The 72,089-nt window shown below is 38.9% G+C and overlaps 2 long non-coding RNA genes across 2 annotated transcripts; both read right to left on the bottom strand.

Annotated features, from left to right (window-relative positions):
• Positions 1-9,914: 9,914 nt before the first annotated feature.
• LOC311296691 lies at positions 9,915-23,483 on the bottom strand. Its single transcript, XR_014628677.1, has 4 exons — positions 22,903-23,483; positions 12,170-12,213; positions 11,757-11,991; positions 9,915-10,977 (listed from the first exon to the last, which is right to left on the bottom strand). It is a non-coding gene; the product is annotated as an uncharacterized lncRNA (long non-coding RNA).
• A 12,157-nt stretch (positions 23,484-35,640) lies between these two features.
• On the bottom strand, positions 35,641-48,873 carry LOC311296694. Its single transcript, XR_014628680.1, has 4 exons — positions 48,810-48,873; positions 39,063-39,106; positions 36,800-37,036; positions 35,641-36,544 (listed from the first exon to the last, which is right to left on the bottom strand). It is a non-coding gene; the product is annotated as an uncharacterized lncRNA (long non-coding RNA).
• Between the last annotated feature and the right edge of the window lie 23,216 nt (positions 48,874-72,089).

The raw sequence follows: 72,089 nt of genomic DNA on the forward strand, positions 1-72,089 counted from the left end.
GCTTGCAGTGGATTTTTCATACTCTGCCCATGCTAACATTGCATTAGTATGTGCTTCAGATTTGGCATGACCTAAAAGTCCCCCATCTTTGAAGGTTGCCTTTTTCCAATGTTTGAACCCCTCTTCAGATGTAAATACTGAATCACCTGAGGAGGGGAGACTGAAGTGCCGGCAGGCATAACAGTAGGCAGAGTCTTTACTCTGAGAGTATTCCAGCCATTTATGTGTGTTGTACCAGTCTTTAGAGAAGCATCGTCTTCTGTCCCCTTGATAGGTACGAGGGAAGATTTTCAGATGTGGCTGCTTGGGCTGCTCTGCTCTTGACTGGGAGATATCTATAATGAAACAAGAGGCAAAATCAGTTATTCTGATATTAAAATATTAATGATAATAATAACAATAATAATAATAATAAGCCCCTCTCGTAATTATCAATAAGCCCCTCTCGTAATTATCAATCATAGCTGTAATAATGGCCTATAGGCATTTCTATTCAGACTAATAAAACTCAACTACTAATAAACATGAATCAAAAAGCTTTAAGTGATTGTCATGATTTGTAATTTAATGGAAACACACTAAACAAAACATACATTTCTCCAGATGATGTTACTATCTAGGCTATCCATCAATTTCATTATTAGGGCCACGTGATCGTAACTTCACCTGTTGGTCCAGGAACACGTCTAACACCTGCTTTTGCCGTGTCCTGCCACGCTTCTGTGACCAATGGTGCTGACTGTCCCTGGGCTGCTGCTGTCTGTTTTTCCTCGTCATTGTGTTCTGTCACTAATGCTGGCTGTGTATCCTTGTCATGCTGCTCTGTCTGTTCCTCTCCTCCATCCTCCTCCTCCTCCTCCTCACTATTACTAAGCCTCTGTTGCTCCCCTGCCATCTCTTTCACCCCTCCTTCTGTACTTTTCTTCTTAAAATAAGAAGAGATGTCTGTGGACTTTCTCTTCATTGTCTGAAAATTGACATAACATACATGCACCAGCTAACGATGTTAGCTAGGTAACTCTTGTCTAAACGTGTCAAAGACACATCAAAAAGCTGCTGTAACAGTCAGTCCCTCCAGTTTTTCGCGATTCCGCGATCGCTGAATACAACGCAAAATCAACAAAATGTCGCATTTTTTTGCGATCCTGCATAATTCCTAATTTAACCGCAAAATAATCACAAAAATGAAAAAGACCTCACAAAACATTAAATTATAATCACCCAATTGAAATATATCTAGTTTAATTAAGTCTCAATGCATTTTTACGTGGTGGATACAGATATTGCGGGAAAAGGGGAAACTCCTTTTCCTCGATTTACTGAAGCCTATAATGTAAAACGCATTTTGCAGCTGCACAGCACAGTGAGTGTCTGGCTCGCTCATTGGCTGTGCTGCGGCAACTGCACATACAATGGCGCGGGCGCCTCTGACGTGTGCGCCAATGAGCTAGCATCACGCCATTACACGTCAGAGCCCGCCAAGGGGACGCGGCCTTAGCCCGTATTATTCTTTTACTGTCTATGATATATTTAGTCCCCGAAAAACGCCATTTTAGCAGGTTTAACGACTGAAGAGCCAACTTGCCAGGTTACTATAGTGCGGCCGGCTACGCAATACTCGGTCAGGTAGAAAAAATTCCCATAGGTTGTTTTAAAAGTTAATTTTATGAGACCAAAATAAACAAGCTTTATGCATTTTCTTTGTGATTTGTGTTATGTACGACTATTGTGCATCTGACATAATACTGTATACATTTCTGGAAATTACCACCACAAAATCACTCATTTTGATCGCGAAAATCACACAAAAAAATCGTGAAATCCTGGAGGGACTGAACAGTATACTGTAACCATTTGGCACTTAAAAAGCACGTCACGACACATAATTCCCCGTCTTCTTTAACTAAAGGATATTTTTGACTTATTTACTTACCGGTAGTCTTCTTCGTTTTCTTTCTTAACTTCACGCGCTGAGCTGTTGCTGTCTGACGGCGCTGATCCACTTGTCCGTGCGACACTTGTCGCGCCGCTCTCCACTATATTCCTATGGGTGACGTCAAGCGACTTTGACCTGCCCGCAAAGCATTCCGAGCATTTTTTTTATTTATTTTTTTTATTACTATTTTGCTTCTTGATAACGTTGTATGTTATAGTTCTTCGAATAAAAAATAATAATAAAAAAAAAAGCATTCCGCGCGCAACAGCGGCATGGACGGAGGGGCGGGGGCTATTTTTTACAGTCTATGGGCGGGGGAGTACTGGCTACTGTGTGCGATCGAAGGTCTAGAGCGGCTTGCCTTCCTGGCTGTGCATTAGGGATGAAATGCATAACTGATGCTACTAAAATTTATACTGGCCAGTGGGGTGGCCAGTGGGGTGGCCAGGAGTCGGCCAGGGGTGGCCACGGCCACCCCTGGCCACCCCCTGGTGGCGCCATTGACCCAGAGACACCACAGACGGACAACAAGGTAAGTAATAAAAGTTCAGTTTTATTGAATTAAAATCCTAAGTACTAAAACACGTAGTGGAAGAGTTCCAACTCTGTTCTCCTCTGTCCAGCAGCGGTGGGAGCCCTTGGTGCAACAGTCGCAACCCAGCAGATGACAGAACGGGAGGTCGACTCAATCTTTCCTCTTCGGGCAGAGCTGGTAAGTAGCCTTTTAGGCGATAGTAAGGGAGGGGAGGGGTCCCTCAGTAGGTCTTCCTCAAAGCAGACAACGGTAAGGGATCGAACAAGTAATGCTACGAGATCTCCACTCAGCAGTTCCTTTCCGGAACAGTCAATGGTGTGTATAGGAATTCCTCTTCAGGACAGCCTATGGTCAATACCTGCATAGACAATGGCAAGAGATCCACTCTCAGCAGCTTCTCTACAGAACGGACAGCAGCAGGTAATGGAACAGACTGTGGCAAGATACTTTCACACAGCGGCTTCTCTCCAGAGCAGACAGCAGATAATGGAACAGGCAATGTTAAGAGATCTACTCACAGCGGCTTCTCTTCAGCTCGAGCCTCGCAGATCTGCCCACAGGGCCAACGGGTGGAAGCAGAATAATACACCCACGCTTGTGCATGCAGTAAATCACTTCAAAGAGTCACACGTGTTCACTTCACACTAAGCACTGCAGTCCACAACAAACTCAGTGAATAAGGGTGCTTTCACACCAGCATCGTTTAGTTCGGTTGAATCGCACTAGAGTTTGTTTTCCCCACTGGTGCGGTTCGTTTGGGCAGGTGAGAATGCGGCAATCGCACTCGGGTGCGCACCAAACAAGCGTACCGAGACCTCCTGGAAGAGGTGGTCTCGGTACGCTTTCAAACGAACTCTGGAGCGGTTCGTTTGTGGTGAGAACGTGATCCGACCTCGAACAGAACCAACTGCCAAAAAACTGAGCATTCTTGGACTAAGCCAGTTGCCGTAGTCAGCGTTATAGGATGAGGAGAAATGTTTGTTGACAGTTTGCAGCTCGCGGACAAATTTGGAGTTTTGAGGAGGTGCGGAGCCCGATAGAAATTCGTGTTGGATTAATTCGGTTCGATAGTATAGATAAAAGCCCCCCCGCACTAACAATTGATTGGTTGGGTCCTTACATGCGCTTCGTGGGGCACACTAGCACACACACGCAAGGTCTCTCGCTCCCTCTCTCTGCCGCGCGCGCGCTCTTGCTCGCTCGCTCTAGGCTCCGGGAGATTTTAACTGATTTGCGGGCATCAGGGAGCCGCTATCGACATGCGGGAGACTCACGGAACTTCCGGGAGACTTGGGATGTCTGCTTAACTGCTGCATAAATGATGTGGATGCTCAGCCACTCTTCAATCCTCATCACTTTCACTTCACTGATCCATTCTTCCAGTTCCCCAAGACACTGAGAATAAAGTTCCACCTTCACGCCGCGTTAATCCTTCCCGCTCCGTATCCCACACTCTTCACGCCAGAATGCCCTTTTTATAGTCCACACAGTGGATACGTGTCCCAATCACCGTTAACTTTCCTCCTCTCGCACAGCTGCCGCTCGTCTCTTCATTTAGTCGCTGCGCCCGGAGGCATTACATGGGGGAAACCCCGGAACCACTAAAACTGCTCCCACCCAGAAACATTTCCCGGAATAATAGTTCCTCTTTGTCCACCACCCTGTGACAATAGGCTAAATGTTTTGTCTGTGAACTTTCATTATACAAATCAAATTACATACCACTGAATGTTGTCAAAAAAAAAAAAAAAAATCTTTTAAATATCAAAAAAAATTTGTCTTTTAAATATATAGCAGATTTCCCCCAGCAACACAAATAAACCACATCTGCAGTTTATTGACAGAGGACAGACAATCAACACAAACACGTCTTCAGATTCACTGTCTTTCAGCTGAAGGATGCATGAGAAAAGACCGTCCTCCCTAACAGTAACTGCAGTTCATCTAATAGAGGGTTTTCACAACACGTCTTCAATACGGAAGTCGACAATATTGGCGGCACTGAACGTAAACAATGCCATTGAACTGAACAGACTCGCAAATTTGGGTGATTATTGCTGCTGAAAAATGGTTGTGTTTTGGTATTTACAAATCATTCGCACCGGGAAAAACATTGTAGTTCTATAGACTGCCAAAACTTAAAGAGAAGAGTGTGAAAAACTGAGGAAAGAAGGCGTTTGTGGTTGAGAGAGGCACAGCATCAGCTCATCAACCACATGTGTATATGAAGTGTTGACTATGGCTAAAATGTTGACGTAAAGTAGTTCACTATGGCTACGTTCACACTCTCAGTCCAAATCCGAATATTTTTGTATCCGATTGGAATCTGATCTGAAATGATGTCCACACTGTGTATCGCAACTGTTCAGATTGATTTGTGTGTCCATGCAGCTCTTTCGCTTTCCGTAATATCTGCATTGGTTTCTATGGCAATGACGTTAAGTTGATGGAGGGGTTTGCATTTGCAATAGAGATGTTGTCTTATTTAAATTTTACAACATGGAAATGTGTATCCGCCGCACTGGACTACTGTCTTGAGCCTGTTGCAGAACTGTAGGAGGCTGGTGTGCACAGCTTTTTTTCCACGCTCTTGTCTCCGCCGGATTCAAAAATAATAATTTTCTGCTCGTCCGGCACTTTGCAACAACACAGCCTTGTTTCGGCAGCGACTTTCAGCATGTTTCCTATAACAACGTCTTATTATAAGTCTTTCTCTATTTGTTTTATCAGCTTCCACGTGTTTTTTTCCGTGGTTTAGACATCATAAATTAGTACAACCATGTGTTCAGTAGTACATACCGTAATTCCTCAAATAAAAACCAGTAGTCAATTAAACGGCGGGCCTCTGATAGTGGCCGGGGGCGTGGTCAACACGGACAAATAAAGGCCGGTCTTAAATTAGTGTGGACAATCTCCTAAGTGCCTTTCATTGAAGGGCTGTTTATACCTGGCCACTTCATGTGTTTTTTGTGATCGGATAGCTATCCGATCGTGAAAAGACCAGGTGTAAATGCCCTCCGAAACGCATTCGAGACGGATTTAAATCCGATCGCTCAAACCACATCAGGAGGAGGTCTGGGCCGCATTCCAGACGAAACTGGACAAGTGTAAATGCATCTGGTATTTGAAACCACATATGTAAATTTTACTCCTCCCAACAATGCTAAAAATAAACGTGTGAGAGCATGTTATAGGCTAGGCCTATATGTCATGTTATTGTCAGATATGACGGCGCTACTGCAACACGCATCACCGCAGATGAGCAGCTGAGCATCATCAAGCCAACGCGCAAACTATCACAAATCAAAGTGAAGGTAAGTCTCAGACACTTAACACACAATCAGCTTCATTAAAAGTAAAGAAACAAAATGATCTAACCTGGGCTGTTGGCCTGGGCTCTCTTATTGCAGTCTTTGATTTTGAAATTAGCTGATGATCAATAAAATGCAGCTCACATCTGTTGCTTTCGGTCACGTGCACTCCATTAAATCTGCATATAGCGCAGGAATTGGAGATCGGATTTATGCCCGTTTTGCGGAAACACATTTATGTGACCTGGGGCCTGTTTCAGAAAGGAGGTTAAGTGAAAACTCTGAGTATGTTAACCCTGAAATGAGGTAAACTCTGAGTTTTCTGTTTCAGAATGGGAGGTATGTTAAACCTGAGAAAGCAGAGTAAGTCAAGCCCGTTTCTGAAAGAGAGGTAACTTATACTCAGAGTTAGTTACCATAGCAACTTACTCTGTGAACCTAACCTGGTCAGGAGCAGGTTTTCTTCTGTAAACCCAGAGTTTCTATCGGTCTCCTCCCCCTTTTTAAAGAGGAAGTGGTGTTTAAACACTTCATTCATTCTTTCAGTACATTTTTATTAATAAAATACATCTTTTATTAATAAATAAAATATTGCTATTTTTACTGCAGTTTTTTCATAAGATGAAGTCTATAAAACTCCTTAACTGGCAACTGAAAATACAGTAGTAGATTAGAGTTACATGTAGTTCTATACCAATAAGAATACCTGTTTATACTTAGATTTAAACTTTAATTCTATCAGCTACTCCACATAAAAATGTGAAATAATCAGAATGTGTAGATTGTTTGATGTGTAGACACATAATATTAACATAACCTCTAAAATAGCCTATATAAAAAATAACACATATGTAAACCTCTACATTTTATGAGTCCCTTGGATCTTCGGTAGTGACTGGCTCTGAAGTCCCTCCAGGAATTCCCTCAGCCAAAAATGCTGCTGCACTGCTAGACACTGGATGCTATTTAGTTATTTAAAGGTAGGGTAGGTAATCCTGTTCAGAAACACTTTTTTTTATACTGGGTGAAATGGTCCTTCCATCCTGATAGTAGTCAATACATTATGTGTTTAGAAAAAGGAATGAAAAAAATCAGACCTCTGTAGCAGCTGCAGGACAGTAAAAACTCTGACCAATCACTGCCATTCGGTGCGAATGTAAAGAACCAATCAGATGCCTTCATGTCTCGTGCCCGCCCCGAGCCCCACTGCGCGCGCTGCCCTGCGTGCACTCATCACATGTCACCGTTCCCGGAAATATTCAGCTCAAAGCACCTGCATGCAGTCAGCGAAGGCAAACAAGGCAAAAACTACTTCCTCGGACCCTGCCCGCACTCTTGAACGACCTCCTCTGCTTCGCCCTCAACCCCGGACCTGTCCTCGAACCGACGATGCGGTACTTGTCTCCGGACTCGGAGTGTATGTTAGTCTTCATTAGAGTCAACAATGTTTTCATCATGGAAACTCTTACATGCAAAACACCGTATATGTTATGAATCTTACACGAAATTCACCTTCATCACAGTGTAACTGATGGTAATGGAAAAACGTGTATCAATGCAACCTGTTTTTAGTTTTGCCTTATAAATATAGCTCGTTACCGAATGAAACTTTACCATTATCGATATGCTAGCTTGATAGTGAGTACTAAAAGAAACCGTATTTGTTTATATTCATAGTGATAAAGTTAGGTATTTTATTACATGTGATTCTGACATGATGTCACTGTATGTACTGCGCTCCTTCCTCTCCACTCGTCTCAGGTAATAAATGCGTCTTCCAGCTGAGCCTGAGCGTTTGGCGTCGCGCGTTCATGTGTTTTGGGGGCGTGGCTTTGGAAGGAGCTCAGAAGGGAGGGGGTGGGAGTGAATGGAAAAAATGAGCTGTGTTTATTGCAGATTAAAAGGTCTACAGTCACTCGATTTTTATATTTTCTTTTTCAGAGTACTTACATTTTAATTATGTATTGGTATATAAAGACAGTTTAAACAAATTTGGAATGTTTTTTTTTTTGAAAAAAGAAGACCTACCCTACCTTTAATATGTCAAATGTTTGTAAAGTCAGGTAGCCTTCACTCAATATGCTCAAGCCTTACCTGATTGAATTATGTTTTTATATTTAACTTTCAGCTGCTGCCATGTTCTTTTAATGCCTGCAGGATTGCACCTACATTAATAGGTTGAATAACATACTGTTCTTCCAGTTTCACCTCTGATATTATAACAGTTGGGTAAGTTACTTGTATTACTAACTACAACTGCCATCTTCAATAGTGTAATTAGATTAATGTAATAATGACTATCTTTAGAAAGCATTGGTCTACTTATTACTAAATCCCATATCAACCTCAACCACTTGAACAATACAAGGAGAGACAAGAAACTGCACGTTTAACTGCTAGTGTAGTGACAGACTTTTCAACAACTTTATTGAAAACGAACTTGAGGAGCATGGCACCCAGATGAAAATTTGATTTAAAATAAAAAAAATAAAGGCCTGCTTCAAATAAAAGCCTGTTACCTTCTGCAGTTCAGGTAAATAAAGGCCCCGTTTTTTCTTTGGGGAATTACGGTAAACAGTGCAATCCATGCTGTTGTTTACATCCAAGTATCTCCAATATGGCCACGCATCCGGGTAACTTGCCAAACCATGGCGTAGGTACAAACACTCTATACACAGGTAACAGATATGGTTAGAAAAATACATTAATATCAAAATGAAAACTAAACACATTTTAACAACATTTCCTCAAACTTAATCCACCAAAATGATATGTGGAGAATTTTTTTTTTAAACGCGTGTTAATAAAACTCCAAAAATACATCGAACTGTTGACAGAAAAACATTAACTAAGGTTAAACAAACTTGTTCCGGTTTTTTTTTGGCACTTCCATAATTAACTCAAAACTTCACTTAATACAACATATTTTCACTCTTTAATGCAGAGACCTACCTGATTGACTCTCTCCAGTCACGGGCTGTTCTGACTGAGCGAGCGCGCGACCGGTCCAATACAAATGACGTCACTCACAGAACAAACTCAAAATAATATTTATAAACTTTAAAAGGCCTTTTCAGTGCATTAGGTGAGGTAAACTGATAATATTACTGATTCTCATTTATTTATCAAAACACTAAAACTGGTACTGTTTTGGAGAGAAATTAGGTAATTTCTCCATTTAACCCATCTCATGGTGTGTGATGCTGATCTATCATATGAGTTTCTAAAGATTTCTGAATTCTTTGCACAGTTATGAACATTGATATTTTATGTGCAACAATATCAGGCTCAGTGGCCTTACACCTAATTTTGAATGTATTTTTTTCAAACAATATGATTTAAATGGTGATGAGTGTACTGATTTGATGCATTTTAAAAGATGGATGATAGCTATTCTATATCTTTCTGACAAAAAAACAAAAGATAATGTCAATTACAGGTTGTGCAATGTTTTTTTATTTTTTATTAATTGTAGTGCACAGTGTTTATTATAATCCGAAGTAGAATTTAGTAGAATCCGCAGCTCAGTACTCACTACTCACGAGTACTTTTAAATTAGCTACTTTTTTACTCTTACTCAAGTAGTTTTTTGGACAAGTACTTTTAAATCTACTCACACTACATTTTTTGGAATGTAATGGTACTTTTACTTGAGTATGTTTTTTCAGTACTCTTTCCACCACTGGTGGCTTTATTGTATCAGATACATGTCACTGCACTGATTGGTCCAGTTTTGGTCTGTGATCTCTAACCCAGAATAAAACCTGCTCTGGAGCAGCTTAGCCGTGTAGCGTAAGTTACCATGATGAAGAACACAACTAAAACCAATCCACTTTCCTGAGCCCTAAAACGCCAGTTTGCTCAAACTAATCTCGAACTTTACCTGTTAGCAAATGAAACCGGCTTTGTGCAACAGGCCACAGGACGTTTTTGTTGCTTTACTAGAGACAAAGAACTGCCTTACACTGACAGCTAAATGACAAGTCAGAAAGTTACAACTCAAAAACAACTTCCACAAAACTAACGTCACAGAACTCAAGTTTATTTCACTATACGTTTGCTTTATCTGAATCTCACAGCTTATATTAATTATTGGATCTGTAGAAACTTTTAACTCACAAAATCACACATTGTCAGTGAAATGGTCATTTTATTTTATTTGTTGTTATTGTACAAATATACGTTATTGTATATACATCTGTTTATGTAATAACAAGCTTTATGTAACTAAAACAGAAGTAAAAAAAAAAAAAAAAAACCTGATCAACTTCAAGGAATTGTTTCATATATTAACAAATAATAGATTGTTGTTTTTCTCCATTTGTTTCCAGTCTCTTTTAATTTTGGTATTTCTTTGAGTAAGCGTTTCATCAAAATAATTTTCAATAATTTTCTTTCTTGTTCTCTAACATGTAAAACACAAATCTTGTGGCATTTTACAGCAACACTAGTTTATTAGTAAACTACCTACACATTTACTTTATGTGAATCTAGCAAAACATTTGCTCACTGTGACACAGAACAATGCTTTCTAATATGAGTCCCTAGATTACTTGATGTGGTGAAACTCTTCTCACACTGAGTACAGTAGTACGGCTTCTCTCCAGTATGAACTCGCTCGTGTGCTTTCAGAGATCCAGAATGAGTGAAACTCTTGTCACAATATGAGCACTTGTTAGGTTTTTCTCCAGTGTGAATTCTTTGGTGCTCTTTCAGATGACTAGATGAAGTAAAGCTCTTCCCACAGTCAAAGCACATATAATCTCTCACTTCATTATGTGTTTTCTGGTGCAGTTTAAAACTGTCCAGCCTTGAAAAACTCTTTCCACAGAGAGAACACACATAAGGCCTCTCATCTGAATGAACTTTTAGATGATTTTTTAGATTTGATGATGAACTAAAACATTTACCACACTGATCACAGTTAAATGGTTTTTCTCCAGAGTGAACGTGCAGATGATGATGACTGAGACCTGATGCTTGAGAAAAACTCTTCTCACACTGAGTGCATGTATACGGTTTCTCTCCAGTGTGAATTCTCATGTGTGTGTTAAGGTTTCCTTTCCATGTGAAACTCTTTCCACACTGAGTGCAGGTGTGCGTCTTTTTGGCTTTTGTTCTTTGAATTGTAAAGTTATGATGTTCCTCCTCCACTTCATTCAGTTCTTGTCTTTGCTCTTTCACTCTCACCTGGTCTAAAATACACATCAAGTCAGAATCAGTTCAAGTGAACCCTTATTTAAAGGAACCGTATGTAAGGAATGTATTTCAATTAATCATAAAATGGCCCTGATATGTCACTAGACATTAAGAAATCATGTTAATTTCAAATACTAATATCACTGACAACAGTAGTACGGCCAGGATATTGTCATTTAAAAGTGAAGTTGCAGCCCTCAACTGATGTTGATGTTGTCATGTTGTGTTTTTGTCTGATGCGCCACCCTCCACCTATCTACCAATCACAAAGTCAGTAGTGTTTCGGCATCCGGGTTGCCAGCTCTGCTCAAGTTAGCACAGCAGCAGCTACAAACGTGTCGGATAAAAAAATGTCTAACGTTACGAAACCTAAAAGACCTCGTTATGAATCCGAAATACGTCGTGACAAAGTCCGAAATAAAACAAGGATTTATATAGGAGATGCCTTTGAAAGATGGAGACGGCTGAAACGGAGAAGAATTTGAAGACAGACGCCAACGTTGCAACCTATCTGGCAACCTCGAGTCGGGGGAGGGGGCAGGGGGAGGGGGGGGGGGGATACACCGCTCTACAGTAATTTGAAAGTGATTGCAGTACCAGTTTTGGCCACAATCTTACAAACGGTTCCTTTAATAGCAGAAAGCAACATAGATCAGATCTTTCACTGTTCTGTCATTCACTTTTTAATATATTAAAATATGTTTGACAACTGCTATATACAAGGTTATGATCATTTGGATGTGTCAACAATGAAGAATTAATAATGGACACCAACCTATTTGTTCCTCAGTATCTTCATGTTTTATTCTGGATGGTTCTGGATCACTCATGTCTTCAATCTCCTCTTTAATAAACTCCATCTTTAACAGTCACACAGATTTCAGCTGCTACTCCTGGAGTTTGTCCTTCTCTTGAGGAATGATGGGAATATTCCCAGTATTTATTGGTGAATTGTTGTGGGAGGGGCTTCACTGCAGGTGTGAACTGTGATCACTGTGTTTTTATCCAATCTGCATTTAAAAAGTACAGAGCCATCATGTTAAACTGCTGCTGAAAAGCCTCTTTGTCTCCAATAGTTCCCTGTTTTCAGCTCATTCATTATGGTGATGTCTGAGATCTTCTGTAAATTGGCACATTAAGCTCATTTTATTGGTGTCAACAGGCTGAAACAAACTACAGCATCATCACCTTTCACTTCAGTTCTTGTCTTTGCTCTTTCACCTCCATCTGGTCTGAAACATATTAAAACATTAAGTTGTTAGAATGAGTTCAAGGAGGATCAATGTGAATTTTCAAGTGAACCCTGATTTAATAACAGAAAACAAGTGAGATCTGCTTATCAAATGCTATCACATTTTTGATGTACCAAAGGTTAGTTTTGTCATTCTCTTGTTAATAGTCAAAATGTGACAACTGCTTGCTGCAAAAATTGCAAACGTTGAGATCTATAATTGTGAGTTAATTGTCACAAATCCTAAGACATTGTTTCTTAATCCTGTTGAGGAAAATGAGATACTGGACATTGTTAGAGGGTGTAAAAATAAAACCTCGACAGATTATTATGATATGGATATGAAGACCTTAAAAAGTGTTATTGAAAGTATCTGTAAGCCATTAACATACATTTGTAACTAATCGTTGCAAACTGGCCAATTTCCTGATAGTATGAAAGTAGCAAAAGTGATTCCTCTAGAAATAAAGAAATAAATTACTCTCAGATAATCAGTTTGGTTTTAGGAATAATTGTTCAACTTCGCATGCACTTTTTGATATAATTGATGAAATAACTAATGCTGTAGACATCAAGAAATATGCAATAGGGTTATTTATTGACCTAAGTAAAGCATTTGACACAATACATTATGATATATTAATTAATAAGCTAGAACAGTATGGGATTAGAGGGGTACAGTGGGTTACCAGTTATTTAAAAAATAGAAAACAATAATAGGAGATTACCAGTCGAGTTGTCAATAAATTGTGTGTGGCTTACCTCAAGGTTCCATTCTGGGCCCAAAATTGTTTAACATGTATATAAACGATATTTGTAAAACATCTCAAATACTTAGATTTATCTTGTTTGCAGACGATACAAAAATGTTAGCATCTGGAGACAATTTACAACAACTGTGTCAAATTGTTACATTGGAACTCAAACGTGTTAATAAGTGGCTCAAACAAAATAAATTATCACTAAATCTGAGTAAATGCAAAATGATGATATTTGGCAACGGTAATTCCAATGCTCAGGAAGCAATTCAGATAGAGGGTGTTGTTATAGAGCGGGGGCATGAAATCAAATTCCTTGGAGTTATTATAGATGATAGAATTACTTGGAAATCTCATATTAAATATATAATCACTAAAATATCAAGAAGCATTTCAGTAATTGCAAAAGTAAAGCATATTTTAAACATCAAAGCTATGCATACTTTATACTGTTCTCTGATCTTGCCCTATTTACATTATTGTTCTGTGGTATGGGGTAGTACTTATAAAAGCACATTAAAACCAATAGTAATGCTGCAAAAAAAGAGTTATCCGATTAATTCATAAAGTTGGGTTTTTGTACCACACAAACTCATTTTTAAAATCAAAGATTATGAAGTTTTATGACATTGTTGAGTTCCAATCAGTACAGATGCTATACAAAGCAAGGCACAAATTGTTACCAAGCCAAATACAAAGAAGGTTCCAAGAACGTACTGGTTGTTATGAATTACGTAATGAATTTAACTTTAGAACGCAGAAACATAGTACAACTTTGAAGAGTTTTAGCCCTACAGTTAATGGGGTACAATTGTGGAATAACTTGGAGACAGAGATGAAATGATGTGCAAACATTAACCTGTTCAAATATAAATACAAACAAAAGATTTTTGAAAAGTATAGATAAGAAGAAATGATTTGCCACTAGGGGTATTTCTACCATGATCAGATACGGCAAGTGTATATAATCTTTTTATTTTATTTTTTTGCAGTTGTTTCCTTGTTGTTGTTTTGTTGCTTTTGCATCATGTTCCTTTGTACTATTGTGAAATGATAATGTTTATTGTATTAATTTTGGGGGTGGGCGCTTATAAGCTCTTTTGCTTCGGCCCACTCCTTTTGAGCAGAATGGTTACTGCTCAGATAAATAAATAAACTGCTGTACATGATTATGATATAAGTGCATTTATATTCCTAGATTATTTGCTTATTTTTCACAGCTCTTATGATTGGTTTCAAACAATATATATGTAAACTAAGCCAAACAGCCAGTGATCATCATGCATTTGAACTAATTGAATCTGAAGGTGTGTTTCACTGTCTCTCAGCTGAAGGATGCATGAGAAAAGACATGTCAACCCTCTGGGGTCTGAGGTGTTTTCTGGGCCCTGGAGGTGTTCTGACATGCTCTGACATTTGTGCTTATTTCTGTTACTTGTGACATTTTTATGGCTAAAGTCTAATTACACTGTATTCAGCACAAACTCTGCTACAATAATATATCAGCAGCATGTGTGTAAAAGTTTGTAGTTTTGAGATAATGACATTTATGCGTGGTTTGTGAAAATACAAAAAAAAAAATTCTCACTGAAATAAGGTCATGAAACCCATACTGATTATTTCTTCACAAGACTTTTGAAAATTGTATGACGTAGCCTAGAATATTTGCTCCAAAACAATGTGAAAATCACCCTGACTGCTCATTCAGAGAAGACAATATATTGATTTAAAATTTTTACGACGTGTTTTGTGTGATAAAGCTTTATGCGGGAGGGGCGGATCACCTCATTAATATGTAAGCTTTCCACACCTGAGAAAGACAAAGACACTCCCTAATGGCCCTATTTGGAGCTTATCAGGGCCCATCATTCTGAGCAACCTTGCACAAAGAATGAGGAGATTTAAAAAAGAATGGCTTTTAGATTGTTTGGATTTATTTACAACACAACATAATCCAAATATACACAACAAAAAAGCACTTATTGATAACAATGATCCAAAGAAAGAGACCTTTGTGCCATTCCTAAAAACATTGTACATACCTTTCATTTCCAAGGTGTTTGATTTTCACTTTACCATGTTCATGTACAGAGACATGTACTGTGAATGTTGAAGTCAGCAGGACTCAGTGGCATCTGGGCCCTGAAAAAAAAAGAAAAAAAAAGTGAACATACTGATATCAAGAGAAAGGCCTGCACGATTTTGGGAATACATTTTAGATTTTTCTGGTTAAAATTGCTTTTTAAAATTCACAGAATACACACACACTCACACAAATGTTTCCAACAATATATTATATAATGAACACCAGGTTTGTTGTGCCTTGTAGGCATAGGCTATGCGCAGTGCTGCATAAAATAATAACAATATAGCAGCCTATATAAATCTTCCAAATATTTCAGTAACAACTAAGCTAGAGAAAAATATATTGATTATCATGTTACTTCAAATGTTTCCATTCGTTATGATGATATGAAATGAGATAATAGTAAAAACATGAAGCCGTTTGGAGCGTTTTGCTTTTCCAAAATATGATGCATTCAAACGCGATCGCGCTCAAATATAAAACATTATGGTTACCATATACATATCTACGTTTGAGCAGATATCCACAAACACAGTAACAGTAAACACGGGTCTAAATATTATAATATTCACCATACATCTAGCAACAGTTCAACTGCAATGTGAAATTTATGCAACAATAAAAAAACTAATACGTAAGAATTTCTTACCTTATCTTTCTTGTCTTCAAATCGCGTTCTTCTTCTGGGGTAAAGCCAATGTAAGCTCACAGCATGTCTTTCAAACTCGACGAAAAGCAGAGACTGATGAAGTGTTTTGTTTTTGAGGTAATGAGCGCGTTCGCGTTCCATGTGGAGATTTGCATGTGAATATCTTTTGCGCGAGTAGGCGTGGTCAAATTAAAAGTAATTAGGAAGCGTTTGAGAAGCTGGACATCTTGTTGGTTTTATACAAATTACTTAAACATAGAATATTTGTTTTCAGTTTGAATCCGATCATTTAAAAGTACACACTTAAATGTTTATAAAGGTATATGGCTCATAAATGTGTGACAAGTATTCGCTGAGTTTGGTTTCAGTTTATAGACGTGCTCAAGAAAAAAAAAGTTCACCGCGACGGAGAGGCAGAACGCACACCCTGTTTATTTTCTTTATTTTACAAAAGCACAATGTTTTGATTTGAATGTAAGTGGACACATACAAAAGTAGAAATATCACAGATTCTTTTTTTATATTTCTTTTTTCTGTATGACCATAAATGACGGAGTAATTTAAGTTTAAAGTGCTACAATGTAAAGAAAATCCAGCAAAACGCGCCCGCGCGTTTTTCGACCTCAGAGGGTTAATTATGAAAAAAAACAGATTCTAAATATAGCTGCGAGCAGCGATTGCGGGCCCAAGCCGGTGGCACCGCCACCCTGGTGCCTTTAGTTACACTAAAGCCACCGGGGTGGCGGTGTCACCTGCTTGGGCCCTCCATCGCTGCTCGCAGCTATATTTATATATATATAATAAATGTAGCAAAAAATATATATAAACCACTTAAGAGGAGTGGGTAAAAATACAGAGGCTGATTTTGCAAAGAAATCCACATTCAAACCAAAATATCTGACTTCCTGTTGGTCAGAGCTAATAACTGTAAATGAGAAAGTTGTCCGGCTCGATGAGACCAATATACGTACTGATTTTTGTGACTGTACATAAAATTAACCCCTTCACTTTTGTCAAAAGCATTTAGAAAGTGACACACTTCCTGCTGCCAGTTGGTGGCGCTATAACTTTGACTCACAATAGTTACATACATGTGATCGGCCTCTTACCATGAACACACTGCTGAAGTTTCATCAAGATCAGTTAATGTATGCAGAAGTTATAACACTTCGTTTTTATCTTTTCTCGCCATAAATTCGTTTCCTCGCCACGGCTAAACCGTTCGAGATATCAACAATCCGTCCGCAGTTTAGCATCCTCAATGTCTTGACTTCATGCTGACCGAGTTTGGAGGCGAGTGGATGAATTCTCTAGGAGGAGTACATCAAATTCCACAGCATGCGTTTTTCAAACAACCCATAATAGCCGACTTCCTGTAGGGCAGAGCTAATAACTTAGAGTGCGGAAGTTGTTCGGCCTGATGAGATCTATATGTGTACCGAGTTTCATATGAATTCATGCAAGCGTGTTTGATATATGGACCAGGTTTTCAGACCGTGTTCAAGGGGGCGCTGTTGAGCCCCCCTGCCACGCCCGGGGACCAGTTTCAGCCCGGCCCTGATGGCTGCGGGTTCTGACCTGTGTGCAAAGTTTCAAGAGTTTTTGAGTATGTCAAGGGCCCCAAAAGCCACTGAAACTTGAAAAACAAAGATTAAATGGAATAGACAAATCCCCCTTCCCCCACCCATACAGACACACACAGAGAGAGAGAGAGAATTCTCCAGAAAATCCTCATTCAAAACAAAATATCTGACTTCCTGTTGGTTGGAGATAATGACTATAAATTAGAAAGGTGTCCGGCTTGATGAGAACAATATACGTACCAAGTTTTGTGATTCTAGGAAAAACTAAAGCCCCCATTTTTGACTAAAGGTGGCGCTACTGAGCCATTCCACCACGCCCGTTTCTGAAACTTTGCACATGTCTACTGGCTAATAAATGGGATGTGTCTTTCGAGTTTCATGCAATTTCAAGCATGATAAGAGTCTCAAAATCATCAAAAAATAATATCAAAGTTCGATGCGTTGCCATAGCAACAGTATCTAAGATATCAATAATCCTTTCACAAGCCTACATCTGCTGTGGGTCTACATTATACACAAAGTTTGAAGCAAATCGGGTAAAAATAAGAAAGTGATTTCAAAGCATTTTGAAAGTGACACTTCCTGTTGCCAGTTGGTGGCGCTATAACTTTGACTCGAGCTCACTAGAGCAGATGCGTTTACTCTGATCACTCTCGTCACGAGATCCAGTGAGAAGCGCTTGAATTCAGTGAGGAACACAAATGTCTCAGTGATTTAAACCAGTTTAAAGGCAGATGAAACAGCGCTGACAAACAGGAGAAACACTAAGCAAAGATACTGTCAGAAGGCTTTTCCATCTACAAATTCCCATAATTTATCATGGATTAACTGTAATGTTAGCCTATATTAACTGCACCATGAAATGTGGGATATACATATTGAATTGTATTATATTATTAATGTAGACAATGTATTAAAGGGTTAGTTCACCCAAAAATTAAAATTCTGTCAGTAATTACTCACCCTCATGTTGTTCCAACCGCGTAAGACCTTCGTTCATCTTCGGAACACAAATTAAGCTATTTTTGACACTCCTCCATAGGCTTCTATGTGACCGAAACTTGCTGGCCCAGAAAAGTTATTAAAGAGATCGTTAATATAGTCCAAGTGACTCCAGTGGCTCAATCTTAAGTATATCAAGCGACGAGAATACTTTTTGTGCGCAAAAACAAACAAAAATAACGACTTTATTCCACTATTCATTTCCTTCTCTCTGGACCTCTAGTTGGTTCGCGTAGTGTTTTTGCGCAGCGCGTCTGTGTTACACGTCACCACGTAGGCTCACTATTGGCCGACGCCGGTCATGTGTGTGATGCGTGATGACGTGCAACACAGACGCGCAGCGCAAAAACACTACGAGGCCCAGAGAGAAGGAAATGAAAAGTGGAATAAAGTCGTTATTTTTGTTTGTTTTTGCGTACAAAAAGTATTCTCGTCGCTTGACATACTTAAGATTGAGCCACTGGAGTCACTTGGACTATATTATCGATCTCTTTAATAACTTTTCTGGGCCAGCAAGTTTCGGTCACATAGAAGCCTATGGAGGAGTGAGACATGGCTCAGATTTCATCAAAAATATCTTAATTTGTGTTCCGAAGATGAACGAAGGTCTTACGCGGTTGGAACAACATGAGGGTGAGTAATTACTGACAGAACTTTCATTTTTGGGTGAACTAACCCTTTAAAGGACTAATGGAATATAATTACAGTATTTAATAATGTATTTAGGCTACTGTTTTTCATACAAATACCATAGAAACCGTAAAGTTGCCATGATAGTGAGGTGCTACAGGCTATGCCTGGTTTCATCTGTGGTTGTCATGATCTAAATGCATGATTCTGGATGACCAATGGTTAAGTTTAATAAAACTCAAACAGTCAGAATATTACATTTTACCCAAAAAAATTAGCACATGCAGAAACTAAGAAATTGTCCAATAAATATATTTATTTTGTTAAGGAAAAATGACAAATGTTTGAATGTTCTACCTCAGATTTGTGAAATGTTCACCTGTTTGGCAAGTGTTTGTCCTGATATGTTCTGACAATAAAGAGTAGTTTAAAACCACAGTTAACGCTCTGGTTTCTACAACTTTCACTTAGGAGCAAAAATCTGCCTTTAAACTTGAAAGAAATAAAGATTTGACTTTTATCGTGATAATTATCGATATCGACTGATATAAAAAAAATGTTTGTGATATTTTTTTTGGGCCATATCGCCCAGCCCTACTATCCAGTGATGAATTGTTTTCTGTGTTGACACAAATCTTGTGCGATGTCCTAACTGCCGGGATAATCACACACAAGACAAAGCACTGCTACTTCTGCGGAGTGCTTTGCTCGCAGCACCTGAGAAGCCCCGTGGTGAGGAGCAGAGTGTTGTGTCAATCACTCCGCCCAAGTAGCAGTGCTTCCCCTTCTGAGAATATTGTTCCCAGTATCTATACGGTTACAAGATGGCTGTGTCTCATGTGACCTTGTTATTTGTACACGCTTTGACTATACAAATCACAACATGTAAATAGGAAAATGTTGGCGTTATTTTGTCACTTATTGGGAGCAGTATGCTAGCTGGAGCCGTTTCCCTCCAGTCTTTGTGCTAAGCTAGACTAGCAGTGGGTGCGTCAGACAGAGTTACAGCACGCACAGACATGAAAAGGGTATGTATGGACTTATCTAACTCTGGGGGATACGGTGAATTTAAGCTAAAGTCCCAAAAAGTCGTCATATTCCTTTAAAGGAACAGCAGCCAATAAAGCTGTCTGTCAGTAAAGTTAATCAAAGAACAAAGGTAACTAAGAAAAACACTCACTGCTTTTGACTATAGAACTTTTGTAACTTTAAGGATTATATATATATATATATATATATATATATATATATAAAATTTTAAATTCATGCAGTGCAAACTCTTTGATAACTTTATTCAATTTATGTATATTTCCTACCTGTTAGACATAAAAATATACTGTATGTTGTTTAGAAGATTAACTGGGAAATTACTACATTATAAAATATATTAAAAACAAAAGTTTTTTTAAATGGTGAACATAACAGAAAAAAAATTCTGATTAATATAGTTAATTTTTGCAATCGTTAAAAATAAAAAAGAAACATGAATAAGTATTCATGTTTCTTTGTGTTGAATAGTAGCCTAATTATTATTTTTTATTTAATATCTGCGCAATTAATGTATATTTAGCCTCTGCCATCCAGCACCCCCCAAGTATTTTCAGGTTAGGCCATCCTTAAAAATATTCTTGTTTGCCGTAACCCGACCGACCCTGCCAATTTAGTACCGACCCAATTATTTATTTATTTTTCCTTTCAGTCCGACCGACTTGCCGGTTGTAAACTTGCGTAAAGACCGGCCGATTTTTTTTAAACTCTTCAAACAACTAATACAAATGCAATAAAATAATATTAGTTATTAAGTATTGTGAATATAAATTGCCTAGACCTACATACAAACATAAGCTACGTTCTTTCTTTTAAATAAAAACCCGTGGCGCGTCATCTATGATTATGTTTACACCATTGGTTAACCGTTAACGCATGTCACACTACTGCCTGTAAGCTAAGTTTGCTTCGTTTCATTCACTGTCAATGGTTCGCGCTTGGTAATGATGGCTGCGGCTTTACTCTAAAGATTATTTCATTTTTATATGTTGTTGAATATGGTTTATTAAAAAATAAACATGCGAGAGCGTGTTATAGGCTATAGCCTATGTCATGTTTTAGTCAGATATGACGACGCTACTGCAACACGCATTGCCGCAGATGAGAAGCTGAGCATCAACGTGCAAACTATCGCAAATCAAAGTGAAAGTAAGTCGCTGACGCTTAACACACAATCATCATCATTAAATGTAAAGAAACGAAATGATCTTACCAGGGCTGTTTCCGCTTTCTCTTATTGCGGGCTTTGATTCAGACATTTTAGCTGATGATCAATAAAATAATGTAATCATAACTGTTGCTTTCGGTGACGTGCACTCCATTAAATCTACATATAGCGGTAATTGAAGATCGGATTTATATCCGCAAAAAAACAACACACATTTAGCCTATGTAACCAGGTGTAAATGGAATCGTTTTGATAAATCAGATTGCAATCCGATCTGAGAAAACGCATGAAGTGGCCTGGTGTAAACAGCCCTTAGACATAGGTGAAAAATGTCATCCCACCCCCCCACCGACCCTGATTTTTTTTTTTTAATGAAAAAATATATACTTTTTTATATTATTTTTTTATATATAAAAAAATATAGACCGACCTACCGACCCTTTTTTTCTTTTTTTTTGCTGTTACTGCAAACCAAAATATTTTTAAGGATGGCCTTAGCCTATATGACAATGTGTAGAACATTTCTTTAGTTTAGACTGGAGTGAGGCGAAACCAGAAAAAAAAAAAAAGTGCAAAGCAAGTTTTTAGCTCGCTGCTATTGTATTCAATTGTATATTGTAGAAAATTAGACTAATAATAAAATAAACTTTTTATTGCTACTTGAAATTGATATGATCATATACCAAAATAATTATTTGGTCTAGCAAAGAAGGATTTTATCTCACAAAGCTTTGAAATCCAGTGGTAAAATCATAGCTTTAAAAAAAAAGGCAAGAAAGGATGACAGTGTCCGTCATCCACCACCGAAGACCAATTTTGAGTGTTGTAAACAATTGAGAAAGAAAATGGATGCATATTAGGCTATTCATTATATTGGATCTGTGCATTTGTCTAAATATACTATATAATACACTCACAGCAGTTTGTCACCAATGATAATCAAACAACAAAAAAAGAAAGAGAAAATTAATTTTGCTGTTTTAACAAAGATAATTAATTAAATTAATTATATTTAATTTATACAGTGAAGACTATATGCAGTGTTATGTTACATTTGATTATTCAATGTCTGACTCTGTACCTGAATACAGTTAATTTACCTGATTTTTTTCATCTATGTCTTTGTTCTATTGTATTTAATTGTGCTTGTAATTTGTTTATTACTTTCTATACAGATTTACTTCATAAAAAATCAGCCCAGTCATTCTAGAATGATTCATTCTTTCCAAATAGACCTATTCAATACATATCGCAGAAAAATAAAATAACGCAATGTAATTTTTTATCGTGCAGCCCTAGAGACAATCAACAGTCTTTCAGCTGAAGGATGCATGAGAAAAGACATAATTACCGTCCTCCCTAACAGTTCTGCAATTCATCTAATACACAGGTCACACATATGGCTATAAACATACATTAACATCAAAATGAAAATGAAAGCTAAACCCATTTAAACGACATTTCCACAGACTCAATCCACCAAAATGATATGAGGAGTTTTTTTTATTTTTTTAACGCGCGTTAATAAAAGTCCAAAAATACACTGAACTGTTGGCAGAAAAACTCATACATAACCTTATTCCGGTTTTATGGCACTTCCATAATATAAACTCAAATCTTCACTTAATTGTAACGAGGCTTCAGCAACTTTTGCAACTTTATAGTAATCTTGGTCGTACAATCAGGGTCAATCACCAGCAAACACAACAGTAGAGACAAAGCAACTCGTAATGCGAAAACAGGCATAAGGTCAGGCAGCAAACTTACATAAATCAGTCCACAATAGAAAACAGTCCAGGACAGGCAGCAAAGAATCACGAAGAGAATAAACAGTCCAAGAGTACAAAGACAAAAACACAGGCAGAAACGCTCAGAGATGTTCACCAGGGAAAAACAAAACCTCTCATGAGGAACTTCTTCTTCGACTGTTTTTTTTTATTGGCAGTTTGCGAACAAAGTGCATTACCGCCATCTTCTGGATTGAGGTGTGAACTCATTGGGATGTCATTTATGTTACTAAACTAAAAATAAATAAAATAAAATAAATTAAAAATAAAAATAAAATAATAAAACCTAAATCCTGAGTTTCTTTCATAAAGATCCTAACATCCTAACACCCTTATAGATTGTGTGTCAGGCAAACTCAATAGGTTTTTTAAACTCACTCCATTTTCCGTTGCGCTCTCTAGTTCTTTCCTTTTTTCAGAGTACTTTCTACACATCAAGAGTATATGTTTTACATTTCCCACTTCTCCACAATGAATGCATAATCCAGTCTGGTGTTTTCCTATTAACTTTAGGCAGCATTTAATCGTGTGTGCCCTATTCTCAACCTTGTAAGCAGTTTCCTCCTGTCGTCTTAGACAAACCATCACTTCTTTCTGGAAGCTGTATAAATGTCTTCCTTTCTCTTCCTGATCCCATGTATCCTGCCACATTTTATTAATAGTGTATTTAATGATAACTTTAATTTCTAATTTGCTTAGTGGAACTTGTATATTTATGTTCATGCCTTCAGGACTTCTTTTGCTAATGTATCCACCTTTTCATTTCCTTCAATACCCACATGCGCTGGAACCCAGGTAAACTGTACATAATTATTTGTTGAGTTAATTTAAAAATTAATTGATTTATTTAATCTAAAAAATCTGTATACATATAGATTTTCCACTCTGAATACTTGATAGGGAGGACATGGAATCTGATCAGATGATTATCCTATATGTGGTTTAACTTCCTCTAACCCATTGCAATGCTAAAATAATGGCCATTATTTCAACTGAGAAGACTGAGAGGTGATCTGACGTTCTTTTTTGGATGTTAATGTTGTAATTTGGGATGAATACAGCTGCATCCATCTTACCAGTTATTGGATCTTTGGATCCATCTGTGTATATCTGTATTGAGGTATCATACCTCGTTTCTATATACGGTTGGATATTTTTGATATATGCCTCTAAATTTTACAATGTCTTTTGTTTCATATTTACTATAGGAAAACAGATGGTGGGATGGCAGTCTTACTTATTGTTTTGCAGCATGCAATATTGTCTATTCCCATCTCTTTTGCCTCTTTTCCCCTATTCCATCCAAAGCTACTGATGTTAGTACGGCCATACTCCCAACAGTCTTCAAGTACCTTTTTTGTAGGGTGTGTTATTTCATCTCCCTGCAGATTTGTCCAGTATGACATGCCAATTTGAGCCCCCTGATCTTTAATGGCATCTCTCCTACTTCTACTTGCAGTGAGGCTACAGGTGATGTTCGGAAAGCTCCACAACACAAACACAGGGCTTTAGCCTGCACCCTATCCTAACCTGTCAGTGTGGTTTTGGCTGCAAAATTATATATTATGCATCCATAGTCAAAAATTGAGCGAATTAAGGCAATATACATTATTTTCATTGATGAACCTGATGCACCCCAACGATAAACACTATAGTATATTTATACCTCTCTTACATTTATCTACTATTTTTTGAACATGGACTTTAAAACTAAGTTTAGTGTCTAACCTAAATATCTTATCACACTCTCTTGCTCGAGTGACTGTCCATACAGTTTTATATCTAGTCTAGGATTTACCTGTTTTTTAGTGAAACATAGTGAGTTTTTTTCCACAGATAAACGAAAGCCCCATTCATATGTGCACTTTTTGACCTGATCTATTGCTTTCTGCATTCTTGACTCCAGTACACCAATGTTACGACCCCTCACCCACAATACCCCATCATCTGCATATAATGCTTTACTCATTCTCTGTTCAACTCCAGAAAAAACATCATCAATCATAATATTAAATAATATTGGGCTACATACACTTCCCTGTATGGAGTATCGTTTTCTATTGAATATATGTTTGAGGATTCCACTGCTATCCTAACCTCAAGCCTGGTCCTACCACCAGACTCTCTCCATTGACAAGCGTTAACTTCCTTGAAGGCGGGTACTCTGATGAAGTTTAAGGCCATGTCCACACTAATACGTTTTTGTTTGAAAACGTATCTTTTTCTCTCTGTTTTGGCCTTCCGTCCACACCGAGACGGCATTTTTATTAGTGAAAACGAAGCTTTTGTGAAACCGCACTCCAAAGAGGATACATTTGAAAACACCATTTTCACGTTGTAGTGTGGACTGTGAAACCGGTGGTATTTAAAAACGATGACGTAAATTTAGTCATGTGACGCATATTGTACCAACAGATATTCATGTTTATACCAGTATTGTGCCTGTTATGTGCTATTCACTTTCACATTGTTGCTAAAAATATTCTACATTGCACACTCTTCATATCACAGTCCTGCAGTGCAAAGATGACAGAATTTACCCACATTTGCTGTCCTGTCCAATACATGAGAGCAGTCGCATTTTAGACCAAACACATGGTGACTGTGTGCGACCTGGACCGCATCAGTGAATGGTGAAATATTTTACTAAATAAAATTATCCTGTCAGAAGAACTGCGCAATAACTTCATTATTTATTTTTCCATCTGAATCATATCAGTGATCTTTTGTGGGGTTTTACGTATGCGCAGTAAAGGTGAATTTAGCGTTTTCAGGCGTTTTTCAAAAGTTTCTCATCCACACTGAAACATCCGAAAACGCCTGAAAACTCTAGTGTGGACAGAGTCAAGTCAAGTCATCTTCATTTATATAGCGCTTTTAACAATGTAGATTGTTTCAAAGCAGCTCTACATAGATAAGCGTATAATTTAAGGTAACAGAGATTGTTTTGGCTTTATAGCGGTTCTTTAATAAAGTTATTTTCCAGCTAAAGTTAGTTTTGATTGATTTGCTTCCGTTGCAACAATCATTTGTTATTAAATTAGGGGCCGCTAAGACGACACCATTCTCTCTACACAGACTTTAAACGTGAACCTGTGAGAAACGCTGATGGGCATTGCGCATTTAGAATGGGTTCTATAGTTATGTGCGTTTGAATATACGTGCGCAAGTTTGGAATTCCCTACAAGCCAAGCCTAAACAAAGTACTTGTCTTTCCTTATAAATTTTGATAAAGAATTTTATTTTATTTTGTCGCTTTGGGGTAGGAACGCGAAACGAATTTTCCCGACAACGCCTTATCTGTAGAGTGGTAAAGGGAGAGAGCGTTTATAAACGAAAACGCCGTTTTCAAATCTATCCCGGATTAAAGGTGAACTAAGTAACTTTTTTACCTTAACTGAACAGCTTCGGAGTCATTGGAATGGTTATATTACTTATTTCGGGTTGAATGGTGGTCGTTTCGCACCCCCCTGGTGCCCGTGAGCGGAAAATTCGCACTTGCAACTTTGAGACGGCGGGCCGCCGGCAGCCGCGGCAGGAAGTATCGCGTGAGATCAGGTCTCGCGATGTAAACAATTGCTTTACGGCCAAAAGTAATCTGCTCAAATACTGTCATTATTGCGCTCCCTCACGCTGTCCGAACCCAAAGGAAGAAGACGTTTTAAAGAATGTCCCATCTGCTTTGATGTCGTTGATCTACTAGCCTCTGGTGTCTGAGAATCACCAAAGAGTTTTTACAACAGTGTTGTCAAATATCTATTCCGAAGCTGTGGGGGGAGCTCTAGAGAGAAACCTGCGAGCAAAAAGCGAGAATACAGCGAAGAAATCCCGAAGCTACTGAGTGCTGCTTTAATGTAGACGTAGCCTAAAACTATTGGATCTGCCCAGAGCCACTCGCTAACATTGGGTCGTGACGTAACCCTACAACTCAAACTAGTGCACAACCTCAACATCATCGTTCTCAGCCACTCCCTCTGTTCGCTGATAGGACCTCCAAAAAATTGGCTGGAGAAAACCCAAGAATATACTGCAAACCCATGCTGCGTTCCAGTCCACTTTTAGACACGCACTTGCGAACTTCGCTAAGCACTTCTCCTCAGGGGAATCCCCGCCGCCATTTTGAAGTGCGTTCCACTTTGTGAAGTGGATGAGGGAAGTTTATATGGACAGACCCTCGCTCCCTCGATTTTGACAGAGGGAGCGAGTCTACTTCATTTGTACACTTCAGGCACCTATATGTCCCACAATGCAGTATGATTGTGACGTCACCACAGATCTCGTCTAATCACCACCACAACAAAAAACTCTGATATATTAAAGGGATATTTCACCTCTGGAAAGATGAATGTGTATTTAAATTGGGTCATTTATGTAGTAGAAATGTGAAATTATTTTTGAATTTGGAGCCTTCTAGACTGAGAAAAGCCAGAAAATGTATTTTTGGCTCATGTGGATGAAAGACAACAACTCCCAGAATGCACTTGCTTCGCTGCTCTACTAGGCCACTCCCAAGCCACGCCTATCGGTTAGAGAGCAGTTGTAAACAACAAAGCTAAGCTACTAACGTTAGTCTCCGTGAGTCTGCCCGGGTTTTTGAGATCGCACAAAATGTCCGGGATTCGGCTTTTGCGTTCTACAGTCGCGCAGGACGAGACTAGGGCCGCGGGAGAACGAGGCGAGGCCGGTGGCGTGATTACTGATGACCGACACCTGTGAGACGCACTGGTCTTGTATCTCTCACGGAGGAGCAGGTATTTTCTTAGCAAGAGTAAAACGCACATCAACCGATCACGCCACCGGCCTCGCGTCGTTCTCCCCTAGCCTCGTCCTGCTCGTCACAGTAAACGTGATGAATGGCGACTGTAGAACGCAAAAGCCGGTGGCGTGATTACTGATGAGCGCCTGTGAGATGCACCGGTCTCGTGGGCTATCTCTCACGGAGGAGCGGGTATTTTCTTAGCAAGGGTAAAACACACATCAACCGATCACTTGTTTAGCGTTCATGTAAACACTACATTCAAATTCACCAATCGGAATGAATTCAGTTAGATTGAAAAGAAAGGTGTGCATGTAAACAATGAATGGTGAAATCAAACGCACTGGCACTGATCTGTGATAGGTCTGTTAGCTCATTAGGTCCAACCCCCTATGGGCGGGTTTGAAAGGGTGGGAACTAGTACTTGTAGTCTCAACAGAAATCCTCCCCTCTTACACTTCCTCCGACAATGACGCAAAATGACGATTTTTGCGTCATTGTGGGAGGAAGTGTAAGAGGTAAATACGGATTTCTCCCGTCTCAGGGGAAAATGAGAGTGTTGCACGACCATTCAATAGTATGACTGGGTTTCTAACAATGCAAAGCTTAATGCAAATGGGTAGAGTGTTCCTTTAATTCTATTTTTTTTTATTGAAAACAACCCAAACACCATATATACATTTGGATGCTGCATTAAAGAAATTCTTAAAGGGAAAACAAATGTAAAAAATAAATCAACTACATAGCTGATTCCAAGTGATCAAGGGCTTAGGACGTTCCAGTTCAGTCCATTGCTGTTTCTGCCAGTAATGGGCACTCGCAATGACGTACATCCGAGTGAACGAGGCGGAGGGAAGTTAGCAAGTGAAGGGTATGACAATTTTGGACTGGAACGTAGCCCCAGACGGAGAACAGAAGGAAAATTAAAATTGAGCGGAAGTACGTAGGAGGGCGGAGCCAGGCTACCTCAATAGTCCTTTCTCAATAAAAGTCTCTGATCCAATTGAACTGCAATGAGGTAGAGTCTGAGAGCAGCTTAAATATTCCACTGATGAAAGTCAGGTGCAAGGGTAATCAGTGTCACGTACGTGCGAGGGAAATGTAGTTCAAAGAGGTTTAAAGGAGAACTCTGCAACTCTAGCGAACTCTAGTCACTTCTTCGCTGATTTTCCCTTTTGTTGTTGCATGTTTTCCCCACGCGCTCATAATGAAAGCAACATGGTGCGCTAGTTTTTCCAGGCGGGTTTTTTCTTCTCATCTCCAGAAATATATCTAGTAGTAAAGCTAATGCAAGGGCTAGAAATTAATTAATCCTTTGCTGAATGATACTTCTTCGTCGTCATCATGGAGAGCGCAGTTTGTTTGCATAGCAACGACAGACGCCACGGGAGCGCGAGCGCTTGTAGGAGACAGCGGCACGGCCGCGCTCGCTTTCCACACGTTTTTAGAAGCAATATGTGAACGGCCTCTTGCAGCAATTACAATATTTTTGTCACCCTTGATTAAATACTTCCACACATCTGACGTGTGGTGTCTGTTGGTGACGTTCGCCATTTTTAATTCATTTATGGTTAATGGACGCTCGAGTAGTCGATTGTTTCCGACAGCGTCGACTAGTGGTTGAAGTAGTCGATCTATCGACTACTCGACTACTCTATGCAAGCCCTAATTTTCACTGACTCTCTCCAGTCACACAGGCTGTTCTGGGCTGCGTTTCCCAACAGCATCGTTAGCCAACTATGGTCGCAAGTTCCGTTGTTATCAGCAGTTCAACGAGTCGTGTTTCCCGAAACCATCGTTCCAACAAAACCAACAAACAGGATGGCAAAGTTGTGTGTATGGTACGACAGATCTCGACCTGTGGTTAGCAGAGTTTCTAGTTTGCATGACATGCGGACTCAATAAATCCTTATCTTGAGTCAAATAAGCAAGCTGACATTCAGTATATAGTGTAGTTTTTGTTAATACAAAAAATGTTGTACAAAAAGTGTACAAAATAACACAAAGTGAAAAAACAGAAACAACAGTAAATACTCAATACTAACATGAACTATTAATGAAACATATGGATGAATAGAATGAACATCATTCCTGCATGCAAATCATTCCCAGTTAACACATGATGTACAAGTTAAATAATTTATTGGTACTTTTTGGTAATTTTAATGACTTACTAATTGAAAACATAACTATGACACTCCATGCTAGTCATTTATTTATTATTATTTATAATGAAGTGATATAGAGTGCACACAGCTGTAGTTGGAGTATAACGGCTGACAACAGTGACAAGACAGGAGAGTGTGTATTCCTAAGGTGAGAGACTTTTTATTTCATGGCAAGATACAAAAATAACATTATAATAATGTCAGTTTTACAACATCTCTGACCGCAGATATTGAATCAGGAAAACATGTTTTTCTCAGTTGCTTTTTCTTAAAATGAGTCTGACAGAAGTCTCAATAGCTTTCATGTAGGGCTGAACGATTAATCGCACTTTCCATGTAATCGCACTTAAATCGAGATGGCTTATCGCGATTTTAAAATCGCAAAGGCTGCGATTATTTTTTTATGCGCAGTTTGTCATTGATGTACGGCTCAGTAAACGCTGCTCCATTTGAGTCACTTATAACGTGCATTTGAAAAAACAACACGCGTCAAACATCTTTCAAAAACATGAGAAGCATTTTTGAACCTCTTGTCCAACAACAGACAACATTTAATAACATTCATTTACTCCAAACTCACTTCATAACGACAGCTGATCTCCTCCTTCTGTGAGATGATGTGCCTTCTTACACAGAATAAGGCAGTTGTGTCTTTTTAAGTCATGTTTAATCAAAGCGTTTCAATCTTCTGTTTATTCAGCTACAGCGATAGGGATTTCCTGGAATGATGCTATTGTACTTCTGTGGCGGGGCATATTTATCGTGTTTGCATGAGAGCGCCCTCTGGCGTTCAAATGGGGCAGTATTTACTACCAATCAGCCGCACTCCACTGACAAGCTGCGCGTAAAATAATCGCAAATCACGTGTGGTTTTGTTGCGATTAATCGTTCAGCCCTACTTTCATGCAAGTCTTTCAAAATAAAAGCCTCACATCAGAAAATCACAGAATTATGTTTGTTGTTGTTTCTTTGAATGCAAACTCCGTGACCCACTCTTTTGGAAGGAAGTCCACATTTTGTTCATCTCACATCATTTACTTGAATGTTTTTGACATGAAAATTAATTGTTGCTCATTGTGACGACTTCTTACGACATATCTTCATGTGAGTCAGAAGGCTTCTTTTATGTTTGAAGCTCTTCTCACACTGAGTGCAGTCGTGTGGGTTTTCACTAGTGTGAACTCGCTCATGTAATTTCAGGTTTCCAGACTGAGTGAAACTCTTGTCACAATATGAGCACTTGAATGTTTTTTCTCCAGTATGAATTCTTTGGTGTACATTCAAATTGCCCGCTGTGGTAAAGCTCTTCCCACAGTCACAACACACATGATCTCTCACTTCATTGTGTGTTTTCTGGTGCTGTTTAAAACTGTCCAATCTTGAAAAACTCTTTCCACAGAGAGAACACACATAAGGCCTCTCATCTGAATGAAGTTTCAGGTGTTGTTTTAGATTTGATAATGAAATAAAATCTTTACCACACTGATCACAGTTAAATGTTTTTTCTCCAGAGTGAACGTGCAGATGATACTTGAGTAGGTATGAAGATATGAAACTCTTTCCACACTGAGTGCATGTATACGGTTTCTCTCCAGTGTGAATTCTCATGTGTATGTTAAGGTGTCCTTTCTGTGAGAAACTCTTTCCACACTGAGTGCAGGTGTGCGTCTTTTTTTCTTTTTCTTTTAAAGTTATGATGTTCCTCCTCCTCTTCATTCAGTTCTTGTCTTTGCTCTTTCACTCTCACCTGGTCTAAAATACACAGAAATACAGTTAGAATCAGTTCAAGTGAACCCTGATTTAATAGCAGAAAGCAACAGAGATCAGATCTTTCACAGTCCTATCATTCACTTGTTAATATATTAAAATATGTTTGACAACTGCTTTATACAAGGTTATGATAATTTGGATGTATTTCTCTATCATTTATCATCCATATACCGCTTATTAATTCACATCTACCAAAGCAGTCAACAATGAAGAATCAAGAATGGACACCAACTTATTTGTTCCTCAGTATCTTCATGTTTTATTCTGGATGGTTCTGGATCACTCATGTCTTCAATCTCCTCTTTAATAAACTCCATCTTTAACAGTCACACAGATTTCAGCTGCTACTCCTGGAGTTTGTCCTTCTCTTGTAGGATGATGGGAATATTCCCAGTATTTATTGGTGAATTGTTGTGGGAGGGGCTTCACTGCAGGTGTGAACTGTGATCACTGTGTTTTTATCCAATCTGCATTTAAAAAGTACAGGACCATCATGTTAAACTGCTGCTGAAAAGCCTCTTTGTCTCCAAAAGTTCCCTGTTTTCAGCTCATTCATTATGGTGATGTCTGAGATCTTCTGTAAATTGGCACATTAAGCTCATTTTATTGGTGTCAACAGGATGAAACAAACTACAGCATCATCACCTTTAACTTCAGCTCTTGTCTTCGCTCTTTCACCTCCATCTGGTCTGAAACATATTAAAACATTAAAGTCCCCGTGAAATCAAAATTGACTATATTCACTTTGTTCGCCTAAATTGATCGTTTTGTGCTGAACAATTCATCCATGCGAGTCAATCCACACAAAAAATTTTTTTGGCTTCATAATCTTTAATCAAAATCTGAAAATGCCCCTCCCCTCTGCATTGGAGGACCTTCACTGATGACGTAGGCGTGAGGAATTTGGCGTCTCCTTAATCCGTAACCACGCCCCTCCAACTGACAGTAGACAGGCTGCCTGTGTGTTTGACAGCGCGTGAAAGGAGAGATGGCGAGGAGGTGCATTTTTGGTTGTGGAACTCACGGAACACTTTTCCCTTTCCCTAAAATTCCCTCGTTACGGTCCAGATGGCTCGATTTTTTACATTTCGAGGAAGGAGGGATAACAGAGTGGTCACGGATGTGCTCGAAGCACTTCACGCGCGAATGCTTCAAAAATAGGACAGAACACAGTTGTGGTTTAATCGTGGTAAGCTAAATTATCTGTCAATTATAGATGAAGGCAACTATTCTAGACAAGGTACAAGATTCAAAAACATAAAACGCACGTTACTATCATTGGTTGCAGCAGTAATAGCAAATAAAAATAGTTTTATAATTACAATTAGTATTACCATTGGGACACATCGAGATGCTCGCGAGTGTGAACTTGCTCCTGAGCCGCCACGTCCAGGTGACCATTTGAACTCTCCGCATGTAACGGCTCAAACATGTAAGGTCTGATTCCCGTGACGAAATGATCCTCCGTGTGTTCCTGTTCTTCTTCATCTTCCTCCTCCTCCTGCTGCAAACTAAATTGCGGTGATTCAGGTGGCGAGTAATCCTCAACAACCGATTGTAAACTTGCGTTTAGATCTGCCTCCATTTTTTTAATTAAACACCTACTTATCTAGATCCAATCAGGTGCTAGTTGGAAAATAAGCCACGCCCACTATTTTCCTCATTTATTATTCCGTTTCTCTCGGAAATGCGTCACTACACTGGAGAAAAGTCGTTTGCAACTTCCGGTTCACGGGGACTTTAAAGGTGCATTGCGCAACTTTTCATGTTAAAAATACCCGTTTTCTAACCCATACATGCTTAAACAATTGCCTGATGGGCTGACTGAGCCCTTCTCTGATCACTGCGATTGCCTCTATAATCCTGTACAGTAAAATAAATAAGAGGGATTCGGGTCGGAATCTGAGACTGGGCGTGACGTCATGCGCGTTCACGGCACGCTCATATGTCTGGCAGGTTTGTGATTGTGTATGCGCCGACGCCGCCATTCTCCGTAGAAAATGGATTCTAAGAGACCGGCTTGTAGTTCATTTCAAACACCAACGCAAACTCCACGTAAGATAAAAAAAAAAAAGAGAACTTTTGTCCAGTGCAACCAAAAGGTCCAAATTGGAGTCAGACAGGCGTCGGGGTAAGACGAGAGTAAACATAGGGAAGGCTTTCAACAAATGGAGAGATCTCCGGTCTGCTCTAGGGCTCAAACGGGATCCTCAGTTGGCTTTTTTCTTGATAAAAAGGTAAGATATATCCCATTCTCTAATGTCTGATACGGCCAATAATGACAATAAATGACGATCCATAAAATGTGTAATGCTTTAGCGTAAGCTAGATAAATGTACAATCGGAATAGGTTTTACTAACTTACCATTGTCAGTGATCAGGTTCAGAATGATTGTGATATAAAATGCTGATATATAAGTTAGATACTTAGACACAAATTTTGAGCAAATTACTGCTTAATTACGATGTATTGCTATTGGAATATGCTACTTAGCTGATCAATAAAACAGGCTAAACCCCCGCAAATCTTCGGCGGATTAGCCTGTTTGGCTTTTATGGTAACGTCATAGTGCCACTTGATTGTTTATTACCTTGAGACATTTGGGTGTACTTTGTTGACCGACTGTGTATGGTATGGTATCATGATTACAATTTTGAGCTTTTACAAAGTTATAACTTATATTGTTCATGAACGTGTTTCCATAATAATAGTCATAAGTGGATACAGTAAACACATAACACAGTTCAACATGGAGATAGATGGGAATAAAAAACGAAGTTTTCTACTACCCCCATTTTTTCCCTCACACATAGGTGTGTTATTTACTCAATTGCCTTTCCTTTCACATATTTTAAATTACTTGCAGATTTAAAACTTTATTACCTCTGAAGACATTATGATTGTAAACAAAAGATTTGTGCGGCTGATGCTCCTTGGGTTATGACCAGCTCGAGCTCGTGCAAGCGTGAGCGTGCACACCTCTGGTTGCAGTTTCGCTTGCCGCCAGAGGGGGCGTAGTTCTGCGAAAACTCAGACTCTCGCGCAATGCACCTTTTAAGTTGTTAGAATGAGTTCTGGAGGATAAATGTGAATAGGGGACAGTATGAAATTTTCATATCACAATTATAGACCAAAGTTATCACACTTATCAATATTATCACTGTTTAGTTAAAAATGAGATGGAAATTGATACACACACTGAAAACATTTCAACAAGTTTTATATTTGAAAATCAACAAACAACAAATACAATTAGCAGCTATATGCACATAGCATGTTTCTGGGGGTTCACTTTTTATTCTACCTACCTTTTGTCTTCTGCATTCTCCTTACCCTTGTCTCCTGTTCTTCCCTCAGACTCGTCCCCCAGAAACAGTCCCACAGACCCAGCCCCAAACCCCATCTCTGCAATAATAATTAATAAAGGCTGCACCGTTTGTCCATGTTAAAGGTTGTATCAGCGATTTAAGGCCCACATATAAATTATCACATTCATCTAATCTTTCCTAACAATCCGCTATCTGCCCGTCCCATAAGAGGTTTTCGCGTGCACGGCTGCACGCGAAAACCTCACAACACCCACCCCCTGTCAGTGATTGGTTGGAACACTATTTATCTTAAATTATGCAGCAACACATTTAAACACACGATGACGACGCATTTAGACGTCCAGGGACGCGCAATAGAGACGTGGAATTCACGGCCAGATGACGTCGAAGAACTATTTTTCAACCATGACGGGACGTGTCGGACGGACGTCTTTTCAACGGTCATTATACGTCCAAATGTTTGCTGGCACACAACTAAAACAATCCACTTTCCTGAGCCCGAAAAAGCCAGTTTGCTCAAACTAATCTCGAACTTTACCTGTTAGCAACTGAAACCGGCTTTGTGCAACAGGCCACAGGACGTTTTTGTTGCTTTACTAGAGACAAAGAACTGCCTTACACTGATAGCCAATCTCACAGTTTGTATTAATTATTGGATCTGTAGAAACCTTTTACTCACAAGATCACACATTTTCAGTGAAATGGTCATTTTATTTGTTGTTATTGTACAGATGTGCGTTATTGTATACTGTATACATCTGTTTATGTAATAACAGGCTTTATGTAACTAAAACAAAGGTTTAAAAAAAAAAAAAAAAAAAAAAAAAACCTGATCAACTTCAGGGAATTGTTTCATATATTAACAAATAACAGATTGTTGTTGTTTTTCTACATTTGTTTCCAAACATTTGCTCACAGTGACACAGAACAATGCTTTCTAATATGATTCTCTAGATACTTTGACTGGGTGAAACTCTTCTCACACTGAGTACAGTCGTACGGCTTCTCTCCAGTGTGAACTCGCTCGTGTGATTTTAGAGATCCAGACTGAGTGAAACTCTTGTCACAATATGAGCACTTGTAAGGTTTTTCTCCAGTATGAATTCTTTGGTGCTGTTTCAAAATCTCAGCTCTAGTAAAGCTTTTCCCACAGTCCAAACACACATGATCTCTCACTTCAGTGTGTGTTTTCTGGTGCCGTTTAAAACTGTCCAGCCGTGAAAAACTCTTTCCACAGAGAGAACACACATAAGGCCTCTCATCTGAATGAACTTTCAGGTGTTTATTTAGATCTGATGATGAAATAAAATCTTTACCACACTGATCACAGTTAAATGGTTTCTCTTCAGTGTGAACGCGCAGATGATACTTGAGACCCGATTCACCAGTAAAACTCTTTCCACACTGAATGCATGTATACGGTTTCGCTCCAGAGTGAATTCTTAAGTGTGTGTTAAGGTTTCCTTTCTGTGAGAAACTCTTTCCACACTGAGTGCAGGTGTGCGTCTTTTTGTCTTTTGTTCTCTGAATTGTAAAGTTACGATGTTCCTCCTTCACTTCATTCAGTTCTTGTCTTTGCTCTTTTACTCTCACCTGGTCTAAAATACACAGAAATACAGTTAGAATCAGTTCAAGTGAACCCTTATTTAATAGCAGAAAGCTACAGAGATCAGATCTTTCACTTCTTGTTCTGTCATTCACTTGTTAATATAATAAAAATATGTTTGACAACTGCTATATACATGGTTATGATTATTTGGATGGATTTCTCTGCCATTTATCATCCACATACTGCTTATTAATTCACATCTACCAAAGCAGTCAACAATGAAGAATCAAGAATGGACACCAACCTATTTGTTCCTCAGTATCTTCATGTTTTATTCTGGATGGTTCTGGATCACTCATGTCTTCAATCTCCTCTTTAATAAACTCCATCTTTAACAGTCACACAGATTTCAGCTGCTACTCCTGGAGTTTGTCCTTCTCTTGTAGGATGATGGGAATATTCCCAGTATTTATTGGTGAATTGTTGTGGGGGGGGGGCTTCACTGCAGGTGTGAACTGTGATCACTGTGTTTTTATCCAATCTGCATTTAAAAAGTACAGAGCCATCATGTTAAACTGCTGCTGAAAAACCTGTCTCCAAAAGTTCCCTTTTTTCAGCTCATTCATTATGGTGATGTCTGAGATCTTCTGTAAATTGGCACATTAACCCTCTGGGGTCTGAGCTGTTTTCTGGGCCTGGAGGTGTTCTGACATGCTCTGACATTTGTGCTTATTTCTGGTACTTGTGACATTTTTATGGCTAAAGTCTAATTACACTGTATTCAGCACAAACTCTGCTACAATAATATATCAGCAGCATGTATGTAAAAGTTTGTAATTTTGAGATAATGACATTTATGCGTGGTTTGTGAAAATACAAAAAAAAAGTGTCACTGAAATAAGGTCATGAAACCCATACTGATTATTTCTTCACAAGACTTTTGAAAATTGTATCACGTAGCCTAGAATATTTGCTCCAAAACTATGTGAAAATCACCCTGACTGCTTATTCAGAGAAGACAATCTATTGATTTAAAATTTCTAAGACGTGTTTTGTGTGAAAAAGCAATATGCGAAGGGGCGGATCATCTCATTAATATGCAAGCTTTTCACACCTGAGAAAGACAAAGACACTCCCTAATGGCCCTATTAGGAGCTAACAGGCCCTGTCATTCTGAGCAACCTTGCACAAAGAATGAGGAGATTTAAAAAAGAATGGCTTTTTGATTGTTTGGATTTATTTACAACACAACATAATCCAAAGATACAAAACAAATGACAAAAAAGCACTTATTGAAAACAATGATCCAAAGACAGAGACCTTTCTGCCATTCCTAAAAACATTGTACATACCTTTCATTTCCAAGGTGTTTGATTTTCACTTTACCATGTTCATGTACAGAGACTCATGTCAGTGGCATCTGGTCCCTGAAAAAAAAAAAAAGTGAACATACTGATATCAAGAGAAATAGGGAACATAGTTTCTAAAATGTATTGGGAATAAATTTTAGATTTTTCTGTTTCAAATTGCTTTTTAAAATTCACAGAATACACACACACAAATGTTTCCAACAATATATAATATAATGAACACCAGATTTTTTGTGCCTTGTAAGCAGTAGGCTATGCACAGTGCGTTTCAAACGCGATCGCGCTCCAAATATGATACATTCAAAACCAGAGCTCGCTCCAAAATATGAAACATTATGGTTACCATATTATACATATCTACGTTTGAGCAGATATCCACAAACACAGTAACAGTAAACACGGGTCTAAATATTATAATATTCACCATATATCTAGCAACAGTTCAACTGCAATGTGAAATTTATGCAACAATAACAAACTAATATGTAAGAATTTCTTACCTTACATCTTTCTTGTCTTCAAATCGCGTTCATCTTCTTCTGAGGTAAATCCAATGTAAGCTCACGGCACGTCTTTCAAACTCGACGAAAAGCAGAGACTTGTGAAGTTTGTTGGTGCTTTGTTTTTGAGGTAATGAGCGCGTTCGCGTTCCATGTGGAGATTTGCATGTGAATGTCTTTTGAGCGAGTAGGCGTGGTCAAATTAAAAAATAATTAGGAAGCGTTTGAGAAGCTGGACATCTTGTTGGTTTTATACAAATTACTGAAACATAGAATATTTGTTTTCAGTTTGAATCCGATCATTTAAAAGTACACACTTAAATGTTTATAAAGGTATATGGCTCATAAATGTGTGACAAGTATTCGCCGAGTTTGGTTTCAGTTTATAGACGTGCTCAAGAAAAAAAAGTTCACCATGACGGGGAGGCAGAACGCACACCCTGTTTATTTTCTTTATTTTACAAAAGCACAATGTTTTGATTTGATTGTAAGTGGACACATACAAAAGTAGAAATATCACAGATTATTTTTTTATATTTCTTTTTTCTGTATGACCATAAATGACGGAGTAATTTAAGTTTATAGTGCTACAATGTAAAGAAAATCCAGCAAAACGCGCGGGCGCGTTTGTCGACCTCAGAGGGTTAAGCTCATTTTATTGGTGTCAACAGGCTGAAACAAACTACAGCATTATTACCTTTAACTTCAGTTCTTGCCTTTGCTCTTTCACCTCCATCTGGTCTGAAACATATTACAACATTAAGTTGTTAGAATGAGTTCAAGGAGGAAAAATGTGAATATTGAAGTGAACCCTGATTTAATAACGGAAAACAAGTGAGACTGTCCAAAAGGTAATGTAAAGGTAAAGGAGTTGTACCAGTTTTGTAATCCTCTAGTTAATAGTCAAAATTTGAATGACAACTGCTTAGGGCTGGGCGATATGGCCAATTAAAAATGATCACTATAATTGTTTTATATCAGTCGACATCGATAATTATCACAATAAATGTCAAATCTTTATTTCTTTCAAGTTTAAAGGCAGATTTTTTAACTAGAGCGTTAATTGTGGTTTAAAACTACTCTTTATTGTCAGTACATAATAACGGCTGGGTAAAAAATTACGATTTCTCGATTTTAATCGATTCTCATTTTTACGAACCGATATCGATTCTTAAATCCCAAGAATTGATTAGGCCACTCATCCTGTTTTCAGTTGATGAATGAACAGGCGCGCTGGAAGCTGTTTCATGCGAGGGGGGCTGAGGGCTGGGTTGGAAAATATGTGACGTCATTATGTTAAGACAGGAAATTTCTCTGTACTGTATAGGCCTACGTGTTGTAGCCATTAAAGAAAACATTTTTAGTTTCATATTTATGTTTAAATATTATAGGCTAATGTCATTTTTTTAATTTAATCAATGTTGATTATGAAAGTGAGCATATGCAGCATGAGAAAGATCATGATCATGAGATGCGCAATATGTCTGGAAACATGAAGTGGGTAAGACATGATTTTGACCACTTCATTGAGTTTAGTTTTTTTAGAAAGACTATTTTTAAAAGATTTTCGTTTTGTATAAATTGTATCTTAATTTTGATCAATGTTTTATCAACCAATTGCCTGTATTTAATAAATAAGAAGCAAATATATAGCAGACAATGTAATAAGGCGCCGACACGATCACTTGCATTGCACATGAACTGGAGGGCGCCAAAACTCAGCTTGTGCCTCACAGATTTGAGAAATATAGGCTATTTATTATAGAAAGCTTGAAATGTCTACTTTTAAACAAAACTATTCAAAACGAAAAGAAATAGGCTACTCTCTGGTTATGTAATGTGAATGAAATGTGCATATTTCTCTCTGGCGTTCATGGCGAGTCCACATCGTCAACTTCATCTTTGCAGCGACACAGAAAACACCAGTTTATTAATAAACAATTAAATGTCTCCTTGCAATTTTTGACACATTCATACTTTTGCCTGTTCGTTGTGGCAGCTTTATGTGTACGGTCGTGCGCCTGAGTGCGGCTATATTATGTACACGCTCATTATCCTGTATATAGCCTATTTAAGTTATTAAATTAATATAAAGGGGCGATTTTTCCACTAATGGCTTAAATGAACAACTACTAGTTGACTAGGAAAAAACGTTAGTCGGAGGCAGCCCTTATTTCACATAATTTCGAACCAGCAGGCCATTATGGGTTGAGCGAGCGACCCTGAGCGGAATGAGCGAGGGAGCGGAATATTCAGAAATGCGCTCTCCGCTTACATGCTCTGATCGGAACAAAGCATGACAAATTCAACCTTTATTTAATTTTCTCTGTAGCTTGAACACATTACACTAGGCATAAGCAGGGTTCCAGACTGCGACCAAAATGGTATTAAAATTGTATGTGGTCGCATTTGTGCGAGTGCATGGTCATGTACTACTCAGTTAAATTCACGCATGTGCAACAGAACGCCGTTGTATCAGCAGCTGCTGCAGTCCGTAACGAGGGACTGTAACGCAAAATGAACGAGTACATCATGAATCCATTTTCCAAACCGTGTTTTTGACTTATCCTGAATCACTACGGTACGCCTATAATAAGTGTTTATATTCGGACTATTTTATCCCGGGGTAGGCTCGGCTGCGGAGTTGCCCAGTGCCTGCATGACTCGCCATAGACATTAACGGAGAGAAGTAGCTCCGGCTACAATGTTCTTCCGCAAGACACTTGCAGTTTATTTATTAACGAACGTTCACGTCACGCGCATTGCACACTGATGGTGAAACGTGCCGATTAGGAATTCAGGAATTACAAGCCAACGAGCCAGCATACAGCCTCAGACACAACTGATGAAGAGAGCACAGGTGCGGACAGGGAGGAACCAAGTGAGCAAAGGAATATAAAAAAATACATATGTTTATGTTTGATTATACAAAAATTAGGGCTGTCAAAATTAACACGTTAACGCATGCGATTAATTTTTTCATTTAAACGCGTTAAAAATATTTAATGCAATTAATGCAGCATCAGATTTTTTCTTTCATCCATTGGCTGCTCTATAGTATTTTATCACGCTATCATTCATTCAAGTGCTAATAAACAATTCAAGTGCGATAAAACGCAGAAATGCGAACTTAAATCTGTACTGGCGGCGCGCTGTCTGTAAATCTCCTCTCTGTGTGACACACACAACACGCACACACACGACTCATGCGCACAGAATGCCGCTTCAGACAGCGCGCAGCCGCATTGAGTTCTCTTTCACGCTTGAACGGACAAAAACACACAAAAGTATGCCAAAATGTTCACTTTGTCGAGTATCCTCCTCGTAAGCACAGTATTAAATTAGTTAACCCCCTGGGGTCGGCGGTATCGCCGGCGATACCAGCTCGCTTTTTTTCTTATCAGTGTAAAAGAGACTCAAAATACTCTGTTGACTTTGATCTTACATTCCAGTTTCATACATAAATCAATCCTGTTAAGTGTGTATTTTTTTGTGTATACTCACAATAAAAACAACATGTTGTGCTTTTTGCCAAATAAAGAAAAATAAACATGATGTGAGTTCTGCTTTCTCTCTGTCAGTGAAGTCCATTCTGAAACGCGTCCGAAAATGAACTAACTCAGCGAATACTCAGTCAAACAGGCATACAGGCACACAGGCATGAAGCTTGAATTCTCTTCTTTTAAATGAAGTAATTTTTATAAAAAACAAATATTCACAGTTTATGTAATATGTATGAAAAGAGAGAGATGTCAGTTGTTCTCATCTCAGCTCATTATGTTTTAATGTGTCCCCGCCCACGGAGAGTGCGCGCTATTCAAACGCAAATGATGAGGCAATCCTGCAAACGCCCCCATATCAGCTCGAGAAAATGACAATATCGTATCAGAAATACTCGTCTCGGAAATAATTGTCTGGCATACTCGTCTCAGATGTACTCGTCTGAGATGTACTCGTCTCAGATGTACTCGTCTCAGATGTACTCGTCTCAGAAATAATTGTCTGGCATACTCGTCTCAGACATACTCGGTCTCAGATATACTCGTCTGAGATTAGAGGTCGACCGATTCATCGGTTTTGCCGATTAATCGGCACCATTAGTTGATTGTTGGAACTATCGTTATCGGCAAAAATACATACCGATAGTTTTTCCTGGTTGCGTCCGTTGCTGGAGCGGCTGAGAAGCGCGCGCTGTCATTCATTACACAGTAAGAGAGAGCTGAGAAGGGTCTGCTGGCATCATGCAGTACAAGAGCGGCCTCTCGAGGTAATAAAAACTATCACTGATGCCTCGTGTTGTTTATTTCGACACGTGATGCTGCGTGCTGCACTGAGAGCACATGCTGCGTGGAGAGCGCTGACATCAGATGCGCGTTTAAAGCACCGACAGCTAAAAGGTCTGTATAGAGTACATTGTGTCATATCATTATAAAGTGATACATTTTTTGACTAAATGCTAGTAGAGAAAGAACAGCACAACAGTATGTTTGTTTGCCTTCGAGGCTGAGAGGACGCTAACATTAGTAGTACCTCAAGCGGTTAAAACACTGACAAAAATAAACTTGAGTCCGACCCGAATGTTTAATGTCACAATTGTTACCATCTATTTGCATTAGTTTATATCCAGCTGGTCACTTTTATGCATTAAATATGCAGAGAAGTTGCATATTTAAAGCTAGAGACGTAAGATAGCAAACTCATATGTTCATACAGCCGACAGAAACATAAACAAATCAGAAAAGCATTCGATTTCGGTTATTTTTTCATCATCACTTTAATGCATATTTTGTTATTTTGATTAGATAATCATCAAGTGTTTATAAAATAGAAGCAAAAGTATGAGACTATACATGTAATATTTTTGTCATTTCAATGCTCTGGCATTGTTGATATTTAAAGTTGGCCATCTTTAAGCATGACTGTTTGGGTTTAAATATGAAATGATAACACTTACAATAAAATTCCATATGTAACATTAACTAAGGTTAATAACTGCTGTACAAGGATTGTTCATTGTTTGTTTGTTAATTAAAATGTACTAATACATTTTTAAATTAAGGTTTTTATTTGTTAACCATAGTTAATGCACTATCAAACTAACATGAATGATCAAGGTGCATTTTTTTTTTTATCCAGTATTAATTTTAAAAACTATCGGTTGATTAATCGGTTATCGGCAAACTATGGCCCAACCTAGCTATCGTTATCGGTAAAATCCACTATCGGTCGACCTCTATCTGAGATATACTCGTCTCAGAAGTACTCGTCTCAGAAATAATTGTCTGGCATACTCATCTCAGATATACTCGTCTGAGATGTACTCGTCCCAGAAGTACTCGTCTCAGATGTACTCGTCTCAGATATACTCGTCTGTTTGTCTCCACAATGTTACTGTTATGTGTTATATGTTTTTCGTGAAAAAATGATGAATCTTTTGATATGAGCTATTACTGTAAATTATATGAGATTAGGTTGTTCATAACCTTTTGATAGCAGACATGAATGTTACTGTTGTAAATCTGACTGATATTGTCATGTATTACATATAGCACATCCTACGTGTTCCTTGTACTGAAAGAGAGTTGAGTTGACAAAGAAATGTTCAAGTGTTGGGAAATATATTCTACTGTTAATAAAAGGTTCACTTGAGATGCCTTGTCTTTGAAATCATTCTGAATTGGCCTACATCAATGTATTACATTAAAAATGCAATGAAACATTGAAATTGTACTATGTCATACGGTAAAACAAAATGTCAAATGGTAAAACATTGAATTTTAAAATAAATAAAAATAAATACTTTGTTTGTTTACATGGTACATGAAAATAATGGAGGAGAGCTAGTATGATATATATATATATATATATATATATACACTATATATATATATATATATATATATATATATATATATATATATATATATAAAAAACTTCAAGGCATTTTTGACTAATTTCTAGCAAAAAAATAGAACAAATGTCCATAGATGACATGCTGTTGTCGTTAAACTAAATATCTAGTATTTGTGGTGTAGGTGTTTATATTTTGCAACTTGTTATAGAATACTTACAGATCAACTATTACATTCTTGGTTGTATTTAACCGTGTCATGAATATCAAATTGAATTTATTTCTAAAAATCACTTCGTTTTACAGTATGACATTTCCAAGGACTGTATACAAAGAAACACATTAAAATGTCATATATTGTTATTTTTTATAAATGGCACTAATAAAAACAAAAAAATATACACATAGATTTACACAAAAAAATGCTATATTTAATTTGTCTTTTCATTTTTATGTTTTTACTGTTTTGAAATTCTAAAACGTCACTGACCCATCAAGTTTAATCAGATCATTGTACTTGTTTACACCGTCTCGCAACGCTGTGAGGAATAATACTATCGTAATAATAATAATGAAAAATGTACCTCAGAAGTGCTGGTATTTCGAGGAGCAACGGATCCTGAGCTATGGAATACTGTAGTAAGTTTTTTTTCATTCTCAAGTGAATTGCGTTTCTGTGTGTGAATGAATGAACGGCTGAGATGTGCGCTGTTTACCACAACTCGCAAAAAGACGGTTTAAATTTGAATCGCGTTTCTGTGTGTGAATGAATGATCCGCTTTTAGCAAACTGTATTGCTATACTGAGATGAGTAAAAATCAACTGAAATATGTTGAAATAAAATGTATTTGTTTAAAGGGATAGTTCGCCCAAAAATGATATTTAGCCCATGATTTACTCACCCTCAAGCCGTTCGAGATGCATATGTCAATCTTTTTTCAGACGAACACATTTTCAGTTATTTTAGAAAATGTCTTAGATGTTTCAGTGGTTATAGTGTGAGGCTATGGGGTCCAGCTCGTTGAAGTCCGCAAATGTGCACGCATCCTCCACAAAAGTAATCCATCCGGCTCCAGGGGATAAACTAAGGCCTTCTGAGGGTAATCCGTGCGGTTTTGTCGTAAAAATATACATATTTAAAACTTTATAAACGAAAATAACTGGCTTCCGGTGGCGGTCGGCGCGCGTTCACGGAGATGGAAGCGTCGTGACGTAGAACGAACGTGACAGTGCAGCCAGAGAGCAGAGCAAAACAAAACTCTACGTTCGTTCTACGTCACGACGCTTCCTACGCCATATGCCAGCATCCATCTCCATGAACGCGCGTCGACCGCGACCGGAAGCCAGTTATATTCGTTTAAAAAGTTTTAAATATGTATATTTTTACGACAAAACCGCACGGATTACCCTCAGAAGGCCTTCGTTTATCCCCCTGGAGCCGGATGGATTACTTTTGTGGAGGATGCATGCTCATTTGCGGACTTCAACGAGCTGGACCCCATTGCTTCACATTATAACCACTGAAACATCTAAGACATTTTCTAAAATAACTGAAAATGTGTTCGTCTGAAAAAAGATTGACATATACATCTCGAACGGCTTGAGGGTGAGTAAATTATGGGCTAAATATCATTTTTGGGCGAACTATCCCTTTAAGCAACGTATTAAACTGCAAATTAACATTTATATTCCCTATAATAAAAACGAAAGACCTATGTTACAGACATATGAAAGACAACATTTCGATGACTAATTTTGGATAGATTATACATTTTTACTGTAAAATATCTGCCACCTCAAATAAGCTTTTGTTTGCCAATTTTTGCTCATATGTTAAATATAGTATGTTGAGTTCACGCGCATAGGTTTAGTACCTATGATCACGCGTGTGAACTCGACAATCGACAACTGTGGACTTCGACCGAAAACAGGATGTAAATACAGGTATGTGCGCTGGCTGAATAAACTAGGGCTGCAGCTATCGATTCTTTTTGTAATCGATTAATCTACCACTTTATCGATCGATTAATCGAGTAATCGGATAAAAAATGTAGTGTGTTTTTAAACAACCAAAACAAATACTGCATAACGAAAATGATGTGGCTGTAAAATGATCAAGCATTTGGCTTTTATTTCTCAAAAGAAAAGGGGAAAAAAAGGAGTAATTTATTCCAACTCCAACATTTGGTTCCAAAACTAAGCCTATTTATTGTAATTTTTACCCATGTAGTGTTTATAAGTGCCAGTGCCAACAATTATATAACAATACAGTTAAGTCAACTTATTGTAAAACATGTATAACATGTAAAACTATTAATACAAACTTGAATAGTAAAGGCCATTTGGCCTTAGTTTTTTTGTCTTCTTAATACAACATTACAAAAAAAGGATTGCACCTTCTGCAAATTACCCACCTGAGAACAAAATAAAATGAATATAAAATATCAAGCCAAACAGGTACACAATCTATACAATTTATAAAATAAAATAAGTGTAGCTTTGAAAAGGGGAATGTTTTATTGCAAATATGCATGTTGTTAAATAGAAAAAGAACAGCATTTTGTTTTTCACTTAGGCTATCGAAGTATATTAGCACGTTTTGTAGTATTATATATATTTTTTTTTTTAATTGAAAATGTTCTATGCTCAATTACTTTGGTAGCCGATTATGTCTTCCCCAAAAGTAAGAGTGGATTTGGAGAAGCAGGCTGGGGAGTTTCATTTTTTTTAAGTTGTCTGTAACTATTTGGCAGACGTGACATAGCCTACAAAACAAGGTCTCGCAAAGACTGCAATACAATATTTGTTCCTCCATCACGTCCCGGTGTATACAGTAATGCATGCTGAAATTATTGTTGCGTGGCTACATAAAGTTTAAGCATATGTGATGCATTGCCGCAATTGGTCTGACTGGCGCGTGAGAGAGACGAGGGTGCGTGTGCGTGTGTGTGAAGGAAGGGGTTCTTTTTTAGGCTATATACTCTCTTGCAAATTGAACGTGAATACGTTACTACTTAAAAACATCAAAGCTAAACATCATATCTAGTCAAACCGCATCACGACATCACTACAGTATGGGATTAAAATCAGCGAACCTGTATAGGCTTATGCACGGGCGGAAATATTGGCGCTGGGTCAAAAAAAAAAATGCGGGGGACAGAATCATTACCTTGTTTCAGCGACGCTGAAAGGAAGCGATCCCAAACTTTAGACATTCTCTGCCGTTTATATGTACATCTTTACTCTCCGCCATCGCGCCAACTAAATTCAAAATGTATCACGCGCTATGGTGTGCTTCCTGAACACTGAACAACGGTCCGTGTGAAACAATCAGACGCGCGTATAGTGCGCGTCATAGGAATTTAACGAGGCTTCGAGGCAGAGTTTTTGCCTCGAGGAATTTTTGTAATCGAGTAAATCGAGTAACTCGATGAATCGTTGCAGCCCTAGAATAAACATCATTTTTATTCATATCTTTCACATCTACTGCAGTCAGATTCACCCGCGTTCACTCCGAAGGAATCACTCACATGACCTGTGCACTTGTAATGACACATCAAGGATGTTAAGAGGCTAAAAGCAGGTTTAAAACTTGCCCCATTGAAGTCCAACAGGGTGCAAATTTTAAAAAGAGGATAACTCGGTGTAGGCAACACAGATTTTTGTCGTTGTTCTCTGTATTGACAGCACTCCAAATGTACAAAAAAATGGGCTCAATGTTAAAATTGACCGGAGTTCTCCTTTAATAATGTGGATAGTTTCAAGAAAAAACAGTAGTTTAAATTAAAACTTTTCTACTTGTCTTTAAAAAAAAAGTTAATAAAAAATGTCAATAATTATCGATACCGAACGATATGAAATATTAGCTATATTGTGATACATTTCTTTGTTATATCGTACAGCCCTAATTTAAAATAATCGAAACAATTAGTCAAATCAGCCAAGATTTTTTTTCATTGAAAATAATGTTTTGTGTAGAAGGTAAATATAGAATTAAACAAGAGAATCTATTGATTCTGATAATAGCCTAAATGTTTTGTCTTTGAACTTTCATTATACAAATCAAATTACATACCAGAATTTTGTCCAAATTGTTTGTCTTGTAATGTTAAATATAGCAGATTTCACCTAGCAACACAAATGAACCACATCTGCAGTTTTTTGACAGAAGACAGACAATAAACACACACACTCTTCAGATTCACTGTCTTTCAGCTGAAGGATGCATGAGAAAATACATGTCAAGTACCATCCTCCATAACAGTAACTGCAATTCATCTTATACATGGATAAACTTACATTTTAACATCGAAATGAAAGCTACACACATTTAGTACACTAAACGACATTTCAACTGACTCAATCCACAAAAATTATATGTGGATAAAATGTATAAACGCGAATTTATATGGCGCGAAGGCGGCAACATAAAACATACACGCGCGTTAATAAAACTCGAAAAATACATCGAACTTTTGGCGGAAAAACGCATACATAAACTTGTGCCGGTTTTTTGGCACTTCCATAATTAATATAAACTCAAAACTTCACTTAATACAGCACATTTTCACTCTTTAATGCAGAGAGACCTACCTGACTGACTGTCTCCAGTCACGGGCTGTATTGACTGAGCGACCGGTCCATTACAAATGACGTCACTCACAGAACGAACTCAAAATAATATTTAAAAACAACAATGTATATTTTCCTCTGTCTTGCACAACAAAATAAATATGATATACATTAAGTAAAATAATATAGACAATTCAATTGTTTAAAGCATATAATTAATTAATTGTTTCAGAATCGTTTTTACCAGCTCAAAAATAAAACATACACAAATGTTTGCTGGAACAGTTTCACAAAAATAAATAAATAAATAAATAAATCTCAACACTACAAATACATTATATTTTTACACACTTGCAACTTACTACAGCAGTTTTAATGGCATTTTAAACATCTGAAAATCAAGAAAACAACCAACTCTATTTTTATCAGCTTTTATTATTTTCTAACTATAGAAAATTACTCTTTTACAATAAGGAAGCAGTAAACATTGGAAAATAAGTAAATTACATGAATATGTCTTATTCAAGCAGATTTTTCAAAGCAGTTATCTAGTGAGAAAAAAAGTATAATTGACACTAAATTAGATCATTTGTTCTACTTTAGACAGATTGTTCGGCCATGGGACCAACATTTTACCATGGTCATTAAGCTGCAACTGTGTGTGTGTGTGTGTGTGTGTGTATATATATATATATACTGTATATAAGAATATGATTAACACTGATGAATAAACAGTATAAATGTAAGGCTTTTAAACAACAGTCTCAAACTACACTGTTAAAAAAAACTTGCTGCCTTAAATTTAAGTACAACAAACAAGTCCGCACATTTCAACTTGAATAACTGTAAACTGATTTTTAAAAAATGAGTTGAATCTTGTATAACTTAAAAAAAAGCGACTTGTTTTGATGAGTTGATGTAAAAACATTTGTTGTCATGATTTATTGATCATGTCATTTTTTACAGTGTAGTTTTTGTTAATAAAAATAAAGTTGGTAGAGTCACCAAAATAAAATGTACAAAATAACACAAAGTGTGAAGTGAAGTGTGAAGTGGCATTTAAAATGTCAATTTAATATGCTGTCAATTTGTATTATAGTTATTCTCAGCTTATTTCTGTTTTATGTGCAGTGCCGTATTATTTAAGAATTTATTTGAAGTTATCCTGTATAGAGTTTACTTAAAGTTTTCCCTATATAGTAATGACTTGAAGTTTCCTGTACTGCATTTACTCGAAGTTGTCCTTGTATATTTTACTTGAAGTTTTCTTCGTATAATTTACTTTGAGTTAGCTTTAAAGCCACTCCTCCTTATATATTCATACAAGTATATGTTGTTTTAGCTAAAGGGATTCATTTTTTTTGTATTTAATAATCTAGGGAGCAGACCCAGTCTCTATATGACCTTTAGAGACTTCAGTGACGTGAGACAGCTACACTGTAAAAATTTTCCAGGATTTCACAAGATATAACTGTAATATTTCACAGTTAATTACATTATTACCACTTCACAGGCTTTAACTGTGATAATTCACAATATAATACCGTATTTAGACTTGTACTGTGAAAATAATGCAGGCGCGGGGCTTTTACAAGAAACTACTGTGAATTCCGTCTTTTTTGAGTGGCAACTGCGGCAGCGTCATCAGAGCTCTCTGATCTATGTGGTCTCATTCGGTGGATTCAGACAGCGGTAAGTGTTTAAATGTCAAACTTTATCAATTTGATGACTGTTTTTTATATGATAGTGCATGTAATTTAAAAGTATTAACCAAATTAGCGTTAGTTGTAGGTTCTGTTGTCATGTTTTTGTAACTTAGCTGGAGCAGACTCGCGTCGACGTTTAAGCGCGCAAATTTGAATGAAAAGACGTTGGTTGTAGTGTTAATTATACCGTATTAAGTTAACTGTGAGATGTCTGATTAGATACACCGTCGAACATTTAACTTTAGCTTTGCTTAAAGCCTATCTTAGTTACTCTAACAGCGTTCTCTCTTTTCCCACAGCATTTTCTACATTGACCGACGAGAAATAAAGTTATAAGGTAAGATGTGGCCTTAATTTGGGTATTATGACAGTTATTATCAACTAGATAAATTATGGTGTTGTGGATTTGGGCAAAGGTGGATTAAATTCATCTCAAATTAGTAACTTTATAATTTTCTTCCCTGCTGTGTGTGTGAAACGGAGCAACCGTTGTCTGTCTCCTCAACAGAAAAATGAAGTGCGCATGTCCATGTATTTTTTTATTATTTTTATTATCTTGTCTCTGGAATTTTCCACTGCCAAAATAAATGTTTTGCGCGGCAGATTTCCCGCTGTTAGACCAAGGTGCACTTATCTGTGTTTTGCCAGTACATTAATGTTGGTTATAACTAGACAGTCCAAAGTAATTGCAGTGATTTGTATCTGTAGGATATATGTTTGTAATTATTGTCTTTTAATCGTCATCTGGTAATGGTGTTTGTATATACAACTTAAATACAAACCGTATAGTTTAGTTTCCAGTAGCCTACAGGGTGGTGATGTAGCTTTCTAGCTACACTACACACTGTTCATTTTAAAGTTAATAACCCGAGTAGTCCTTAATAGATTCTATATTTTCACATTTATCTTTAACTAATGTGTATATATTGTTCATTACTTTTTATGTGGTTCAGTAGTGTTTAGTAATTTAGGTGTGGGTGATCCAAATACAGTATGTTGGTGTTATAAGGGCAATCTGCTAGCTACATCCAAAATTGCTAGTTTAAAAAAGCCCTGTATTTAGTTTTTCTCAACTGAAGAACACAATGTTCAACTGTAAATTCAGTTTATGTGAGCATGTGTCTGAGACTGTTAGTGAGTTTATTCAGCACTCAAAGCTGCATAGCAATGCTCCTAACTTTAAGTACAATTGCGGTGTGCCTGAATGCTCTAGGATGTATCGCAAAGCAAATATTTTGACAACTCATATGTATAGAGAGCATAAAGGGCTTGGATCATCTGTGCGACCTTGCAAGCAATTTGAGACTCCCTTAAAATGTGTTGCTCCGTTTTGTACAGTTGCATGTGACACCGTAAGCTCCCTCATCAAGCATTTGAAGTCACACATACATGAGGGATTAGAAATCAAATGCCCAGTCAGAGGTTGTGATTGCAGCTTTACAGTTGCATCCACTTTAGCCTCACATTTTTCAAGGAAACACAAAAATCTAGATCACACCTTGTTAGATGTGTCCGATCCTGCTGAGCCTAGTAGTCTGCATAGTCAGTCATGTTCTGATACTTCTGTTGTGGATGATAATGAGCCAGAGGGGCAATTTGCTGTAGATGAAACTCTCTATTTGCAAAACCTTGCCCTTCTGTATCTTAAATTACAAGGAAAGTTATTGCTACCAGCCAGTACCATACAGACAATCATTGAGGACTTTCAAAATGCCCATGAAATTGGCTTATCACATTCCCTTATGATCTTAACTAAGAAACTGAAAGAAATTGGAATCCAAGAGGACACTATAAGCAACATCATTGATGAAATGAACAGGGAAGATCTTCTTAAGATGTGTAACAGGGACATTTTGAGTACAGACCATAAAAGGAAGGTTTTTTTTAAAACCAGTTTCAACTATGTTGAGCCTGTGCCTTTTCTTTTGGGCAGTGATGAAAATGGTAAAGAGTGCTTTTCCCAGTATATTCCCATCCATGAGACGTTACCTACACGGTTCAAAAGTGAGTCTGTAAGAGAACAATATGTCGCCACACATTTGCAACCAGCTACTGAAAATATAATTCAGGATGTGAGAGATGGAGAGGGATTTAAGGGCAATCAGCTGTTGAAAACAGAGCCTTCCTCTGTTGGTGTGATCCTATATCAAGATGCTTTTGAGGTTGTGAATCCACTTGGTTCAGGGGAAAAAAAACACAAGGTTTTAGCTGTTTACATGACCCTGACTGACATTTTGCCTCACAATAGATCCACAATAGATCAAATGCAACTTGTCCTCCTATGTAGGGAGAAAGATTTTAAATACTTTGGCATGAACAAAGTTTTTGAACCATTGATCACTGACCTCAAACTTCTAGAGGAAGGAGGTATTTTGACAAATGATGGCAGAGTTGTAAAAGGAGCTTTACTCGCCATTTCAGGAGACAACCTTGGATCACATTGCATTGGGGGATTTGTCGAAAACTTCAGTCGGGCAACCCATTTCTGCCGCTACTGTGAGATTGACAGAAATGCATTCATGAATGAACCATACACGTGTGGGACTTCAAGAACTGCACAATCCTATCAAAGTCATTTGCAAGGTTTAGACACCAGTGCTACTGCTACAGTATGCGGCATCAAGATGGACTCTCCTTTTAACCAGCTTAATTATTTTCATGTTTGCCAGCCAGGGCTCCCGCCATGTCTGGGGCATGACTTGTTTGAGGGTATTGTGTCTTATGACCTTGCCTTGTTTGTTGGTCACTTGGTTCAGGAGAAGCACTTTACCTACTTACAATTAAACAGATGTAAAAATCAATTCAAATATCAAGGAAATGATGCCAGCAGCAAACCAGCAGACATGTCTCCTGGTAGTGAACGCTTAAGTGGACATGCAGTTCAAAACTGGTGCTTTCTGAGGTTGCTACCTCTTTTTGTGGGTGACAGAATTAAAGATCCTTCTGAAAATGAAGTATGGCAACTCATTCTGCAGCTGAGAGAGATTGTGGAGCTTGTTTGTGCACCAACCATTACAACAGGCCAAGTGGCATATCTTAAAGTCCTTATTGAAGAATATATCTTCAGTCGTCAAAGGCTTTTCCCTGCCAGTCCATTAAAACCCAAGCATCACTATCTGTGCCATTACCCAGAGCTGATTCTTCACTTTGGCCCACTTATACGCCTGTGGACGTTACGGTTTGAGAGCAAACACACCTTCTTCAAGCAGTGTGCTAGGAAATTGCACAACTTTAAGAATCTTTGCAAAACTCTTGCAGAAAGACACCAACTATTGCAAGCCTACCTGAGTGCAGGCAGACTCTTTCCTTCAGATGTGCATGTTGATAAGGGTACAGAGTTTTATGTGAGTGATTACAACGACAGGATCAGGGCTTCAGTAGCTGGTCAAAATTTTGAGTCACAGTCTGCAGTAGCTTGCAATGAAGTCACAGTGAAAGGCACAGTATACCGAAAGGGGATGTGTGTTTTGCTTGAGAGTACTGATAGAGAACTTTCTGTGGGAAAGATTAATCTTATCATTGCTCTTAATGAGTCTGTGCAGTTTGTGACTCAGAAACATACTTTTGTGAAGCTGAGCGACATGGGTGTCTATTGTGAATTAGGAGCAGCCCAAGAGGATTATGTTTGCATCGAGCAAAAGGATTTGCTTGACTATTATCCTCTTCCATCATATAAAGTATATGATATATCACTAATTGCTCTCCACCATTCTTTTCCAGAGGCAGTTTGAACTAGCACTTGTCAGAAGTAGCCGGAATTGATGTGACGAGTGGAGCAAGCAGGTAGAAATGCACACACAAGAAGTAAACTTATTGGGTGTTCCTTTTAATAACATTTTTTTAAGCTATGGCACAGGTTCTGCTTTACTACCATATGTTCTGTAGTACATGTTCTCATCACAGTGATTAACAAAAAAAATTAAAAAAATTATTGATTGTAAAACTGTTCATATTTTAAGCTTGTTTAAGCTTAAAGTCATTATTTTATAATTCATCACACGGTTAAAATTTATATGCCCAGAGCTGGTGGTTTTTAGGTGTGATAAAAAAAAAAATGCTGAAGAAAAAAAGAAAATGATACCATCCCTGCCTGTATTAAATCCAACTATTTCAATAGTATATTTGTCTAAACTGTTATTGGTTTCTTAAATATCCTAGTTCATTACATCCAGATTCAATTCATACATTCCTTTTGTCAATTACTTGAGACAATGTTTTGCTTACTAAATGTGTTTTTCTATATAGGTGTAAATAGTTTGATTGTATTCCCCAAGTTAGTATATAGTGTATAGTAGTGTATATAGTTAGTATATAGTGTATAGTAGTGTATATAGTTAGTATATAGTGGTGTATATAGTTAGTATATAGTGTATATAGTTAGTATATAGTGTATAGTAGTGTATATAGTTAGTATATAGTGGTGTATATAGTTAGTATATAGTGTATAGTGGTGTATATAGTTAGTATATAGTGGTGTATATAGTTAGTATATAGTGTATAGTAGTGTATATAGTTAGTATATAGTGTATAGTAGTGTATATAGTTAGTATATAGTGGTGTATAGTTAGTATATAGTGGAAAGATATCTGTTGTGGAAATGTTGGACAACTTGTACTTTTTTTTTTTTTTTCTTATATAGCTCTTTTAACAATGTAGATTGTTTCAAAGCAGCTTTACAGAGATAAGTGTATAATTTAAGGTTACAGAGATTGTTTTGGCTTTATAGCAGTGTTAAGTTATTTTCCGTCTAAAGTAAGTTTTGATTGATTCGCTTCTGTCGCAATGATCATTTGTTATTAAATCAGTGGCCGCTAAGTTTGAGCAGACATACAAACAACAGATATGTAACATGTAACATTAAAGTGTGAGGAAACATAATTTGTTTGTAATCAACATGGAAAATGGACAGTGTGACTGAAAAGTGCAGTAAACTCTTGGAAACTTTTAGTTTGGTCAGGAATGATTGAGTTATATATATATATATATATATATATATATATATATATATATATATATATATATATATATATATATATATAATGATGAGTTATATATAGTTCCACTCTTTTAGGTACAGTCTGTTGAAATAATAAAGCTCAAACATTGTGTATATAACCATAGTAATTTGACAAATGGAATTGTTTGTATGTCTGCTCAAAGTCTTTTTTCAGAAAATGGATGAAGTAATGATGAAAGAAGTGGTGCTGTCATTCATACCTGGTCTCTCTGAAGAAACTCTGACTTCACTGCTGTATGGGTTACAAGAGCTTGGTGTGGAAAGCAAGGAAGACCTTGCTTTGGTTCAAGAAAAAGACATGGAGAAATACCTTCGACCTTGTCACATTCACCGTCTGTCATTGTCCTGTCTGCACTACACTTCCCAGAGTTCCCAGTCATCATCACCTGCACCTGGTCTTCATCATCATCTCTGTCACCTGTGTTTAGTTATTAGTCATTGTTCTTCATCACCGTCACCTGTCTTCACTCGTTGTCATCTGTGTATTTAAGTTCCTGTCTTTCAGTCTTCTGGGTCGGTCAATGTTTAATGTTAGGTTCCTGTTCTGAGCACACGCTCCCTGTTTTTTGTGTATCTGTTATATTTGAGAATTAAAACCTTGGAATACTTCATCTTCGAGTTCGCCTCCTACTTCATCCCACCCAGGAAGCCTGACAGATTGACCGACCTTAAAAAGAAAAGAAAGCAGGCCTTTGTGGGAACCCGCCAAGCTGTGTTCCGGGGTATCCGTGGAGGTCACAGGGGAGGATATGGGCGATATATCTGCACAATCAAACCTATCTCCAGGGATGACTTCTCTGATCTCCCTCCTCTCATCAGCCCAACCAAGCCTGCACTTCACGTCTGTCCAGCCGAGCCTGCACTTCACGCCAGTCCAGCCAAGCCTGCACATCACGCCAGTCCAGCCGAACCTGCACTTCACGCCAGTCCAGCCGAGCCTGCACTTCACGCCAGTCCAGCCGAGCCTGCACTTCACGCCAGATCTGCCGAAGCCAAGGCAGTATGCGTCATGCCCGCCGCCCCTGAGACTGTGAGCGTTATGCCCGCTGCACCTGTGACTGACAGCGTCGTGCCCGTCAAGCCAGAGACTTTCCACCCAGTATCTCCTGTTCCTGTCCTCAGCCCGAGTCCGGACGAGAAGGACTTAATTGACCTTTTTTCAGAGCTTCCTTCGCCGCTGGTCCCATCCAGCTCAGAGCCCCCTTCGCCGCTGGTCCCGCCCAGCTCAGAGCCCCCTTCGCCGCTGGTCCCGCCCAGCTCAGAGCCCCCTTCGCCGCTGGTCCCGCCCAGCTCAGAGCCCCCTTCGCCGCTGGTCCCGCCCAGCTCAGAGCCCCCTTCGCCGCTGGTCCCGCCCAGCTCAGAGCCCCCTTCGCCGCTGGTCCCGCCCAGCTCAGAGCCCCCTTCGCCGCTGGTCCCGCCCAGCTCAGAACCCTCTTCGCCGCTGGTCCCGCCCAGCTCAGAACCCTCTTCGCCGCTGGTCCCGCCCAGCTTAGAGCCCTCTTCGCCGCTGGTTCCGCCCAGCTCAGAGCCCTCTTCGCCGCTGGTCCCGCCCAGCTCAGAGCCCCCTTCGCCGCTGGTCCCGCCCAGCTCAGAGCCCCCTTCGCCGCTGGTCCCGCCCAGCTTAGAGCCCTCTTCGCCGCTGGTTCCGCCCAGCTCAGAGCCCTCTTCGCCGCTGGTTCCGCCCAGCTCAGAGCCCTCTTCGCCGCTGGTCCCGCCCAGCTCAGAGCCCTCTTCGCCGCTGGTCCCGCCCAGCTCAGAGCCCTCTTCGCCGCTGGTCCCGCCCAGCTCAGAGCCCTCTTCGCCGCTGGTTCCGCCCAGCTCAGAGCCCTCTTCGCCGCTGGTTCCGCCCAGCTCAGAGCCCTCTTCGCCGCTGGTCCCGCCCAGCTCAGAGCCCTCTTCGCCACTGGTCCCGCCCAGCTCAGAGCCCTCTTCGCCGCTGGTTCCGCCCAGCTCAGAGCCCTCTTCGCCGCTGGTTCCGCCCAGCTCAGAGCCCTCTTCGCCGCTGGTCCTGCCCAGCTCAGAGCCCTCTTCGCCGCTGGTCCTGTCCAGCTCAGAGCCCTCTTCGTCGCTGGATCTGCCCAGCACAAAGCCCTCGTCGCTGGATCTGCCCAGCGCCGAGCCCTCGTCGCTGGATCTGCCCAGCGCCGGGCCCTCGTCGCTGGATCTGCCCAGCACCGAGCCCTCTTCGTTGCCCTGCACCGAGCCCTCTCTGGTACCCGGGACTTTCCCCAAGTATTTTTTGGGGGGGGGCCAAAGGGCTCCGTCCTGGCCACTCGAGGGACCACGGCCACCTGAAGGGTCCTCTCCGCCGTGGTCGCCTGAGAGGTCCTCTCCGCCATGGCCACCCGAAGGGTCTTCTCCGCCATGGCCACCTGAAGGGTCTTCACCGCCGTGGCCACCTGAAGGGTCTTCTCCGCCATGGCCACCTGAAGGGTCTTCTCCGCCATGGCCACCTGAAGGGTCTTCACCGCCGTGGCCACCTGAAGGGTCTTCTCCGCCATGGCCACCCGAAGGATCCTCACTGCCGTGGTCGCCTGAGGGGACATCACCGCCTTGGCCACCCGAAGGGTCCGCACCGCCTTGGCCACCCGAAGGGTCCGCACCGCCTTGGCCGCCCGAGGGGTCCTCACCGCCGTGGCCGCCCGAGGGGTCCTCACCGCCGTGGCCGCCCGAGGGGTCGTCTCCGTCCTGGCCACGCCCACAGCCTGCTCCACCGTGACCACACCCACAGTCTGCTCCGCCCTGGAGGCTTCCTGCCTTGTCTCCCTTGCCTTGTCTTCCCCGTCAGCCTCCAGGGCGCCCACCCTCCCACCCCTTTGGTCTTTCTACGGCGCGAGGACGCGCCTACCGGGAGGGGGGAGTAATGTCACATTCACCGTCTGTCATTGTCCTGTCTGCACTACACTTCCCAGAGTTCCCAGTCATCATCACCTGCACCTGGTCTTCATCATCATCTCTGTCACCTGTGTTTAGTTATTAGTCATTGTTCTTCATCACCGTCACCTGTCTTCACTCGTTGTCATCTGTGTATTTAAGTTCCTGTCTTTCAGTCTTCTGGGTCGGTCAATGTTTAATGTTAGGTTCCTGTTCTGAGCACACGCTCCCTGTTTTTTGTGTATCTGTTATATTTGAGAATTAAAACCTTGGAATACTTCATCTTCGAGTTCGCCTCCTACTTCATCCCACCCAGGAAGCCTGACAGACCTATTCAGTGTCGAAAGTTACTGAATGGCTTTAAAGGTAACTATATTTTTGATACTTTCCCATTGAAAAGTTGAATAATCTAAAGTTAAATAAAATTGAATAGAATAAAAATAAAGTTAAAAATAATGCATATAATGCATAAAATTAAGTAAAAAAAAAAAAAACATTTTTGAAGAAAGGCAGCATTACATAAGTGTAAATATAGCATGAATATAGCATCTACTCGGTCGGTCAAGTGGGTTAGAAATCTGTTCTAAGAACTACTCTCCCCCAAACTCGGTTTTGCTGTTTGCGTTCGCACTGGCCAAGTGGCCATAGGAACTGGTAGGAGGGGTAAGGGAGTGACGTAAACACGGTGACTTTTATTTTGAGTCATTTTATTTGTTGTTATTGTACAAATGTTCGTTATTGTATATACATCTGTTTATGTAATAACAGGCGTTATGTAACTAAAACAAAGGTATATATAAAAAAAAAAAAAAAAAACCCTGATCACCTTCAGGGAATTGTTTCATATATTAACAAATAACTGATTGTTGTTTTTCTACATTTGTTTCAAAACATTTGCTCACTGTGACACAGAACAATGCTTTCTAATATGAGTCACTAGATACTTTGACTGGGTGAAGCTCTTCTCACACTGAGTACAGTTGTACGGCTTCTCTCCAGTATGAATTCGCTCGTGTGCTTTCAGGTTTCCAGACTGAGTGAAACTCTTGTCACAATATGAGCACTTGTAAGGTTTTTCTCCAGTATGAATTCTCTGGTGCTCTTTCAGAATCTCAGCTCTAGTAAAGCTCTTCCCACAGTCAAAGCACATATGATCCCTCACTTCATTGTGTGTTTTCTGGTGCTGTTTAAAACTGTTCAGCCTTGAAAAACTCTTTCCACAGAGAGAACACACATAAGGCTTCTCATCTGAATGCACTTTCAGGTGATCTTTTAGTTTTAATAATGAAATAAAATCTTTACCACACTGATCACAGTTAAATGTTTTTTCTCCAGTGTGAATGTGCAGATGATACCTGAGTCCTGTTGCATCTCTGAAACTCTTCTCACACTGAGTGCATGTATACGGTTTCTCTCCAGTGTGAATTCTCATGTGTCTCTCAAGGTTTCCGTTCTGTGAGAAACTCTTTCCACACTGAGTGCAGGTGTGCGTCTTTTTGGCTTTTGTTCTTTGAATTGTAAAGTTACGATGTTCCTCCTTCACTTCATTCAGTTCTTGTCTTTGCTCTTTCACTCTCACCTGGTCTAAAATACACAGAAATACAGTTAGAATCAGTTCAAGTGAACCCTGATTTAATATCAGAAAGCAACAGAGATCAGATCTTTCACTGTTCTATCATTCACTTGTTAATATAATAAAATGTTTGACAACTGCTATATACAAGGTTATGATCATCTGGATGTATTTCTCCATCATTTATCATCCATATACTGCTTACTAATTCACATCTACCAAAGCAGTCAACAATGAAGAATCAAGAAAGGACACCAACCTATTTGTTCCTCAGTATCTTCATGTTTTATTCTGGATGGTTCTGGATCACTCATGTCTTCAATCTCCTCTTTAATAAACTCCATCTTTAACAGTCACACAGATTTCAGCTGCTACTCCTGGAGTTTGTCCTTCTCTTGTAGGATGATGGGAATATTCCCAGTATTTATTGGTGAATTGTTGTGGGAGGGGCTTCACTGCAGGTGTGAACTGTGATCATTGTGTTTTATCCAATCTGCATTTAAAAAGTACAGAGTCATCATGTTAAACTGCTGCTGAAAAACCTCTTTGTCTTCAAAAGTTCCCTGTTTTCAGCTCATTCATTATGGTGATGTCTGAGATCTTCTGTAAATTGGCACATTAAGCTCATTTTATTGGTGTCAACAGGCTAAAACAAACTACAGCATCATCACCTTTAACTTCAGTTCTTGTCTTTGCTCTTTCACCTCCATCTGGTCTGAAACATATTAAAACATTAAGTTGTTAGAATGAGTTCTGGAGGATAAATGTGAATAGGGGACGGTATGAAAATTTCATATCACAATTATTGACCAAAGTTATCACACTTATCAATATTATCACTGTTTTGTTAAAAATGTTTAAAAATATATATATATATATATTGAAAAACCATTTCAACAAGTTTTATATTTGAAGAGTTCAGATGCAAAAGCCTCTAAGTGCCATCTGAAATTTTCTTCTAGAATGATCATTTTTATCAAGCTCGTATATTTAAGTTAAGTAATTTCACTTAAATGACAATTAATAGGTAATTTGCATTGCCATTTAAGTGAAATTATTGAACTTAAATATATGAGCTTGATAAAAATGATCATTCTAGAAGAAAATTTCAGATGGCACTTAGAGGCTTTTGCATCTGAACTCTTCATTTGAAAATCAACAAACAACAAATACAATTAGCAGCTATATGTATGTCACAGGTCGGGGCGGGCCAATCAGGCTGCACCCACCCCTGAGACCCGTTACCACCCTTGGGGAGTCGGACAGAGGTCAGGCAAGGATGACAGACAACAAGACTTCAAGTAAACAGTATTTTATTGAGTATAAAAATGGATAAGAAGATTTAAAATGGTGAGTCTTCTGGGCAGGGTCGTACCGTCCTACGGACCCGCCGAAGGCCCACAGAGTGCAGTGTAGGGGGTGCTCTGGTGAGTGGCGTCGCTGTCTTCCAGTGGAAGGGACGAGTCGGGGCTCACGACTGGGAGGAGGCTGCTGCAGGACAGTTCAGGTGCGTATTTCGGGTGACGTACTCCCTTCTTCCCAGGGGGAGGACGGGTCGGAACTTGCGACCGGAGGAACTGTGGTGAAGCAGTTGAGGTGCGTGTTTCGGGTATGTACGCCTCTTCTTCACAGCGGGCAGCAGACAGAGGGGTACGACGAGGGGAATTCCTGCGAGCAGTCAGGTGGATAGTCGGGTATGAAATCCCCTTCTTCGTCCGGCGACAAGCAGGGGCTGGGGAGCTTCACTGCAGGGCAGTCAGGTGAGTGTACAGGCACGTAATCCTCTTCTTCTACAGGTGACAGACAGAGAACTTGCGGCTGGAGGGCTTCACTGCAGAGCAGTCAGGTGAGTATACAGGCACGTAATCCTCTTCTACAGGTGACAGACAGAGAACTTGGGGCTGGGGAGCTTCACTGCAGAGCAGTCAGGTGAGTGTACAGGCACATAATCCTCTTCTTCTACAGATGACAGACAGAGAACTTACGGCTAGGGAGATTCACTGCAAAGCAGTCAGTGAGTCTTCAGGTATGAAATCCTCTTGAAGGGCTGGCAGACACAGAGCTTACGGCGGGAGAAGTTCGCTGCAAAGCAGACAGGTGAATATACAGACACGTAATCCTCTTCTTCTACAGATGACAGACAGAGAACTTACGGCTGGGGGAATTTACTGCAAAGCAGTCGATTAAGCATTCACCTACGTGTCCCTCTTCACAATGGGCTGTCAGATAGTACACTCAAATATCTGTGGAGTACAACAGTGTTAGCCTCTTCTTACGTCTTAGAACATGATAGAAAACTCAGGTAAGTAATGGACATCCAGCGGGTTTAAGTTCACACTTCACACATCAAGACAGTGCATCACATCACTTCATCACTGCAATTCAGCACTCAGTGGGAAATACATATATAGATGGCCGTCGCCCATTTTCTGACCTGGCATTCACATCAGGGAATCCCATAGACAAGAGAGAGAAGATGGAGATCGATTGGACTACTCACAGTCTCTCACAAACGATCTTACTGTACAGCGATTTCCTTCCTCCGGTTAAGTCAGCGTGCTCTTTCTCCCAAACTCACAGTCCCGCGCCCATTTGCCAGCCACACTTCCTCTTCTCCACCACTCACACTTCCTCTTCTCCACCACTCACACTTCCTCTTCTCCACCACTCACACTTCCTCCGAGATACACAGTCCCCAACTACCTCCCCTTTGGTCTGAACTCTCTCCCTTTATCCTCCCCTAATGGCAACATGTCCCAATCGCGGGGCTTCAATCCCCTCGTGCACAGCTGCCGGCGATTTTGGCTAATCACCCCATTCGCGGGGATTTTGCGCTAACCCGGAACTAGCCCGGTGTTCCGTTGTTATGGGTCCGGCGGGAGGCAATCTCGGCGAACATTAACCGAGATTTTTTAGAGTTACTTATTTGCTTTAAAAAGTCTTTGAAAATGTCAATGACGTCAGAATGCTGACGTCATTAGCAGAATGCTAGCGTGTTATGGGCAACAACAACTCAACCTGTAAGAAATCGAAAGCACATAAGTACTCGTTCATTCAACTTTCGACCTAAAACCCATGTTGAACTTGCAAAATCTACAATCAGATCTGAGTTTTCTCAACGGCAATCGGGTGAAAGAGACAAATTTAGCTGTCTAGCCCCATTGACTCCCATTCATTTTGCACTCATGGCGATCGCCCCCAGTGGAACTCTGGTGGTACTACAACCAAAATTCGGTACAATAGGGCTTAATAGGGAGTGGGCAGGCTCTCCGTAGACGGGCTCTGCATGTACATAGCATGTTTCTGGGGATTCACTTTTTATTCTACCTACCTTTTGTCTTTTGCATTCTCCTTACCCTTGTCTCCTGTTCTTCCCTCAGACTCGTCCCCCAGAAACAGTCCCACAGACCCAGCCCCAAACCCCATCTCTGCAATAATAATTAATAAAGCTGGTTTAATAATTAATAAAGGCTGCACCGTTTGTCCATGTTAACAAACAATTAAAAAAAACTTGTAATACATTTTTTGTTTGTCTTGATGTAAGTAATCAACTCAGTAATTTTCATGGTGATATCTAAAGGGTAACATTTTTTACCCTATTCTCGTAAGAAAAAGAATAGGCGTATGAATGGGCTATATTTGGGTCTTTTTCTAAACTTTCCCCTAATGTCATTCTTCTGGGCTTTTTTTTCCTTACTCAGGACATATTGAGGATACAAAATCAGTTGAGTTTGCTTCTGTTGCAATTTGTTCAAGGTTGACCCCAGTGGGGATTTCTTTAAAGGGATAGTCCATTTTTTTTGGAAATAGGCTCATTTTACAACTCCCCCAGAGTTAAACAGTTGAGTTTTACCGTTTTCGAATCCATTCAGCCGATCTCCGGGTCTGACGGTACCACTTTTAGCATAGCTTAGCATAGATCATTGAATCGGACAGGACCATTAGCATCTCTCTCAAAAAAATGACCAAAGAGTTTCGATATTTTTCCTATTTAAAACTTGACTCTTCTGTAGTTACATCGTGTGCTAAGACCGACGGAAAATGTAAAGTTGCGATTTTCTAGGCTGATATGGCTAGAAACTATACTCGGTAACACTTTACTTGAAGGGGTGTGCATAAGACTGACATGACACCGTCATAATCATGACATGACACATGTCATAAATATGAAGGAGGTCTTATGCATGTTTATGACAACTGTCATTAAGTGTCATTCGCTCAATTATGACATTTTTAATGCAAATATGACATTGTGTGAGATGTCTTTGTTATGGCAACTTGACATTACTAAGACAACACAACCTGTCATAAATATGTCATAAACATGACATAGCAGATTAATTATCAAACTTAAGAAACCACTTAGGCTTTAGGGGTTAACATTTCATTAAACTGTCATGTGGTTGGTTTTGACATTGGCTGTCATGAAGCCATTATAACATTTTAATGACAAATTAAATTTGTACCACTGTACTTGAGGTCAAGAAAAACATTCATGACACAGTTATAATGGCTTCATGACAGCCAATGTCAAAACTAACCACCTGACAGTTTAATGAAATGCTAACCCATAAAGCTAAGTGCTTTCTGAAGTTTGATAATTCATCTGCTATGTCATGTTTATGACAATTTATGTTGTCTTGGTAATGTCAAGTTGTCATGACAAAGACACTGACTGGTTATGATGTATTGGTTTATGTCAAGTTGTCATAACAAAGACATCTCAAACAATGTCATATTTGCATTAAAAATGTCATAATTGAGCGAATGACACTTAATGACAGTTGTCATAAACATGCATAAGACCTCCTTCATATTTATGACATCTGCCATGTCATGATTATGAAGGTGTCATGTCAGTCTTATGCACACCCCTTCAAGTAAAGTGTTACCCTATACTCTCATTCCTGCGTAATAATCAAGAAACTTTGCTGCCGTACCATGAGTCCAGCAGGCGTAATGATATGACGCAGTGCCTGAAAATAGGTCTAATAGGTTATACAAACTTAGTCCCGGTCACGTTGGAAGTTACCGAGCTGAAAATAACTATTTTCAGACGCTGCGTCATATCATTAAGCCTGCTGGACTCATGGTACGGCAGCAAAGTTTCTTGATTATATTATTACATTTATACAATTATATCTAACTCTGCTGGCCATTGAGAGGACACTGGTCAAGTCACTGGAAAAGACACCTAGTTGGAACGACAGGGTCACAGAGCATTTTCTTGAAAAGGAACGTTGGGCAGAATTTACGTATAAATAAATGGACAATTTTTATGATGTAGGCCGAAAACAAGCTTCCCCTCTTTGAAAGACCAGCAGCCGCCACTGGTTGACCCCCATTTTGGCTTAAAATGACGTGACTAAAAGGGACAGCAGATGTATTATTATCATTAATAATGATAATAATATTCACTCACTTGTGCATGTGTGTGTATGACGGAATATTATTATTATTATTATTATTATCATAATCAATAATATTAATAATAATAAATCACGTTCTCACACACACACACACACACACACACACACACACACACACACACACACACACACACACACACACACACACACACACCCTTTAAATGAACAAAATACGTTGGTTGGGTCAGGGTGTCTAATCTACTGGAATACTTATAATGACTTCAATATAATATGTTTTCAATAGCAACGCATTATAACATCCATGTCTCGGATCACCGTGGACGCAATCACTGGTTTCATTCAAATGTGTATGTCTTGCATCTCAGTTTTTGATTATATTGAAAATGAAATCAGAGTAATTTAATGTTACATTTTTTTTAAATGAATCCAATACTAATACTGTAAATAAAAATACTGTATTAATACTGTAAATGCAAGTACATTAAATGGTACAGTATACTGTAAGTGAAAATACAGTAAACATTTTACAGTAAATTACTGGCATCCAGCTAGTTACTGTAAAATTTACAGCAACCTCTTTGCAGTGTAGCTTTAAAGCCACTCCTCCTTATATGTTCATACAAGTATATGTTGCTTTAGCTAAAGGGATTCAGTTTTTTGTATTTAATAATTTAGGGAACAGACCCAGTCTCTATATGATGATATCTAGGTGAAAGAGTCTCTTTATGATGGGATTTATCAGACCTCAGTGACGTGAGACAGACAACGGTCGGTTTAGCCAGTCTGTCTTCTTCCTGACCTGAACCCCAGATTGTCATGTTTGAGCTCTAAGACTATGTGCCATATTACAGAGCTGCCAACCCTCACACATTCACCGTGAGACTCACGCGATTGACACTTTTCACACGCTCTCACGCCACACATCCATTTTCTCACGCACAGAAAAATCGCAAAGCAAAGAGGACACGGAGACCAACAGACTAGACAGAGCAGGTTACTTATGATATAAAAAAAAATCTCAGCTCTCAGATTCTGTCAATTTTATTACGAAATTCAAACAATATATACCGTTTTGGCGCATGTAAATGTGACGTGACCGATCCTCGATGACCCGATGAACACTGTTGAAAGATACAGTACAACTTACCGAAATGTATATTCCTCATACATGATATCAATCAATCTGTGTTTTTCATCTGCAGAAAGGGGTCAATAAAACAGCTGGAGAACCATTATGTCACATAATATTTACCTCAGGAAAGCCATTTAATGATATGGGCTATAGCACGTTAGTTGGCTAGGAAAAAAGAGCTATAGAGCGTATTTTGCTAAATATGTGTACTACGTATTTATTATATTTTTACTTGACATATTTTATTTTACTTTTACTAAAGTTGTTATTATAATAATAATAAAAAAAAACACATTTTATTTAATTTGAGTTATTTTAAACTTTAAATAATACCACCAGCTGATAGGGCTCTCTATGTTTACAGTATTAGGTGAGTTTTTTTTTTTTCTTGAGAAAAATTAACGCCTATCTTGTGTACCTAATATTTATCCACATGAGTCAATATTAAATCAAATCACAAGATTTTAATTGAATTGAAATCGTGAAATTTGTGTCAAGCAATAATAAAAAAGCATAGCTAACCAGTAATTGTACCATGTAAACATTGTAACATGTTGTCACTAAACCTAATAAAAGTCAGTTTAGTTACTAAAATGTTTTGACAATCACAATACACTTATGACAATAACCAGTTTGCTCAAACTAATCTCGAACTTTACCTGTTAGCAAATGAAACCGGCTTTGTGCAACAGGCCACAGGACGATTTTGTTGTTTCACTAGAGACAAAGAACTGCCTTACACTGACAGCTAATCTCAGTTTATATTAATTATTGGATCTGTAGAAACCTTTTACTCACAAGATCACACATTGTCAGTGAAATGGTCATTTTATTTGTTGTTATTGTACAGATGTTCGTTATTATTGTATATACATCTGTTTATGTAATAACAGGCTTTATGTAACAAAAAAAAAAAGTATAAAAATAAAATAAAATAAAAAGATCAACTTTAGGGAATTGTTTCATATATTAACAAATAACTGAGTGTTGTTATTTTTCTACATTTGTTTCCAAACATTTGCTCACTGTGACACAGAACAATGCTTTCTAATATGAGTCACTAGATTACTTGATGTGGTGAAGCTCTTCTCACACTGAGTACAGTCGTACGGCTTCTCTCCAGTATGAACTCGCTCGTGTTCTTTCAGAGATCCAGAATGAGTGAAACTCTTGTCACAATATGAGCACTTGTAAGGTTTTTCTCCAGTATGAATTCTTTGGTGCAGGTTCAGATCACCAGATGTAGTAAAGCTCTTCCCACAGTCAAAGCACATATAATCTCTCACTTCATTGTGTGTTTTCTGGTGCAGTTTAAAACTGTCCAGCCTTGAAAAACTCTTTCCACAGAGAGAACACAAATAAGGCTTCTCATCTGAATGAACTTTCAGGTGTGTTTTTAGATTAGAAGATGAAATAAAATCTTTACCACACTGATCACAGTTAAATGGTTTTTCTCCAGAGTGAATGTGCAGATGATACCTGAGACCTGATGCATCTCTGAAACTCTTTCCACACTGAGTGCATGTATACGGTTTCTCTCCAGTGTGAATTCTCATGTGTGCCTTAAAGGGGTCATGAACTGGATTGTTTTATTATTTTATAATGTTTCCTGGGGTGCCCTTATAATGTTAGTATGATTTTTACATCAAAAATTGTCATAATTTATAAATAAAAGCCATTTTTCCAAGCCTGATTTCAGGCTCAGATTTGAACGCTCCGTTTTAAGGGGCGTGTCTGCTGTGAGACTGCAGTGCAATCGCCCACTGCTGTGATTGGCTGACATGCTTGCATATGAAATAGCTAGTATTACATGAACTCTCTCGAAAACTGTTACTACGTTTTTACTATTACAGCTATCGAGATTAACAAATCGTGAAAAGTATCGTTTAAAGCATTATATTTAAATCTATTCCATCACATGAAAGGTTGCAGCATGATGAGCACTGACTGAGCAGATGACAGACAGTCTGTTGATCGCGTGAATAAAGATCTTATCATTGCAACGCAATTTTTGCACTCTCACAAATGCTTACACCAAATCACAATGCAAACACTATGTGAATACACAGTAAGAGCTTCGTTGTGTAGTGTAACAGTGTCATTATTTCGTTTGGTAAGTGTCCAGATAAGCTCTCGCGGCTCGCGGCTCGCGCTGTGCTGTATGATTGACAGCTTGGGCGAATGGAAAGGGATCGTTCTTTGATCGCTTTCTGATTTAATCTAATTTAATAACAGTTTAAAAAGGATTATTTTCATAATACTACGAGAAATTATGTGAAGTTGATCATTTAGTCACTGATGCATAAACAGTATTGAACGATTTTAAGAGAATCTGAACTTGAATAATTACACAGAAACCACTGATCGCAGATCAGGCATTAGAGTACACATGGTTACTTACATGTTGCTGGCAGATCCGTGTCGGGAAATTGTGATTGACTGATTTAATAAAGTTTAACCATGCTGGAATCCGAAGGAAGCTTATGCAGACTGTCTTCTTCCACAACCAGGCACTGCACAATATTTAGTAAACAGCATGTTTATTGGTTTATTGCTTGGAAGTAGCTCGATCCGGTAAGCAATCATCATGTCGTCCTATGTTATTTAGCATGTTTGGGCGAATCAGTGGGCGGGGCTAAACAGGCCGTGTTGAAGTAGGCGTTGATCTTCTTTTGTGGAGGCGGTGTTTTATCCTCTTTGACGTCATAGTTCCCCACTTTGAAAAACGAGTCGTTTGCTGAGCCTGATGTCTATAAAAGCTTTTATTGGACTAACAAGGTAGTTTTCAGTTCTGAAACTTACAGGATATTATTATAGTATGATGATCTCTTATATGTCAAAAGCTCAAGTACATTTTGATTTCTCAGTTCATCACCCCTTTAAGGTTTCCTTTCTGTGTGAAACTGTTTCCACACTGAGTGCAGGTGTGCGTCTTTTTGGCTTTTGTTCTTTGAATTGTAAAGTTACGATGTTCCTCCTCCACTTCATTCAGTTCTTGTCTTTGCTCTTTCACTCTCACCTGGTCTAAAATACACATCAAGTTGGAATCAGTTCAAGTGAACCCTGATTTAATATCAGAAAGCAACAGAGATATTGGGCCCTATCTTGCACCCAGCGCAATTGACTTTGTACACCGACGCATGTTTCATTCCTATTTTGCACCCGCGCAAAGCGCGCTTTTCCCTCCACAGAAGCACGTCGCTAAACTAGGGAATGAACTTGCGCTCCCTGGGCGGTTCAGCGCAAAAAAGGAGGCGTGTTCCGGCGCAAACAATCCCTGGTGCTATTTTACTGTTCCATAAAACAATTGCGCCACTGGCCAGAAAAAACCTAGTCTAAAGTCAGTGGCGCGTTGCGCGTTGTTCATTAGGCTATTTTAAGGGCGCATGCTTGACCATAATGTATCGCGTGCACAACGCGCATACACTTTCTCTAATCTACACAGAAGCAGCCGTTTTCATTTTTGCAAATCATATTATTACAAACGAGATAGATAGATAGATAGATAGATAGATAGATAGATAGATAGATAGATAGATAGATAGATAGATAGATAGATAGATAGATAGATAGATAATTTATTATAAAATCATACATCTAGCTTACACATTTACCCACATTATTATATACCTGTTTAACCGAAGCTAATTTGGGTGTGTTTCTCGATCCCCAATGTCACTGGGGATATTCTGGGGATATTTAATTTGATTTTATCAATCAATAAATTCCACTAGAAACAAACCTTGTTGTATTATTTTAATTTAATACTGTGAAGCTGCTTTGATACAATCTGTATTGTGAAAAGCGCTATACAAATATACTTGACTTGACTTGACTTGACTTCTCTCTCTTTTACGGCCGTGACGAGAGCGTTGCTCTCCTCGGCTGTGAACCGCTCCTGGCGCGCGCCTGGCAAATCCGCCGTTATAATAGCAATACGCCAAGGAAAAAGCGCGTCTGCTCTTAAAGGGAATGTGAGATGATGCTCTGATTGGGTTATTTCACGTTACGCCCAAACCACACCTATGAATAATGAAGCTACTTCAGACCAACCCCTTTTAGATTTGCGCCAGGCGCAAGAGTCATTTATCCCGCCGGGAAAATAGCAACAGCGCCGAGACCCGCCCACAAAGTTACTTGCGCTTTGCGCTTTGACACTTGCGTTTCAGATCGTTAAAATAGGGCCCCATATGTCAGATATTTTATGTGGCAAAGTTTTGTTCTGTCATTCATTGTTAAATTTTTTTTGACAATATACAAGGTTATGATCATTTGGATGTATTTCTCCATCATTTATCATCCATATACTGCTTATTAATTCACATCTACCAAAGCAGTCAACAATGAAGAATCAAGAATGGACACCAACCTATTTGTTCCTCAGTATCTTCATGTTTTATTCTGGATGGTTCTGGATCCCTCATGTCTTCAATCTCCTCTTTAATAAACTCCATCTTTAACAGTCACACAGATTTCAGCTGCTACTCCTGGAGTTTGTCCTTCTCTTGTAGGATGATGGGAATATTCCCAGTATTTATTGGTGAATTGTTGTGGGAGGGGCTTCACTGCAGGTGTGAACTGTGATCACTGTGTTTTTATCCAATCTGCATTTAAAAAGTACAGAGCCATCATGTTAAACTGCTGCTGAAAAACCTCTTTGTCTCCAAAAGTTCCCTGTTTTCAGCTCATTCATTATGGTGATGTCTGAGATCTTCTGTAAATTGGCACATTAAGCTCATTTTATTGGTGTCAACAGGCTGACACAAACTACAGCATCATCACCTTTAACTTCAGTTCTTGTCTTTGACTTTTCCCTCCATCTGGTCTGAAATAAACATATGAGAACATTAGCCTAAGTTGTAAGAATGAGTTCAAGGAGGATAAATGTGAATATTGAAGTGAACCCTGATTTAATAAAGTAAAACAAGTGAGATCTATCTATCAAATATCAGATCTTTGATGTACCAAAGGTAAGTTTCGTAATCCTCTTGTTAATAGTCATTAACATAGTCATTAAAATTTAAATAATTTCCTCAGCCTTGTGACGTTCCAAACCTGTTTGACTTTGTCTGTGTAACCCAAAAGCAGATCTCAGGCATAATGCAACCCCAGTCACCGTTCACGTGATCTCATGAGAATACGTGTGTATTTTTACGTAAAGTGTAATTCTACCATACGTACATTTACTTACGTTTTATACACACAGAAACGTATAATACTGACTTATTTACAGCACTAAAACGTAAAATATTTATGTATTAACAGCACAAAAACGTAAATTATTTACGTATGAATAACTCTACCGACGTACATATTTGTACATACTTATTTATGCATATTAAAATCGTGGCATTAATGTTTTGACTCTATTGCATTCAAATGTCTTATCAATTACGTTTTCAGTCGCATTTAAATGCAGTTTACTCAAGAAATAGGCTAATAACATTTCGCTCTTTTCGTGCCTTCTGCTGCAAACTCGTTTCGGAGGATTAGCCTACATGCAGTTAAACAAGAATACACTTTAAAACCTTAAAAACCTTATTTAATCGTTTAACCATTTTGCAATATTTAGTTTATTTACAGTGAGACACAAAATGCGTTTTGTCCAA

This window comes from Rutilus rutilus (assembly GCF_951802725.1).
Source record: "Rutilus rutilus genome assembly, chromosome: 9".
NCBI classification, from domain to species: domain Eukaryota; kingdom Metazoa; phylum Chordata; class Actinopteri; order Cypriniformes; family Leuciscidae; genus Rutilus; species Rutilus rutilus.